Genomic DNA, 72,089 nt, shown 5'->3' with positions numbered 1-72,089 from the left:
ACCAGGCCAAATCATAGAAAACATAGAAAAACAACATAGAATGCCCACCCCAACTCACGCCCTGACCACCCCAACTCACGCCCTGACCACCCCAACTCACGCCCTGACCACCCCAACTCACGCCCTGACCACCCCAACTCACGCCCTGACCACCCCAACTCACGCCCCAACCAACCAAAATAGAGACATAAAAAAGGAACTAAGGTCAGTGCGTGACAGAGTGTTTGGATATTTTGGTTACTGGTTGCTTTCTGGTATTCTTCTGTGCTGTTTTGGGCCCATCTGTATGACTGTCTGATGTTGTACAGCTTACTGGGCTGTGAATGTTTGATGTTGTACAGCTTACTGGGCTGTGAATGTGTGATGTTGTACAGCTTACTGGGCTGTGAATGTGTGATGTTGTACAGCTTACTGGGCTGTGAATGTCTGATGTTGTACAGCTTACTGGGCTGTGAATGTCTGATGTTGTACAGCTGACTGGGCTGTGAATGTCTGGTGTTGTACAGCTTACTGGGCTGTGAATGTCTGATGTTGTACAGCTTACTGGGCTGTGAATGTCTGATGTTGTACAGCTGACTGGACTGTGATGTTGTACAGCTTACTGGGCTGTGAATGTCTGATGTTGTACAGCTGACTGGGCTGTGAATGTGTGATGTTGTACAGCTGACTGGACTGTGATGTTGTACAGCTGACTGGGCTGTGAATGTGTGATGTTGTACAGCTGACTGGACTGTGATGTTGTACAGCTTACTGGGCTGTGAATGTGTGATGTTGTACAGCTGACTGGACTGTGATGTTGTACAGCTTACTGGGCTGTGAATGTCTGATGTTGTACAGCTGACTGGGCTGTGAATGTCTGATGTTGTACAGCTGACTGGGCTGTGAATGTCTGATGTTGTACAGCTCACTGGGCTGTGAATGTCTGATGTTGTACAGCTTACTGGGCTGTGAATGTCTGGTTGTTTCCATGTCTGTTCTTTTGAGGAACAACGTAACTTGGCAGTGATCTGACAGAGGTGTTAGTGGCTTGACAGTGATTGAGCTGAGAGAGAAAGGGTCAATGTCTGTAATCATATAGTCAGTCTACTGTGCTGTGGCCAAGAGGTGAGCAGTAGGTGAATCTCCCCAAAGAGTCCCCCCCCCCCATAACCTACCATTGACAAAGTACAGACCCAGGCTTCTACAGAGCTGCAACAGATCCCTTCTGTTGTTGTTGACGGTGCTGTCAGTGTTGTTTCTATGGGGAGATGAAGACAGTTAGAGACACTATGGCCTGTAATAAAGCTGTCCCCTCGTGTGGTCTGTCACTGTTGTTTCTATGGGGGAGACGAAGACAGTTAGAAACAGTATGGCCTGCAATGAAGCTGTCCCCTCGTGTGGTCTGTCACTGTTGTTTCTATGGGGGAGATTAAGACAGTTAGAGACAGTATGGCCTATAATAAAGCTGTCCTCTCGTGTGGTCTGTCACTGTTGTTTCTATGGGGACGACGAAGACAGTTAGAAACAGTATGGCCTGTAATGATGCTGTCCCCTCGTGTGGTCTGTCACTGTTGTTTCTATGGGGGAGACGAAGACAGTTAGAAACAGTATGGCCTGTAATGATGCTGTCCCCTCGTGTGGTCTGTCACTGTTGTTTCTATGGGGACAACGAAGACAGTTAGAAACAGTATGGCCTGTAATGAAGCTGTCCCCTCGTGTGGTCTGTCACTGTTGTTTCTATGGGGGAGACGAAGACAGTTAGAAACAGTATGGCCTGCAATGAAGCTGTCCCCTCGTGTGGTCTGTCACTGTTGTTTCTATGGGGGAGATTAAAACAGTTAGAGACAGTATGGCCTATAATAAAGCTGTCCTCTCGTGTGGTCTGTCACTGTTGTTTCTATGGGGACGACGAAGACAGTTAGAAACAGTATGGCCTGTAATGAAGCTGTCCCCTCGTGTGGTCTGTCACTGTTGTTTCTATGGGGACGACGAAGACAGTTAGAAACAGTATGGCCTGTAATAAAGCTGTCCCCTCGTGTGGTCTGTCACTGTTGTTTCTATGGGGGAGACGAAGACAGTTAGAAACAGTATGGCCTGTAATGAAGCTGTCTCCTCGTGTGGTTTGTCACTGTTGTTTCTATGGGGAGATGAAGACAGTTAGAGACAGTATGGCCTGTAATAAAGCTGTCCTCTCGTGTGGTCTGTCACTGTTGTTTCTATGGGGAGATGAAGACAGTTAGAGACAGAATGGCCTGTAATAAAGCTGTCTCCTCGTGTGGTCTGTCACTGTTGTTTCTATGGGGAGATGAAGACAGAAACAGTTTGGCCTGTTATAAAGCTGTCCCCTCGTGTGGTCTGTCACTGTTGTTTCTATGGGGAGATGAAGACAGAGACACTATGGCCTGTAATGAAGCTGTCCCCTCGTGTGGTCGTTAGATCAGGTAGTGTTCCTGTGAACTCATTTGTGTCCCCACAGACAGTCCCCTTGGCTTGGAAATGGCACGTCTCTTCCTCAGGGGGTAATATGGGGATTCTGTCAGTACAAGTTTGTTTTTTCCAGTTTTAACCAAATGTGATATTTACCCATTTTGAGTGGATCAATTAGATTTTGTAGTTGGGATTTGGTGGAAAGCAGACTGAACCAGGTTTTCCTCTAGGATTGTGTCTGTGCTTAGCTCTAGTCCGTTTCTTTTTATCCTGAAAAACACTCCCAAGTCCTTGCCGATGACAAGCATACCCATAACGTGATGCAGCCGCCACAGTGTTGGAAAATATGATGTGATGTGTTGGATTTTGTCACACCCTGACCATAGTTTGCTTTGTATGTTTCTATGTTCTGGTTGGTCAGGGTGTGATTTGGTGGGCATTCTATGTTGTGTGTCTGGTTTGTCTATTTCTATGTCTGGCCTGATGTGGTCCTCAATCAGAGGCAGGTGTTAGTCATTGTCTCTGATTGGGAACCATATTTAGGTAGCCTGGGTTTCACTGTGTGTTTGTGGGTGATTGTTCCTGTCTCTGTGTTTTGCACCAGATAGGGCTGTTTTTGGTTTTCCACGTTTATTGTTTTTTGTTAGTTTATTCATGTCTAGTGTCTTTATTAAAGAACATGAATAACCACCACGCTGCGTTTTGGTCCGCTTCTCCTTCACCACAGGAAAACCATTACAGATTTGCTCCAAACATAACACTTTATATTCAGGACTCATTTCTTTGCCATATTCTTTTTCTCGCAGTTTTACTTTGGTTTCTTGTTGCAAACAGGATGCATGTTTGGAAATGTTTTATTCTGTACAAGACTTCCTTTTTTTCACTCTGTCAATTAGGTTCGTATTGTGGAGTAACTAACAACAACAACAATGTTGTTGATCCCATCCTCAGTGTTCTCCTATAACAGCCATTAACCTCTGTAACTGTTTTAAAGACACCACTGGCCTCATTGCAAATGAGTTAGGAAGGACACCTGTATCTTTTGTTGTGACTTTGTGTTTTTATTCATCATCCAAAGTGTAATTAATAACTTCACCGTGCTCAAAGGGGATATTCAATGTATGTTCTAATTGTTGTTTTTTTACCCATCTACCAATAGGTGCCCTTCTTTTCGAGGCATTGGAAAAACCTCCCTGGTCTTTGTGGGTGAATCTGTGTTTGAAATCCACTGCTCAACTGAGGGACTTGTAAAGATGTTTTCATTTTTAAAAATTTAACTAGGAAAGTCAGTTAAGAACGAATTCTTATTTTCAATGAGGGTCTAGGAACAGTGGGGTTAGATTTTTTTTAATTAATCACAGAAGAAAAATTCTAAAAACATAATTCCACTTTGACATTATGGGGTATTGTGTGTAGACCAGTGACACAAAATCTCAAGTTGATCAAATTTGAATTCCGGCCTTAACACAACTGAACGCCATGTATTCCTATATATCTGCTACAGCCACTGCTGCCATCTGCTGGATGGATATGTAATTGCAAGTCCTGCTACCTTTCACAAAGACGTTTCAAACCTCTCTGCCTCTCATACCCCGAGTTGACACCAAGTGGCCCAGTATCCACATGTCTCAGGACACCAAGGATGTTCTGTTAGACTGAGACAGATAGAAGTTAACCTTATACAGTATCTAAAAACAATAGATACCACTGTGGCATAACCAGTGAAATCATGTTTCCAATATTCTCATCATCATTTCCATGCCATAGAGACAACGTATTTAGGTTATATTGTACTGGACTAACTAGGCCCCAAATCTATTGTTCTATTGTACTGGACTAACTAGGCCCCACATCTATTGTACTGGACTAACTAGGCACCAAATCTATTGTTCTATTGTACTGGATTAACTAGGCCCCAAATCTATTGTTATATTGTACTGGATTAACTAGGCCCCAAATCTAATGTTATATTGTACTGGACTAACTAGGCACCAAATCTATTGTTCTATTGTACTGGATTAACTAGGCCCCAAATCTATTGTTATATTGTACTGGATTAACTAGGCCCCAAATCTATTGTTATATTGTACTGGACTAACTAGGCACCAAATCTATTGTTCTATTGTACTGGATTAACTTGGCCCCAAATCTATTGTTATATTGTACTGGATTAACTAGGCCCCAAATCTATTGTTATATTGTACTGGATTAACTTGGCCCCAAATCTATTGTTCTATTTTACTGGACTAACTAGGCCCCAAATCTATTGTTATATTGTACTGGATTAACTAGGCCCCAAATCTATTGTTATATTGTACTGGACTAATTAGGCCCCAAATCTATTGTTATATTGTACTGGATTAACTAGGCCCCAAATCTATTGTTCTATTTTACTGGAGTAACTAGGTACCAAATCTATTGTTATATTGTACTGGAGTAACTAGGACTCAAATCTATTGTTCTATTGTACTGGACGAACTAGGCCCCAAATCTATTGTTCTATTGTACCGGACTAACTAGGCCCCAAATCTATTGTACTGGACTAACTAGGCCCCCAATCTATTGTTCAATTGTACTGGACTAACTAGGCCCCACATCTATTGTACTGGACTAACTAGGCCCCACATCTATTGTTCTATTGTACTGGACTAACTAGGCCCCACATCTATTGTACTGGACTAACTAGGCCCAAAATCTATTGTTCTATTGTACTGGACTAACTAGGCCCCACATCTATTGTACTGGACTACCTAGGCCCAAAATCTGTTGTTATACTGTACTGGACTAACTAGGCCCCACATCTATTGTACTGGACTAACTAGGCCCCAAATCTATTGTTCAATTGTACTGGACTAACTAGGCCCCACATCTATTGAACTGGACTAACTAGGCCCCACATCTATTGTCCTATTGTACTGGACTAACTAGGCCCCACATCTATTGTACTGGACTAACTAGGCCCCACATCTATTGTTCTATTGTACTGGACTAACTAGGCCCCACATCTATTGTACTGGACTAACTAGGCCCAAAATCTATTGTTCTATTGTACTGGACTAACTAGGCCCCACATCTATTGTACTGGACTAACTAGGCCCCACATCTATTGTTCTATTGTACTGGACTAACTAGGCCCCACATCTATTGTACTGGACTACCTAGGCCCAAAATCTATTGTTATACTGTACTGGACTACCTAGGCCCCAAATCTATTGTTATACTGTACTGGACTAACTAGGCCCCACATCTATTGTACTGGACTAACTAGGCCCCAAATCTATTGTTCTATTGTAGAGGACTAACTAGGCCCCAAATCTATTGTACTGGACTAACTAGGCCCCCAATCTATGTTCTATTGTAGAGGACTAACTAGGCCCCACATCTATTGTTCTATTGTACTGGACTAACTAGGCCCCACATCTATTGTACTGGACTAACTAGGCCCCAAATCTATTGTTATATTGTACTGGACTAACTAGGCCCCACATCTATTGAACTGGACTAACTAGGCCCCAAAGCTATTGTACTGGAATAACTAGGCCCCAAAGCTATTGTACTGGACTAACAACGGCCAAAGTCTATTGTTATATTGTACTGAGGTAACTCAGCCCCAAATCTAGTGTTCTATTGTACTGGACTAACTAGGCCCCAAATCCAGGAATTCTGAACAACGAACCAATTGTCTGTCATGAGATCCCCGGGTCCAGAGTCATGTGATGAAGATTGAGAGGAGGGAATGCCAAATGACACCCTATTCGCTATATAGTGCACTACTATAGACCAGAGCCCTATTCCCTATATAGTGATACTACAATAGACCAGAGCCCTATTCCCTTCATAGCACACTAAATCAAATCAAATGTATTTATATAGCCCTTCGTACATCAGCTGATATCTCAAAGTGCTGTACAGAAACCCAGCCTAAAACCCCAAACAGCAAGCAATGCAGGTGTAGAAGCACAGTGGCTAGGAAAAACTCCCTAGAAAGGCCAAAACCTAGGAAGAAACCTAGAGAGGAACCAGGCTATGAGGGGTGACCAGTCCTCTTCTGGCTGTGCCGGGTGGAGATTATAACAGAACATGGCCAAGATGTTCAAATGTTCATAAATTACCAGCATGGTCAAATAATAATAATCACAGGCAGAACAGTTTGGCCATAATGACCATCGTTATGCTTGGAGGAAAAAGGGGGGGGGGGCTTGCAAGCTGAAGAACACCATCCCAACCGTGCTGGGATGGTGAAAAAGCATGAGCGAGCAAGGAGGCCTACAAACCTGTCTCAGTTACACCAGCTCTGTCAGGAGGAATGTGCCAAAATTCACCAAACTATTGTGGGAAGCTTGTGGAAGGCTACCCGAAATGTTTGACCCAAGTGAAACCATTTAAAGGCAATGCTACCAAATACTAATTGAGTGTATGTAAACTTCTGACCCACTGGGAATGTGATGAAAGTAATAAAAGCTGAAATAAATCATTCTCTCTACTATTATTCTGACATTTCACATTCTTAAAATAAAGTGGTGATCCTAACTGACCTAAGACAGGGAATTTTTCTGAGGATTAAATGTCAGGAATTGTGAAAAACTGAGTTTAAATATATTTGGCTAAGGTGTATGTAAACTTCCCACTTCACCTGTATCAGCTACAATGGCAATGTTGTGTCAAGTGCACTTGACAGGAGAGTAAACATTAGTGAACAAATTGATTCTGGATTGATTACCAGAGGACAATGACTGGTTTGTCACCAAGGCCAGGAAGTATCCAAACGCCTGAAGGTACCGCGTTCATCTGAGGTCTGATGTCTTTAGATTTTCCCATGATGTCAAGCAAAGAGGCACTGAGTTTGAAGGTTGGCCTTTAAAATACACCCACAGGTACACCTCCAATTGACTCAAATGATGTCAATTAGCCTATCAGAAGCTTCTAAAGCCATGACGTCATTTTCCCCCCAAGAACAACAGTTGGAGACGACTAAGCAAACAGTTTGGACATTCATTTTATAGTAATACATCGATACAACAAGAGCCCGAGTCACAGTCTGTGCCATAACGCCAACTCTAGGTCACTCCAGGTGACTCCTTGTCATGCCAAACATGTTTGGTTTGACAACAGGCAATGGGCGTTGGCAACAGCAGACAGATTCTGGGGAGCAGGCTAGTAAAACAAGGGTATTCTGTGACGCTTTAGGCTGAAGTATCGTGTGGTCCAGGGTTATACTCATGTGTGTTAGTATATTAACCTGGAGGTTTACATTCTAATACATAATCCATCCATTCTACATGAACATCTGAATGCATCCCAAATGGTGCCCTATATAGTGGTACTACTATAGACCAGAGCCCTATTCCCTATATAGTGATACTATAGACCAGAGCCCTATTCCCTATATAGTGGTACTATAGACCAGAGCCCTATTCCCTATATAGTGGTACTACTATAGACCAGGGCCCTATTCCCTATATAGTGTACTACTATAGACCAGAGCCCTATTCCCTATATAGTGGTACTACTATAGATCAGGGCCCTATTCCCTATATAGAGCACTACTATAGACCAGAGTCCTATTCCCTATATAGTGGTACTACTATAGACCAGAGCCCTATTCCCTATATAGTGGTACTACTATAGACCAGAGCCCTATTCCCTATATAGTGTACTACTATAGACCAGAGCCCTATTCCCTATATAGTGGTACTACTATAGACCAGAGCCCTATCCCCTATATAGAGCACTACTATAGACCAGAGCCCTATTCCCTATATAGTGGTACTACTATAGACCAGAGCCCTATTCCCTATATAGTGGTACTACTATAGACCAGAGCACTATTCCCTATATAGTGGTACTACTATAGACCAGAGCCCTATTCCCTATATAGTGGTGCTACTATAGACCAGAGCCATATCCCCTATATATAGAGCACTACTATAGACCAGAGCCCTATTCCCTATATAGTGGTACTACTATAGACCAGAGCCCTATTCCCTATATAGTGCTACTACTATAGACCAGAGCCCTAATCCCTATATAGTGGTACTACTATAGACCAGAGCCCTATTCCCTATATAGTGGTACTACTATAGACCAGGGCCCTATTCCCTATATAGTGGTACCACTATAGACCAGGAAACTAAGCCCATTATGACACATTGTAGAATGGATAACTGTGCAGAAACTTGGCCTGCAATTAGCTGTTTACATAAAATAATACATTGACTCTATGGGTCAAATGGACTCTACCTTTCTTAAAAACTACAAAGAGTCACTCATTGGCCCCATTACTAAGGTCACCAACACATCTATTGGTCTCGGTGTGTTTCCAAGGGTATGGAAGTCGGCCATAATAACGGCCATCTTTAAATCAGGCGACCCTGCTAAAGTGAGTAACTACAGGCCCATTAGTATATTACCTGTGGTGTCAAAGGTTGTTGAAAAGTGTGTAGCAGAACAACTGATTGCCCACCTCAACAACAGCCCCTTCACATTACACTCCATGCAGTTTGGCTTCAGAGCGAAACACTCCACAGAAACGGCCAATTGCTTTCTTCTGGAAAATGTGAAGTCCAAGATGGACAAAGGGGGTGCTGTTGGGGCTGTGTTTCTGGACCTAAGGAAGGCTTTTGATACTGTTAACCATGAGATTCTCATCACAAAATTGTCCAAGTTCAACTTTTCCCCTGATGCCTTGAGATGGATGAAATCATACCTTGAAGGCAGAACTCAGTGTGTCAGAGTGAGCAATGAGCTGTCGCCCACTCGTAGCTATGATGTGGGCGTGCCCCAAGGGTCAAATCAAATCAAATCAAATGTATTTATATAGCCCTTCGTACATCAGCTGATATCTCAAAGTGCTGTACAGAAACCCAGCCTAAAACCCCAAACAGCAAGCAATGCAGGTGTAGAAGCACGGTGGCTAGGAAAAACTCCCTAGAAAAGGCCAATACCTAGGAAGAAACCTAGAGAGGAACCAGGCTATGTGGGGTGGCCAGTCCTCTTCTGGCTGTGCCGGGTGGAGATTATAACAGAACATGGCCAAGATGTTCAATGTTCATAAATGACCAGCATGGTCGAATAATAATAAGGCAGAACAGTTGAAACTAGAGCAGCAGCACAGTCAGGTGGAAGTTGAAACTGGAGCAGCAGCATGGCCAGGTAGACTGGGGACAGCAAGGAGTCATCATGTCAGGTAGTCCTGGGGCATGGTCCTAGGGCTCAGGTCAGTTGAAACTGGAACAGCAGCATGGCCAGGTGGACTGGGGACAGCAAGGAGTCATCATGTCAGGTAGTCCTGGGGCATGGTCCTAGGGCTCAGGTCCTCCGAGAGAGAGAAAGAAAGAGAGAAGGAGAGAATTAGAGAACGCACACTTAGATTCACACAGGACACCGAATAGGACAGGAGAAGTACTCCAGATATAACAAACTGACCCCAGCCCCCCGACACATAAACTACTGCAGCATAAATACTGGAGGCTGAGACAGGAGGGGCCAGGAGACACTGTGGCCCCATCCGAGGACACCCCCGGACAGGGCCAAACAGGAAGGATATAACCCCACCCACTTTGCCAAAGCACAGCCCCCACACCACTAGAGGGATATCTTCAACCACCAACTTACCATCCTGAGACAAGGCTGAGTATAGCCCACAAAGATCTCCGCCACGGCACAACCCAAGGGGGGGGGCGCCAACCCAGACAGGATGACCACAACAGTGAATCAACCCACTCAGGTGACGCACCCCCTCCAGGGACGGCATGAGAGAGCCCCAGCAAGCCAGTGACTCAGCCCCTGTAATAGGGTTAGAGGCAGAGAATCCCAGTGGAAAGAGGGGAACCGGCCAGGCAGAGACAGCAAGGGCGGTTCGTTGCTCCAGAGCCTTTCCGTTCACCTTCCCACTCCTGGGCCAGACTACACTCAATCATATGACCCACTGAAGAGATGAGTCTTCAGTAAAGACTTAAAGGTTGAGACCGAGTTTGCGTCTCTGACATGGGTAGGCAGACCGTTCCATAAAAATGGAGCTCTATAGGAGAAAGCACTGCCTCCAGCTGTTTGCTTAGAAATTCTAGGGACAATTAGGAGGCCTGCGTCTTGTGACCGTAGCGTACGTATAGGTATGTACGGCAGGACCAAATCAGAGAGATAGGTAGGAGCAAGCCCATGTAATGCTTTGTAGGTTAGCAGTAAAACCTTGAAATCAGCCCTTGCTTTGACAGGAAGCCAGTGTAGAGAGGCTAGCACTGGAGTAATATGATCAAATTTTTTGGTTCTAGTCAGGATTCTAGCAGCCGTATTTAGCACTAACTGAAGTTTATTTAGTGCTTTATCCGGGTAGCCGGAAAATAGAGCATTGCAGTAGTCTAACCTAGAAGTGACAAAAGCATGGATTAATTTTTCTGCATCATTTTTGGACAGAAAGTTTCTGATTTTTGCAATGTTACGTAGATGGAAAAAAGCTGTCCTCGAAATGGTCTTGATATGTTCTTCAAAAGAAAGATCAGGGTCCAGAGTAACGCCGAGGTCCTTCACAGTTTTATTTGAGACGACTGTACAACCATTAAGATTAATTGTCAGATTCAACAGAAGATCTCTTTGTTTCTTGGGACCTAGAACAAGCATCTCTGTTTTGTCCGAGTTTAATAGTAGAAAGTTTGCAGCCATCCACTTCCTTATGTCTGAAACACATGCTTCTAGCGAGGGCAATTTTGGGGCTTCACCATGTTTCATTGAAATGTACAGCTGTGTGTCATCCGCATAGCAGTGAAAGTTTACATTATGTTTTCGAATAACATCCCCAAGAGGTAAAATATATAGTGAAAACAATAGTGGTCCTAAAACGGAACCTTGAGGAACACCGAAATTTACAGTTGATTTGTCAGAGGACAAACCATTCACAGAGACAAACTGATATCTTTCCGACAGATAAGATCTAAACCAGGCCAGAACATGTCCGTGTAGACCAATTTGGGTTTCCAATCTCTCCAAAAGAATGTGGTGATCGATGGTATCAAAAGCAGCACTAAGGTCTAGGAGCACGAGGACAGATGCAGAGCCTCGGTCCGATGCCATTAAAATGTCATTTACCACCTTCACAAGTGCCGTCTCAGTGCTATGATGGGGTCTAAAACCAGACTGAAGCATTTCGTATACATTGTTTGTCTTCAGGAAGGCAGTGAGTTGCTGCGCAACAGCCTTCTCTAAAATTTTTGAGAGGAATGGAAGATTCGATATAGGCCGATAGTTTTTTATATTTTCTGGGTCAAGGTTTGGCTTTTTCAAGAGAGGCTTTATTACTGCCACTTTTAGTGAGTTTGGTACACATCCAGTGGATAGAGAGCCGTTTATTATGTTCAACATAGGAGGGCCAAGCACAGGAAGCAGCTCTTTCAGTAGTTTAGTTGGAATAGGGTCCAGTATGCAGCTTGAAGGTTTAGAGGCCATGATTATTTTCATCATTGTGTCAAGAGATATAGTACTAAAACACTTGAGCGTCTCTCTTGATCCTAGGTCCTGGCAGAGTTGTGCAGACTCAGGACAACTGAGGTTTGGAGGAATACGCAGGTTTAAAGAGGAGTCCGTAATTTGCTTTCTAATAATCATAATCTTTTCCTCAAAGAAGTTCATGAATTTATCACTGCTAAAGTGAAAGTCATCCTCTCTTGGGGAATGCTGCTTTTTAGTTAGCTTTGCGACAGTATTAAAAAGGAATTTCGGATTGTTCTTATTTTCCTCAATTAAGTTAGAAAAATAGGATGATCGAGCAGCAGTAAGGGCTCTACGGTACTGCACGGTACCGTCCTTCCAAGCTAGTCGGAAGACTTCCCGTTTGGTGTGGCGCCATTTCCGTTCCAATTTTCTGGAAGCTTGCTTCAGAGCTCGGGTATTTTCTGTGTACCAGGGAGCTAGTTTCTTATGAGACATTTTTTTAGTTTTTAGGGGTGCAACTGCATCTAGGGTATTGCGCAAGATTAGATTGAGATCCTTGGTGGTTAACTGATTTTTGACCTCTGGCGTCCTTGGGTAGGCAGAGGGAGTCTGGAAGGGCATCAAGGAATCTTTGTGTTGTCTGTGAATTTATAGCACGACTTTTGATGTTCCTTGGTTGGGGTCTAAGCAGATTATTACTAGGGTCAATACTGGGGCCCCTCCTGTTCAGCCTGTACATTAATGATCTGCCTTCTGTCTGTACTGGGTCTGAAGTTCAAATGTATGCAGATGATACAGTGATATATGTGCATGCAAAGAGCAAACAACAATCTGCACAAGAACTCACTACTGTAATGGTCCAGGTTACAAAGTGGCTCAGTGACTCGTGTTTGCATCTCAATGTGAAAAAAACTGTTTGCATGTTCTTCACAAAGAGGGCAACAGATGCTACTGAGCCAGATGTCTATGTGTCAGGGGAGAAGCTCCAGGTGGTATCCGATTTTAAGTACCTTGGCATCATACTTGATTCCAACCTCTCTTTTAAAAAGCATGTGAAAAAGGTCCTTCAAATAACCAAATTCAACCTAGCTAATTTCCGATTGATACGAAATTGTTTGACTACAGAGGTAGCAAAACTGTACTTCAAATCTATGATACTCCCCCACTTAACATACTGCTTGACTAGTTGGGCCCAAGCTTGCTGTACAACATTAAAACCTATTCAGTCTGTCTACAAACAGGCTCTCAAAGTGCTTGATAGGAAGCCCAATAGCCATCATCATTGTCACATCCTTAGAAAGCATGAGCTCTTGAGTTGGGAAAATCTTGTGCAATACACCGACGCATGTCTTGTATTCAAGATCCTCAATGGCCTGGCTCCCCCTCCACTCAATATTTTTGTTAAACAGAAAACCCAGACATATGGCAGCAGATCCACAAGGTCTGCCATGAGAGGTGACTGTATAGTTCCCCTAAGGAAAAGCACCTTTAGTAAATCTGCATTCTCTGTGAGAGCTTCCCATGTCTGGAATACACTGCCATCAGACACACATAACTGCACCACATATCACACTTTCACAAAATGCTTGAAGACATGGCTAAAGGTCAATCAGATTTGTGAACATGGTCCCTAGCTGTGTGTTGCCGCTTTCCATGTTGTCTGTTGTCTGTAGCTTGTGAGGTGTGGAAACACTTTGTTGCTTTTATGAATTTTGTCTTGCTGCTTTTTGTTTTATGCTGCTCTGTCTGTATGCTACGTCTTGCTTGTCCTATGTTGCTCTGTCTTGCTTGTTCTATGTTATATATTGTCTATATATATTTTATTTATTTACTTTTCTGCTCTTCTGCACACCAATATCTCTACCTGTACATGACCATCTGATCTTTTATCACTCCAGTGTTAATCTGCAAAATTGTAATTATTTGCCTACCTCCTCATTAGCATCGAACAGCCCCCGTGATATGCAGCTGTTCAGGGAAGCTAGAAATCATTATACACAGGCAGTTAGAAAAGCCAAGGCTAGCTTTTTCAAGCAGAAATTTGCTTCCTGCAACACTAACTCAAAAAAGTTCTGGGACACTGTAAAGTCCATGGAGAATAAGAACACCTCCTCCCAGCTGCCCACTGCACTGAAGATAGGAAACACTGTCACCACTGATAAATCCACCATAATTGAGAATTTCAATAAGCATTTTTCTACGGCTGGCCATGCTTTCCACCTGGCTACTCCTACCCCGGACAACAGCACTGCACCCCCAACAGCAACTCGCCCAAGCCTTCCCCATTTCTCCTTCTCCCAAATCCATTCAGCTGATGTTCTGAAAGAGCTGCAAAATCTGGACCCCTACAAATCAGCCGGGCTAGACAATCTGGACCCTTTCTTCCTAAAATTATCTGCCGAAATTGTTGCCACCCCTATTACTAGCCTGTTCAACCTCTCTTTCGTGTCGTCTGAGATTCCCAAAGATTGGAAAGCAGCTGCGGTCATCCCCCTCTTCAAAGGGGGGGACACTCTTGACCCAAACTGCTACAGACCTATATCTATCCTACCGTGCCTTTCTAAGGTCTTCGAAAGCCAAGTCAACAAACAGATTACCGACCATTTCGAATCTCACCATACCTTCTCTGCTATGCAATCCGGTTTCAGAGCTGGTCATGGGTGCACCTCAGCCACGCTCAAGGTCCTAAACGATATCTTAACCGCCATCGATAAGAAACATTACTGTGCAGCCGTATTCATTGATCTGGCCAAGGCTTTCGACTCTGTCAATCACCATATCCTCATCGGCAGACTCGACAGCCTTGGTTTCTCAAATGATTGCCTCGCCTGGTTCACCAACTACTTCTCTGATAGAGTTCAGTGTGTCAAATCGGAGGGTCTGCTGTCCGGACCTCTGGCAGTCTCTATGGGGGTGCCACAGGGTTCAATTCTTGGACCGACTCTCTTCTCTGTATACATCAATGAGGTCGCTCTTGCTGCTGGTGAGTCCCTGATCCACCTCTACGCAGACGACACCATTCTGTATACTTCCGGCCCTTCTTTGGACACTGTGTTAACAACCCTCCAGGCAAGCTTCAATGCCATACAACTCTCCTTCCGTGGCCTCCAATTGCTCTTAAATACAAGTAAAACTAAATGCATGCTCTTCAACCGATCGCTACCTGCACCTACCCGCCTGTCCAACATCACTACTCTGGACGGCTCTGACTTAGAATACGTGGACAACTACAAATACTTAGGTGTCTGGTTAGACTGTAAACTCTCCTTCCAGACCCATATCAAACATCTCCAATCCAAAGTTAAATCTAGAATTGGCTTCCTATTTCGCAACAAAGCATCCTTCACTCATGCTGCCAAACATACCCTTGTAAAACTGACCATCCTACCAATCCTCGACTTTGGCGATGTCATTTACAAAATAGCCTCCAATACCCTACTCAACAAATTGGATGCAGTCTATCACAGTGCAATCCGTTTTATCACCAAAGCCCCATATACTACCCACCATTGCGACCTGTACGCTCTCGTTGGCTGGCCCTCGCTTCATACTCGTCGCCAAACCCACTGGCTCCATGTCATCTACAAGACCCTGCTAGGTAAAGTCCCCCCTTATCTCAGCTCGCTGGTCACCATAGCATCTCCCACCTGTAGCACACGCTCCAGCAGGTATATCTCTCTAGTCACCCCCAAAACCAATTCTTTCTTTGGCCGCCTCTCCTTCCAGTTCTCTGCTGCCAATGACTGGAACGAACTACAAAAATCTCTGAAACTGGAAACACTTATCTCCCTCACTAGCTTTAAGCACCAACTGTCAGAGCAGCTCACAGATTACTGCACCTGTACATAGCCCACCTATAATTTAGCCCAAACAACTACCTCTTTCCCAACTGTATTTAATTTTAATTTATTTATTTATTTGCTCCTTTGCACCCCATTATTTTTTATTTCTACTTTGCACATTCTTCCATTGCAAAACTACCATTCCAGTATTTTACTTGCTATATTGTATTTAGTTTGCCATCATGGCCTTTTTTGCCTTTACCTCCCTTCTCACCTCACATTGTATATAGACTTGTTTATACTGCATTATTGACTGTATGTTTGTTTTTACTCCATGTGTAACTCTGTGTCGTTTTATCTGTCGAACTGCTTTGCTTTATCTTGGCCAGGTCGCAATTGTAAATGAGAACTTGTTCTCAACTTGCCTACCTGGTTAAATAAAGGTAAAATAAATAAAAATAAATAAAAATGCCTTTTGCACACATTGTATATAGACCCCCCCTTTGTTTTCTACTGTGTTATTGACTTGTTAATTGTTTACTCCATGTGTAACTCTTTGTTGTATGCTCACACTGCTATGCTTTATCTTGGCCAGGTCGCAGTTGCAAATGAGAACTTGTTCTCAACTAGCCTACCTGGTTAAATAAAGGTGAAATAAAATAAATAAAAAAATAAATATTGTAATTGTTTTTAATAACCTGCCCAGGGACTGCGGTTGAAAATTAGCCGGTTGGCTAAAACCGGCACTTTTACTGAAATGTTGATTAATGTGCACTGTCCCTGTAAAAATAAAAATAAACTCAAACTCAACTCAACTCAAAGTATCTGATGTTCGTGGGACACCTGTGTGTGTCCTACTGGTAGAATGTGGGCTATGTCATTATTGTGCGGTGTTAGTAATTGGATATGTAGACGGACGAGTCGGTCAAGGATCGATTCAGACAAGGTGGTAAATTGTATGACAAGCTACAGTTTATTCAGAGTGAAGATATCTAGAACAGCGTAATTACGGCTCTCCCGCTGGTTCGTACGGAAGCGCAGACGAAGAAGAGACCGTTACAATCAGTACACCACTATTATATAGGAAAGAATGTAGGTTGATTCTGGAAGATCGGATCTTTGGATTGGTTCATCTGGGGTGTAGTCTGTAGTCTTCCGCCATTGGCTCAGTTGTCTGTCCGTCATCGTAGAATCCTCTTCGGGCATTCAACGTTCAGAGACAACGGAGATCATGTGTGTGTGCGCTGGTTTTGGCCATTAGTGTAATGCGGGAGCTATCCTGTAGGGGACCCCACAGGCTCAACTCTGAGTGGTAGCCCTTTATCAACAATAGTTTGGTCACCTACATAAGAATTAGCATTTCTCTACAGCGGCTAGATAAAGACAGCAAGTTCATCTTGATCTATGGTTGAATTAGAATTGCAGTCTATCAGCTGCCCAACGTCTGTCTGTCTGTCGTTCCAGTGAGGGGTGACAAAAGTGTGCAAGTGACATTCAAAACAGCCCGAAGACTGGTCAGACCAGTGAAGTCTTGTTTTTGAGATTAGTCCTGTCATGGCGCATTCCGCACGGGACCGCACCTAACGCAAATACTGAGGCGGCACGCAGCACAATAGGTGTACTGTGTGTTGGAACGGGACGGTCTGAAAACACGCCACTTTGATACAGCTACAACCGAAAGTTGATATTTTTTTTTCGTAGTAGGTTAGAAGAATTTACGCAGCAGGTTTGGAGAAGAAACGTATCATGTTCGGAAAATTAGGTTAAGGTTAGGAAAAGAGTTAAGGTTTGCGAAATTCTTTCCTAGCATGCTACGAAATTCACTTCCGGTGAAGTACTGTGTTTTAGGGAGTCCCGTGTTGGAACAACTTTTACATGTCAAAAAGTTCCAGAGTAGGTGGTGATTTATGACTTGCCAATGTTTCTTCACGCATCGCATCGCAACGCTTAAATCGGATAAACTCATGGTACCCATATGAATGGCCTAATACAGACAAAAAATACCACAAAACACTTTTCCTAAAGCCAAAGGTAGTAAACCAATCATTCTCTCAACCAGTAAACTGGCTGTAACATAACAACGTTAAAACACGCCTGGATAGACTTTGGTCGGCCCCATGGTCCCATGGCTGTCGAGGCTACGGGACGTTTTTTTTCTTTCTTATTTTCTTCTTTGTGTACGTGAGACTCGAAACTCTGGTGTTATGTAACCGCTCAATCTCAGTTTCAATCACACAATGTTTCTCACGCGAATATCAGCGGGCGGTTCCATAGTGATAAGAGCTGCGGCACCGGACAAGGACGCAGGTTTTCCCCTCGAGTTGCAGAAGAGGGAACGTCCAGATCCGGGGAAGAACCGATCATAAACTCGCGTCATGGGTAAGTCTCAACGGTGAGATATTAGTGCATTTACAATATCTCTGCTTTCAGGTACTTTGGTTTATATTTCATTATCCTGCTGGCTTGTTCAGGTGAGATTTAAAGTTGTCATGCATTTGTCCAGTGTTTGAGGAAATAGCCAACAAGTGGTGTGATTTTTGTGCTGATGCCTTAGTACTTTGTGTTGCTATACTGAGTAAGATTTATGCAAACGCTATAGTGACAAAACCACTCCGTTTTTTTTTCAGATTATTGTGATCAGCATTATTGAACTTGGACAACTTTATACAATAGTTCCGTTGTAGTTTAACAAACACAATGGATGTATTGTCAGTTGTGGAAACAGTCAAATATACCTTAGAATAGAAAATGAGTCAAGTAAAAGTGAAATGTCACCCACTAAAATACTACTTGAAAAAGTGTTTAAAGTATTTTGTTTTAAATATACTTAAGTATCAAAAGTAAAAAGTATAAATCATTTCAAACATCTTCCTATTTTCTAGTTTTCTTAAATGTACAGATAGCCAGGGGCTCACGTCAAGAGGCTCGCGGCAGGGTAGCCTAGTGGTTAAGAGCGTTGGACTAGTAACCGAAAGGTTGCAAGTTCGAATCCCCGAGCTGACAAGGTAGAAATCTGTCGTTCTGCCCCTGAACAGGCAGTTAACCCACTGTTCCTAGGCCGTCATTGAAAATAAGAATTAGTTCTTAACTGATTTGCCTAGTAAAATAAAGGTAAAATAAAATTTTAAAAACAGTGAGGGGAAAAAGTGTTTGATCCCCTGCTGATTTTGTACGTTTGCCCACTGATAAAGAAATGATCCGTCTATAATTTTAATGGTAGGTTTGTTTGAACAGTGAGAGACAGAATAACAACAAAAATATCCAGAAAAACACAGGTCAAAAATTGTATAAATTGATTTGCATTTTAATGAGGGAAATATGTATTTGACCATCTCTCAATCAGAAGGATTTCTGGGTCCCAGGTGTCTTTTACCTTTATACAGGTAACAAACTCTTAAAGGGAGTGCTCCTAATCTCAGTTTGTTACCTGTAAAAAAGACACCTGTCCACAGAAGCAATCAATCAATCAGATTCCAAACTCTCCACCATGGCCAGAAATAAAGAGAGAATTCACACAGGACACCGGATAAGACAGGAGAAGTACTCCAGATATATAACTGACCCTAGCCCCCCGACCCATAATCTACTGCAGCATAAATACTGGAGGCTGAGACAGGAGGGGTCAGGAGACACTGTGGCCCCATCCGATGACAGGAAGATCACATCAAGGCAGCTGGGACCATAGTCACCAAGAAAACAATTGGTAACACACTACGCCGTGAAGGACTGAAATCCTGCAGCACCCGCAAGGTCCCCCTGCTCAAGAAAGCACATATACATGCCCGTCTGAAGTTTGCCAATGAACATCGGAATGATTCAGAGGACAACTGGGTGATTGGTCAGATGAGACCAAAATGGAGCTCTTTGGCATCAACTCAACTCGCCGTGTTTGGAGGAGGAGGAACGCTCCTATGACCCCAAGAATACCATCCCCACTGTCAAACATGGAGATGGAAACTTTATGCTTTGGGGGTGTTTTTCTGCTAAGGGGACAGGACAACTTCACCGCATCAAAGGGACGATGGACGGGGCCATGTACCGTCAAATCTTGGGTGAGAACCTCCTTCCCTCAGCCAGGGCATTGTGAATGGGTCGTGGATGGGTATTCCAGCATGACAATGACCCAAAACACACGGCCAAGGCAACAAAGGAGTGGCTCAAGAAGAAGCACATTAAGGTCCTGGACTGGCCTAGCCAGGCTCCAGACCATAATCCCATAGAAAATCTGTGGAGGGAGCAGAAGGTGTGATTGCCAACAAGGGTTTTGCCACCAAGTACTAAGTCATGTTTTGCAGAGGGGTCAAATACATATTTCCCTCATTAAAATGCTAATCAATTTATAACATTTTTGACATGCGTTTTTCTGGATATTTTTGTTGTTATCCTGTCTCTCACTGTTCAAATAAACCTACCATTAAAATTATACACGGATCATTTCATTGTCATTGGGCAAAGGTACAAAATCAATGTGTCCTGTTGGGAGGACTGGGGCTGGGAAACACTGTCCTGTAAAGTACACTACCCTATGGACCCTGGTCAACAGTAGTGCACTACCCTATGGACCCTGGTCAACAGTAGTGCACTACCCTATGGACCCTGGTCAACAGTAGTGCACTACCCTATGGACCCTGGTCAACAGTAGTGCACTACCCTATGGACCCTGGTCAACAGTAGTGCACTACCCTATGGACCCTGGTCAACAGTAGTGCACTACCCTATGGACCCTGGTCAACAGTAGTGCACTACCCTATGGACCCTGGTCAACAGTAGTGCACTACCCTATGGACCCTGGTCAACAGTAGTGCACTACCTTATGGACCCTGGTCAACAGTAGTGCACTACCTTATGGACCCTGGTCAACAGTAGTACACTACCTTATGGACCCTGGTCAACAGTAGTGCACTACCCTATGGACCCTGGTCAACAGTAGTGCACTACCCTATGGACCCTGGTCAACAGTAGTGCACTACCATATGGACCCTGGTCAACAGTAGTGCACTACCCTATGGACCCTGGTCAACAGTAGTGCACTACCTTATGGACCCTGGTCAACAGTAGTGCACTACCTTATGGACCCTGGTCAACAGTAGTGCACTACCCTATGGACCCTGGTCAACAGTAGTGCACTACCCTATGGACCCTGGTCAACAGTAGTGCACTACCCTATGGACCCTGGTCAACAGTAGTGCACTACCTTATGGACCCTGGTCAACAGTAGTGCACTACCTTATGGACCCTGGTCAACAGTAGTACACTACCTTATGGACCCTGGTCAACAGTAGTGCACTACCCTATGGACCCTGGTCAACAGTAGTGCACTACCTTATGGACCCTGGTCAACAGTAGTGCACTACCCTATGGACCCTGGTCAACAGTAGTGCACTACCTTATGGACCCTGGTCAACAGTAGTACACTACCTTATGGACCCTGGTCAACAGTAGTGCACTACCCTATGGACCCTGGTCAACAGTAGTGCACTACCCTATGGACCCTGGTCAACAGTAGTGCACTACCATATGGACCCTGGTCAACAGTAGTGCACTACCCTATGGACCCTGGTCAACAGTAGTGCACTACCTTATGGACCCTGGTCAACAGTAGTGCACTACCTTATGGACCCTGGTCAACAGTAGTGCACTACCCTATGGACCCTGGTCAACAGTAGTGCACTACCCTATGGACCCTGGATTCCAAAAGGGTTCTACCTGTAACCAAAAAGGGTTCTCCTACGGCGACAGCCACAGAACCCCTTTGGAACCCTTTTTTCCAAAGATGGAGTAAAAACCAGATGATAACACATTCATAATGAAAGGTAACTTGATGTGTAGTGTTGTTTTAGGGAAACAATTATGACTGATCCATCCACCACCTTATCATACGTGTGTGTGTGTGTGTGTGTGTGTGTGTGTGTGTGTGTGCACCAGCTCAGAAGACAGTGCTGATTGTGTACGCCCATCAGAGTGGGGGGTCCTTTAACTCGGCAGTGAAGGATGTTGCCGTGGAAGCCCTCAGACAGCAGGGCTACAAGGTTGTTGTGTCTGACCTTTACGCCATGAACTTCAGAGCCTCCGCCACAATGGAGGATATCACAGGTACACACACACACACACACACACACAGGCTCACACACACACACACACAGGCTCACACGCACACACACGCTTACACACGCCAACACACGTGCCAAACAAACTCCGCACACACACGCCAACACACGTGCCAAACAAACTACACACGCGCTTGACGTTGCTGCTGTTCTGTCTCTTTGCCAGGTGAGGTGACGAACCCGGAGCACTTCAAGTACGGAGAGGAGACCATGCATGCCTGGAAGGAGGGTCGACTCAGTGATGACATCATAGCTGAGCAGCGGAAAGTGGAGGCGGCGGAGCTCGTCATCTTCCAGGTCAGAGGTCACACACTCTTCCCAATTCCACTCTCTCCCCCTCTCTCTCTCTCCCCCTCCCTCTCTCCCCCTCTCCCTCTCTCCCCCCCTCTCTCTTCCTCTCTCTTTCCCTCTTTCTCTCTCTTTCCCTCTTTCTCTCTCTTCCCTCTTTCTCTCTCTCTTTCCCTCTCTCTTTCTCTCTCTTTCTGTCTCACTCCCCTTCCCCCAACCTCTCTTTCTGTCTCTTCTTCGACTGTGCCCTGCTGCGTTTAAATTCTCCACCTTTCTCCCCAAAGTATTTAAGCCTACACTCCCCATCATAGTTTAACAATCATTGGATTGTTGTAGATGGAGTGTCAACCATCTCTCTCTCCCCATCAGTTCCCTATGTACTGGTTCAGCGTTCCAGCCATCATGAAGGGCTGGATAGACAGAGTCCTGACTCAAGGCTTTGCCTTCTCGCTGCAGAAGATGTACAACAATGGAATATTCAAGGTTTGACCTTTTGACCCTTCTGTTCATGTCTTTAGTTCCAGTAGCCTGTGTTAGTGTCATACCCATTGACAATGAGCGGGAAGAGTTCATGCCATGTATGGGCCCGAATCAGGAGGTTTTGATGTAAATGCAATGCTCCCACCTAATCAAGTCCCCACTTGTGACTGAAAACAAGGGTAGAGATGCCAATTGAAAAGCTCTCTGTTACGTAGATAGCTGGCTATATGACATAAAATGCTGTGTAAAATAGCTATAAGTCTATAAAGGTGCATTAACTGTAAAGCTATCAGTCACTACTGGAAACATTTACAACTGAAATTAAGTTACGTTGTCTTTGTTTATGTATTTTACCTCAGACAATCTGGTAGTAAGTTTGCTAGCTAGAACTCCTAGTAGTTTATGCTAACTAGCTAGCTGGCTAGCATTAACTGCTAGTGAATTTGCTAGCTGGCTAGCATTAACTGCTAGTGAATTTGCTAGCTGGCTAGCATCAACTGCTAGTGAATTTGCTAGCTGGCTAGCATCAACTGCTAGTGAATTTGCTAGCTGGCTAGCATTAACTGCTAGTGAATTTGCTAGCTGGCTAGCATTAACTGCTAGTGAATTTGCTAGCTGGCTAGCATTAACTGCTAGTGAATTTGCTAGCTGGCTAGCATTAACTGCTAGTGAATTTGCTAGCTGGCTAGCATTAACTGCTAGTGAATTTGCTAGCTGGCTAGCATTAACTGCTAGTGAATTTGCTAGCTGGCTAGCATTAACTGCTAGTGAATTTGCTAGCTGGCTAGCATTAACTGCTAGTGAATTTGCTAGCTGGCTAGCATTAACTGCTAGTGAATTTGCTAGCTGGCTAGCATTAACTGCTAGTGAATTTGCTAGCTGGCTAGCATTAACTGCTAGTGAATATGCTAGCTGGCTAGCATTAACTGCTAGTGAATATGCTAGCTGGCTAGCATTAACTGCTAGTGAATATGCTAGCTGGCTAGCATTAACTGCTAGTGAATATGCTAGCTGGCTAGCATTAACTGCTAGTGAATATGCTAGCTGGCTAGCATTAACTGCTAGTGAATATGCTAGCTGGCTAGCATTAACTGCTAGTGAATTTGCTAGCAGGCTAGCATTAACTGCTAGTGAATTTGCTAGCAGGCTAGCATTAACTGCTAGTGAATTTGCTAGCAGGCTAGCATTAACTGCTAGTGAATTTGCTAGCAGGCTAGCATTAACTGCTAGTGAATTTGCTAGCAGGCTAGCATTAACTGCTAGTGAATTTGCTAGCAGGCTAGCATTAACTGCTAGTGAATTTGCTAGCAGGCTAGCATTAACTGCTAGTGAATTTGCTAGCCGGCTAGCATTAACTGCTAGTGAATTTGCTAGCCGGCTAGCATTAACTGCTAGTGAATTTGCTAGCCGGCTAGCATTAACTGCTAGTGAATTTGCTAGCCGGCTAGCATTAACTGTTAGTGAATTTGCTAGCCGGCTAGCATTAACTGCTAGTGAATTTGCTAGCCGGCTAGCATTAACTGCTAGTGAATTTGCTAGCCGGCTAGCATTAACTGCTAGTGAATTTGCTAGCCGGCTAGCATTAACTGCTAGTGAATTTGCTAGCCGGCTAGCATTAACTGCTAGTGAATTTGCTAGCTGGCAAGTTAACATAAACTAGCGCTAACTGGGCTAGTCATTGTCTAAATGTCTAAATGACAGGTAGAACCACATTCATAACCATAAAGGGGTAACTAGCCCCCAACACGCTCAACCAACATCTTATTACTTTACTACTTTACAAAAACATTATCTACATTTTTCTCTCTAAACAAATGGATTATTTAAGGCTTTCTTATATATATATAACAAATAAAGATCTAACTTCATTGGAATATATCTACAACTTTTTCAACATAAAAAATGCTATTCTCTAACATCGTCTAGTCTAGCTGACCTAATGCTATTCTCTAACATCGTCTAGTCTAGCTGACCTAATGCTATTCTCTAACATCGTCTAGTCTAGCTGACCTAATGCTATTCTCTAACATCGTCTAGTCTAGCTGACCTAATGCTATTCTCTAACATCGTCTAGTCTAGCTGACCTAATGCTATTCTCTAACATCGTCTAGTCTAGCTGACCTAATGCTATTCTCTAACATCCTCTAGTCTAGCTGACCTAATGCTATTCTCTAACATCGTCTAGTCTAGCTGACCTAATGCTATTCTCTAACATCCTCTAGTCTAGCTGACCTAGTGCTATTCTCTAACATCCTCTAGTCTAGCTGACCTAATGCTATTTTCCTGATTTTTCACCACTTTTTTTTTCTCTGGCCTCCATTGATTTAATCACCCTGATTTTGTCCATCCTACAAGGGTAAAAAACATCCTACAAGGGTAAAAAAACATCCTACAAGGGTAAAAACATCCTACAAGGGTAAAAAAAAAAACATCCTACAAGGGTAAAAACATCCTACAAGGGTAAAAACATCCTACAAGGGTAAAAAAAACAATATCCTACAAGGGTAAAAACATCCTACAAGGGTAAAAACATCCTACAAGGGTAAAAACAACCTACAAGGGTAAAAACATCCTACATTTTGAACAGATTATGACAGAGACATGAGGTTTGGACCATTGGTTTTTGTTTGAGCAGTACCTACACAATTAATATAGTGTTTTACCCATTGGTCAAAAGATGAGTTTTTGTTTGGACACCCTACATAATATCTACCTTATGAAATGACACACTGCTCTCATTCAGTTCAGGCTATATTGCTTCTAGGTTAAGGGTAAATGGTGTTTTGGTGGAATGAATAGGACCTCTGTGTTTTGTTGGGAGTTACACTTCATACTCTTTATCATTTTACAGGACAAGAAAGCCATGTTGTCGTTCAGCACTGGGTCTATGCAGACTATGTACCGCCCTGACGGCATCAACGGAGACATTAACGTCACACTGTGGCCCCTACAGGTAACACAGGAAGACAGCCAGGGGGGAAGAGTTAAGATGTGACACCCAAAACAAAATATTTCGCTGTATTTGCTTCTCGTAGCTTTAGACATTAACGTCACACTGTGGCCCCTACAGGTAACACAGGAAGACAGCCAGGGGGGAAGAGTTAAGATGTGACACCCAAAACAAAATATTTCACTGTATTTGCTTTAGAAGACAATCGAGTGTCTTTGGGGATACTTGTGTGTCTCTAAATGAGTTTCCTCATACATTATTATGCTTCAAGGTTACCTCCAAGTACCAAGTATTTCCAATGTGTTTCGTTTAGTTTTGGGTTTGCATTTTTTTGGGGGGGGTCTATTTCATTGGTTACATTGTAGCATATTGTGCAAACTAAACCAAACTAAACCACCGCAGTTCAAGTATTTGCTACATGTATTTGACCCAGACTCTTCTCCTCTCTCCTCCACCATCCTTTCAGAACGGCGTGCTTCACTACTGTGGGTTCCAGGTGCTAGCCCCCCAGGTGTTCTGGTGTCCGGGACACAGCCCCCCCGCGAATCGGACAGCCATGCTGGATGGCTGGAGGGCCAGGCTGAAGACCCTGCTGGTCGAGCGACCCCTGACCTTTGCCCCCAGCGAGATGTTTGACCTGACCTTCCCTGGGGGCTTCGTGCTGCGGCCGGAGGTCAGGGAGGAGCAGAGCACCCGCCCCCACGGCATCACCACCGGACACCACCTGGGGAAACCCCTCCCCCCTGACAACCAGCTGAAGGCTGATGACCCCTCCCCCCTGACAACCAGCTGAAGGCTGATGACCCCTCCCCCCTGACAACCAGCTGAAGGCTGATGACCCCTCCCCCCCTGACAACCAGCTGAAGGATGATGACCCCTCCCCCTGACAACCAGCTGAAGACTGATGACCCCTCCCCCCTGACAAAAACGGCTTATTTGTAACCAGTTTATAATAGCAATAAATCACCTCGGGGGTTTGTGGTAAATGGCCAATATTCCACGGCTAAAGGCTGTATCCAGGAACTCTGCGTTGCGTCGTGCTTAAGAACAGCCCTTAGCCGTCGTAAATTGGCCATAAACTACACCCCCCCCCTCGTGCCTTATTGCTTAAGAAATACATAGGATGGTCAGTTATTATGGTCAAGTCAAATTGACAGAGTTGTTGTGAAGATGGGGAGAGGTATGTCTGTTATAAAAAGATGTTCTGCGTTTTTGAAACATCAATAAACTGCACTAGTTGTTCAGACTCTGTTCTGGTCTCATGTTGATTACTGTCCGGTAATACGGTCAGCTGCAGCAAAGGAGGATCTAGCAAAGCTACCCTCTTAAAGGTGCTATCTAGAACCTAAAAACCATTTAGAACCAAAGGAGAACCCTTTGAAGAACGCTTGTTGGTTCCAGGTAGAACCCTTTTGGTTCCAATAAAAACCTTTTCATAAAATGGTTCTACCTGGAACCAAAAAGGGTTCTCCTATGTGGACAGTTGAAGAACGGTTTTGGAGCCCTATTTTCTAAGAAGGTACAGCTGTCTCAAAACAAAGCAGCACGCCCCGCCCTTTAACTACACGTACAGAACTAACATCAACAACATGCATCCCAGTCTTTCCTGGTTGAGGCTTGACAAGAGATGAACTTCTCTTCTATTTGTTTTAATGATAAATACTACTGGAATGAACATTCCAGATTGTTTACATAATCAAATAACACCCAGCAGAGACACCCCCATACATACTCCACAAAGACATGCCACCAGGGGTCTCTTCACAGTCCCCCAAGTCCAGAACTAATTCAAGGCAATACACGGTTTTATACAGAGCCGTGATTGCATGGAACTCCCTTCCCTTTATAAAACAGATTAAAAACTATTCATGGGAGGATGACACACAAACATTTGTTTTTAGTTGTATTGTTGGTAACCCCTCCTCCCTGACAACCAGCTGAAGGCTGATAACCCCTCCTCCCTGATAACCCCTCCTCCCTGACAACCAGCTGAAGTCTGATAACCCCTCCTCCCTGATAACCCCTCCTCCCTGACAACCAGCTGAAGGCTGATAACCCCTCCTCCCTGATAACCAGCTGAAGGCTGATAACCCCTCCTCCCTGACAACCAGCTGAAGGCTGGTAACCCCTCCTCCCTGACAACCAGGTAAAGGCTGATAACCCCTCCTCTGTGATAACCAGCTGAAGTCTGGTAACTCCTCCTCCCTGATAACCCCTCCCTGATAACCCCTCCCTCTGATAACCAGCTGAAGGCTGATAACCCCTCCTCCCTGATAACACCTCCTCCCTGACAACCAGGTAAAGGCTGATAACCCCTGCTCCCTGATAACCAGCTGAAGGCTGATAACCCCTCCTCCCTGATAACCCCTCCTCCCTGATAACCAGCTGAAGGCTGATAACCCCTCCACCCTGATAACCAGCTGAAGGCTGATAACCCCTCCTCCCTGACAACCAGCTGAAGGCTGATAGCCCCTCCTCCCTGATAACCAGCTGAAGTCTGGTAACTCCTCCTCCCTGATAACCCCTCCTCCCTGACAACCAGGTAAAGGCTGAGAACCCCTCCTCCCTGATAACCAGCTGAAGGCTGATAACCCCTCCACCCTGATAACCAGCTGAAGGCTGATAACCCCTCCTCCCTGATAACCAGCTGAAGGCTGATAACCCCTCCTCCCTGATAACCAGCTGAAGGCTGATAACCCCTCTCTGATAACCCCTCCTCCCTGATAACCAGCTGAAGGCTGATAACCCCTCCTCCCTGATAACCAGCTGAAGGCTGATAACCCCTCCTCCCTGATAACCCCTCCCTCTGATAGCCAGCTGAAGGATGATAACCCCTCCTCCCTGATAACCAGCTGAAGTCTATGACCCCTCCTCTCTGATAACCAGCTGCAGGCTGATAACCCCTCCTCCCTGATAACCAGCTGAAGTCTGATAACCCCTCCTCCCTGATAACCAGCTGAAGGCTGATAACCCCTCCTCCCTGATAACCAGCTGAAAGCTGAGGATAGTAAAGGGGAAACTGTTTGACATCAACAAAACCAGGGTTGTAAAATTCTAGTAACTTTCCCTCTACTCCCAGGTTTTCCAGAACTCCTGATTGGTTGATAATGGGTGTTGCCATTTGACATCAACACAACGTACATATCACAGGAGACTAATGCTCATAATAATGACCGGAACGGAGCAAATGGAACGGCATCAAACACCTGGAAACCATGGAGACCATGGAAACCATGCGTTAGATGGTATTTGGTACCATTCCATAGATTCCGCCCCAGTCATTACCACGAGCCCATCCTCCCCAGTTAAGGTGCCACCAACCTCCTGTGGGTGCATACACAGTTTTGATAACCTCATAGAACCAACCTGATCTCAGGGCCTCCTTGAGATGAAACAGAATGGTGAGCTATCGCATGATCAGGCTAGTTCACGAGAATACAGTTTGGATTATGTCAAAGTGCAAAATTCTGGAAACTTTCCCCCCAAAAATGCAGAAGTTTTCCAGAAATCCCAGCTGGAAGATTCTGGGAATCAGGATGGTATAAGTAGGAAATCCAACCTGGATTTCTGGAAAACCTGATGACAGTGAGTGTTACAGAGGCTGGCAAGTCAACTACACACACTACACTGTAAAGTTACTGTATAATAATAATAATAGATTACTGTCGTGTGTTGTATTATCCTCATTCTGTATCACCACGTACTAAAGCACTGCTGATATCTGAATACCTGTATATGTTATACAACCAATACTATTGGTACATACTTATAATAAAACAATTAGTGATATATAATAGAGCTGGGTTATGACCTTCACATGGAAATAACACTCCAATCAGAGCACGGATTAAACTGCTTCAAACCGTCCAGCTACAGATTCTCTGTTAAATAAAGGAGGGGGGGTGAGAGTGACTGAATAAAGGAAGGGGGTGGTGAGAGTGACTGAATAAAGGAGGGGGGGTGAGAGTGACTGAATAAAGGAGGGGGTGGTGAGAGTGACTGAATAAAGGAAGGGGGTGGTGAGAGTGACTGAATAAAGGAGGGGGGGTGAGAGTGACTGAATAAAGGAAGGGGGTGGTGAGAGTGACTGAATAAAGGAAGGGGGTGGTGAGAGTGACTGAATAAAGGAGGGGGGTGAGAGTGACTGAATAAAGGAGGGGGTGGTGAGAGTGACTGAATAAAGGAGGGGGGGTGAGAGTGACTGAATAAAGGAGGGGGTGGTGAGAGTGACTGAATAAAGGAGGGGGTGGTGAGAGTGACTGAATAAAGGAGGGGGGGGTGAGAGTGACTGAATAAAGGAGGGGGTGGTGAGAGTGACTGAATAAAGGAGGGGGTGGTGAGAGTGACTGAATAAAGGAGGGGGGTGAGAGTGACTGAATAAAGGAGGGGGTGGTGAGAGTGGCTGAATAAAGGAGGGGGGGTGAGAGTGACTGAATAAAGGAGGGGGGGTGAGAGTGACTGAATAGAGGAGGGGGGAGAGTGACTGAGTAGAGGAGGGGGGAGAGTGACTGGATAAAGGAGGGGGGGGGTGAGAGTGACTGAATAAAGGAGGGGGGGTGAGAGTGACTGAATAAAGGAGGGGGGTGAGAGTGACTGAATAAAGGAGGGGGGGTGAGAGTGACTGAATAAAGGAGGGGTGAGAGTGACTGAATAAAGGAGGGGGGGAGAGTGACTGAATAAAGGAGGGGGGGTGAGAGTGACTGAATAACGGAGGGGGGTGAGAGAGACTGAATAAAGGAGGGGGGGTGAGAGTGACTGAATAAAGGAGGGGGGGTGAGGGTGACTGAATAAAGGAGGGGGGGTGAGGGTGACTGAATAAAGGAGGGGGGGTGAAAGTGACTGAATAAAGGAGGGGGGGTGACTGAATAAAGGAGGGGGGGGTGAGAGTGACTGAATAAAGGAGGGGGGGGTGAGAGTGACTGAATAAAGGAGGGGGGGTGAGAGTGACTGAATAAAGGAGGGGGGGTGAGAGTGACTGAATAAAGGACCAGCTGATGGTACAGTCCCATAGTGCTGTTACTGAAGCCTACTTTAAAGGCCCAGAATAATGACGAGTGTGTCCACTGGGATCCTATTTCAATCCGTCTTATGTATGATTCCGTATGTAACTCTAGTGGGATGCCGCCCAAACAACATATCTATGATATTCCTATGTGAATCAATGCCTTACTTTATCCCATGAAAAGGGGTGAGAAAATAGAGAGGATTTATGGAGATATAATGGGGTTTCTAGGACAAATCACTTGCTCATCAGCTCAGGCATCTGTCATAAACTATTACATTTTTTATTTCACCTTTATTTAACCAGGTTGGCTAGTTGAGAACAAGTTCTTATTTGCAAAGCAAAGCAGTTTGACGCATACAACAACACAGTTACACATGGAATAAACAAACATACAATCAATAATACAGTAGAAAAATCAATATACAGTGTGTGCAAATGAGGTAGGATAAGAGAGGTAAGGCAATAACTAGGCCATGGTGGTGAAGTAATTACAATATAGCAATTAAACACTGGAATGATAGGTGTGCAGAAGATAAATGTGCAAGTAGAGATACTGGGGTGCAAAGGAACAAGATAAATAAATAAATACAGAATGGGGATGAGGTAGATTGGATGGGCTATTTACAGATGAGCTATGTACAGGTGCAGTGATCTGTTATCTGCTCTGACAGCTGGTGCTTAAAGCTAGTGAGGGAGGTAAGAGTCTCCAGCTTCTAGACCAGAATGTAATGTTTTAAAAAAATATATATAATGCTATCCGGGATCTTTGGGACGTCCATAACCTAAATCCTAACCCTTACCCTAAAACTTAACCAGAGCCCTTACCCTAACATTAACCATTTTAAATGTAAAAAGGGGTAAAGTCCAGTTGGAATGATCCAGAACAGCAAGTACCTTTAAAAAAAAAGAAGAACGAAAGTAGACTGAGATCCTAGATATGTTCCAGAGATACAAGCTCTGCACAGACCTGCTCTAGGTTATAGCACACTGTTAGCTACGTCTTTATCGTGTGGATTGGTGATTGGACGTTAAACACGCAAACGTTAAACACCGAGGCGTTGTAAAGATCTGATAATCTGCGCAGCATGTGTGTCTCTGAACCGCACCCACTCGAATCAGCCTCCGTCCCCTGCGATGCGATGGTACAGTCCCATAGTGACGGCATCGCCTGGGCAGCGCTGAGGCCGACTGAGACTTGTTTTGCTACATTGTTGACGTTCTTGCTCAACATTTTTACATTGTTTTGAGTTTTAGGAATACAGCAATAGCAATATTTCATTTTTTTTGTCACTGTCTGATTCCTCACCAACCCTCTACGATTTTACTGCGCATCGAGCAAACTCTCCCGGAATCAGCCACCATGAAATGGATGTTCAAAGAGGATCATTCCCTGGGTAAAGAGGTTTACTTGTTTCATAACAGGCAAATAACAAAATTGTCAAAATAGGAACAAATATGTATCTCCTCTGCGTTATTCTTCTTTTTTTAAATGGTATTTGCTGATTATGATTGGCCACCTTTCTGCACTAACATTGGCTGACTGTAGTGGCCTAGCCGCTCAGATGTTGTTGAGTCCTTTGGCTAAAAAATAACACTACGAAGTTACTCGAAATTGTATGTCGATGTCAGTTAATGTCTTGTTAAAAAGACATTAGTCAAAATTAGCTAATGGATTGGTTGTTTTATTGGTTAAATGTGCTATGCGTTTTCATTTTGAATCACCTCGATTCCCGGACTTGTCGTTCCTATCGTTCCTATTGACATGACAACTGATATGATAGTGATATTGAAAGTAAATATATCCTGTCAAATAGAACTAGGCCTATTCTGTTCTAACAAACAGTTGGCAAAATGTTGTCTCAATCCTTCTTTCCTCCTGGCGCATGTCATATCCCCTGAACATTAGGTTATTATTGTGATAACATTACAACGATATATGGCTGAAATATTCTTACATAACATGGCAAAAATTATTTATATATTTTAACAAAAGTCTATTCCAGAGTTTTCTTTTCCCTTTTGTTACATAATTTGGATATAGGCCACACCTGTATGGCTTATGTGTTAGATTGACACATAGAGAAGTAGCCTAGGGGAAATATTGACATATTTAGCCCAGTGAATTGGCAGCTTTTGCTAGTGATTACCCAGAGTGCATCTGGTGTCCAACAGCTGCTGCTGATGCCTGTGGATCTCAGGTCAGGCAACGTCATGTGACCTCTTGTCAAATGTTGATCCTCCTGTCACAGCCACCCAAGAGAGTGAGTTCCAAATGGAACCCTATTCCCTATATAGTGCACTACTTTTGACCAGAGCCTTGGTTAAAAGTAGTGCACTACACAGGGAATAGGGGGGGGGGGGGGGGGGGGGGGGGGGGGGCATTTTGGGACACAACCCTGCTCTTTGGTGAACTGAGTAGGTCAGGGGGGCAACCCACTGGCCTATTCTACTAATCTAAGTGGCTCTTAAGGTTCTTGATTAGCTGAATCGGCTGGTTTAGAGTAAAGGCTGGAGCAAAACGCCTACCCCTCCCGGGAGCTAGGAGGGTTTGAAACATGTTGTATTACTGGTACCGATGACAGTGTAACACCCTTCACAACATCTCTCAATCCATCTCTTCTTCTCAACAGAACATCGGTGTATAGAGTCGGCCAAAATACGCAGCAAGTACCCAGATAGGGTTCCGGTGAGTGAGACGTGTTTTCACTGGGTGTTGGGTGTATTGTTGTACCCTTTTATTTTGACAGGGAGTCATGCTGAGACCAATGTCTCTTTTACAGACGAAAATAAACACATCAATATGAAATGCAAAACAGATATACGAAAACACTATAATAGAAAGGAAGCACATTGTTCAGTAAAAAGGCTCCTCAATCAGTCTGAATTGCCCTAGAGGCATATTATTTCAGGTAAGGTACAGAAAATGATTTACCTAACTCTGTAGGGACCGAAGGAATGTCCATTTAGCTCTGAGCCCTGCTATGCTAACTCCTACGTCTAATGGTTATTAATGATATTAGGTACAGAGGGATTTCTTGTTAAAATAACTTTATAAAATGTTTCACGCATCGTTATAACATATTTATTACAATGTAACAGTGATTTTTTTTTATCAAATCAAATTTATTTATATAGCCCTTCGTACATCAGCTGATATCTCAAAGTGCTGTACAGAAACCCAGCCTAAAACCCCAAACAGCAAGCAATGCAGGTGTAGAAGCACGGTGGCTAGGAAAAACTCCCTAGAAAGGCCAATACCTAGGAAGAAACCTAGAGAGGAACCAGGCTATGTGGGGTGGCCAGTCCTCTTCTGGCTGTGCCTGTCTCATCAGGCTGTAATGATTCACCGATGCACATCGGTCCCCAATTTCAAATGTTTAAGATGCAAGTTGTAAAGGTCCCGTGTGTAGCTGGTCTAGATAGTCAGGCGCAGGACAGCAGATATGAGTCACCAACGTACTTTACTCAAAAAAGACAAATATACAAAGTAACATCGCGAGCCCACAAAGACGGACCGCATTACAATAAACAACCACTCACACACAAAACAGAGGGTTAAATAATAAACACGTGATTGGTTGAATGAAGCCAGGTGTGATAAGACAAAGATAAAACAAATGGAAAATGAAAAGTGGGATCGGCGGTGGCCAGAAGGCCGGCGACGTCGAACGCCGCCCGAACAAGGAGAGGGACCGACTTTTGAGGAAGTCGTGACACAAGTGGACTCCAAACCGATCCAAATGTAGCATAGCATCGGTCAGAAAACATTAGGATTCGCCGGTTCACATTAATTAAAAATTTTTTTTGCATCATATTATATTATTTCTATCTTCTGAAAATGCAGCTCATCATTCATGTCAAGAGCCTTCAGAAAGTATTCATACCCCTTGACTTATTCCACAGTTTCTTGTTACAGCCTGAATTCAAAATGGAAAGAATATTTTTTTAAATCTCACCCATCTACACACCGTAATGACAAAGTGCAAACGTGTTTTTGAATTTAATTTAATTTAATTTAAAGGAAATAAAGACATACAGTGTATTCGAAAAGTATTCAGACCCCTGGACTGTTTACACGGTTTGTTACGTTACAGCCTTATTCTGAAATGGATTAAATATTTGTTTTCCACATAAGTACAGTATTCACACCCCTGATTCAATACATGTTAGAATCACGTTTGGCAGTGATTACAGCTGTGTATCTTTCTAAGTAAGTCTCTGAGATCTTTGCACACCTGGATTGTACAATATTTGCCCATTTATTCTTTCAAAATTCTTCAAGCTCTGTCAAATTGGTTGTTGATCATCGCTAGACAACCATTTTTAAGCCATACATTTTCAGGATGATTTAGTCAAAACTGTAACTCAACTACTCACGTTCACTCTCCTCCTGGTAAGCAACCCCCCCCCCCCCCCAGTGTCTAGTGGAAAGCAACCCCCCCAGTGTAGATTTGGCCTTGTGTTTTAGGTTATTATCCTGCTGAATGGTGAATTCATCTCCCAGTGTCTAGTGGAAAGCATGCCCCCCCCCCAGTGTCTAGTAGGATTTTGCCTGTGCTTAGCTCCATCTGTTTCCTTTTTATCCTGAATAACTCCCTAGTCCTTAAAGATGACAAGCAAACATGATGCAGCCACCACTATGCTTGTAAATATGGAGAGTGGCACTCAGTAGTGTGTTGTATTGGATTCGCTCCAAACATACTTTTTGTCCTGATTACAAATTGTTAAGTGGCTTTGGCACAGGTTTTACAGTATTAGTTTAGCGCCTCGTTGCAAACAGGATATTTTTTATTCTGTACAGACTTCCTTCTTTTCATTCTGTCAGTTAGGTTAGTATTGTGGAGTAATTACAATGTTGTTGATCCCATCCTCAAGTTTTCTCCTATAACAGCCATTAAACTCTGTAGCTGTTTTAAAGTCTCTGTTGGCCTCGTGTTGAAATCCCTGGGAAATGTATTTCTGCGTTAGGAAGGACGTCTGTATCTTTGTAGTGACTGGGGTGTATTTATACACCATCTAAACTGTTATTAATAACTTCGCTGCTCAAAGGGATATTCAATAGTCAGATTTTTTAATATATTTTTTTACACCCATCTACCAATAGGTGCCCTTCTTTGTTAGGTATTGGAAAACATCCCTGGTCTTTGTAGTTTAATCTGTGTTTCAAATCCACTGCTCTACTGAGGGACCTTACAGATAATTGTATGTGTGGGGTACAGAGATGAGGTAGTCATTCAAAAATCATGTTAAACACTATTATTGCACACAGTGAGTCCATGCAACTTATTATATGACTTGTTAAACCCATTGTTTCTCCTGAACCTTATTTAGGCTAGCCAGTAAAGGGGTTGAATACTTATCGACTCAAGCCATTTCAGCTTTAATTAAAAAAAAAAAACTAATGTTTCGACAACATACGTTCTTGGAGTCCCTGTATCTAGATACATATGGTTCCTCTATGGTGTTGGAGTCCCTGTATCTAGATACATATGGTTCCTCTATGGTGTTGGAGTCCCTGTATCTAGATACATATGGTTCCTCTATGGTGTTGGAGTCCCTGTATCTAGATCCATATGGTTCCTCTATGGTGTTGGAGTCCCTGTATCTAGATCCATATGGTTCCTCTATGGTGTTGGAGTCCCTGTATCTAGATCCATATGGTTCCTCTATGGTCTTGGAGTCCCTGTATCTAGATACATATGGTTCCTCTATGGTCTTGGAGTCCCTGTATCTAGATATATATGGTTCCTCTATGGTGTTGGAGTCCCTGTATCTAGATACATATGGTTCCTCTATGGTCTTGGAGTCCCTGTATCTAGATACATATGGTTCATCTATGGTGTTGGAGTCCCTGTATCTAGATCCATATGGTTCCTCTATGGTCTTGGAGTCCCTGTATCTAGATACATATGGTTCCTCTATGGTGTTGGAGTCCCTGTATCTAGATGTGTATCGAATCGTCTTGAAAGGGAAAGATGCACATCCCAACGCTGTCATATCTTTCAATTCAGTAAATCTTTATTTTTCCAGGAGGGCAATTTATGTGAACACTTACAAACATCCAATATGACATGACTCTGTGTTGTCTGTTTTGTAGGTGATCGTGGAGAAGGTGTCTGGGTCTCAGATTGTGGACATCGACAAGAGGAAGTATTTGGTCCCCTCTGACATCACGGTGGCCCAGTTCATGTGGATCATCAGGAAACGCATCCAGCTGCCCTCGGAGAAGGCCATCTTCCTCTTCGTCGATAAGACCGTGCCTCAGTCCAGGTCGGAACTCTAAGCACTCTGACCATACAGCACAAATATACTAGAGGCTAGGTTTTACCAGGTTAGCCTGGGACATGAGTTATAGATATAGACACGCTGGTGGGGTTAACCAGGTTAACTAGGGACATGAGTTATAAATATAGACACGCTGGTGGGTTAACCAGGTTAACTAGGGACATGAGTTATAAATATAGACACACTGGTGGGTTAACCAGGTTAACTAGGGACATGAGTTATAAATATAGACACACTGGTGGGTTAACCAGGTTAACCAGGGACATGAGTTATACATATAGACACACTGGTGGGTTAACCAGGTTAACTAGGGACATGAGTTATAAATATAGACACACTGGTGGGTTAACTAGGGACATGAGTTATAAATATAGACACACTGGTGGGTTAACCAGGTTAACTAGGGACATGAGTTATATATATAGACACACTGGTGGGTTAACCAGGTTAACTAGGGACATGAGTTATAAATATAGACACGCTGGTGGGTTAACCAGGGACATGAGTTATAAATATAGACACACTGGTGGGTTAACCAGGTTAACCAGGGACATGAGGTATAACTATACTCACGCTGGTGGGTTAACCAGGGACATGAGGTATAGATATAGACACACTGGTGGGGTTAACCAGGTTAACCAGGGACATGAGTTATAAATATAGACACGCTGGTGGGTTAACCAGGTTAACTAGGGACATGAGTTATAAATATAGACACGCTGGTGGGTTAACCAGGTTAACTAGGGACATGAGGTATAGATATAGACAAGCTGGTGGGTTAACCAGGTTAACCAGGGACATGAGGTATAGATATAGACAAGCTGGTGGGTTAACCAGGGACATGAGGTATAGATATAGACAAGCTGGTGGGTTAACCAGGTTAACCAGGGACATGAGGTATAAATATAGTCACACTGGTGGGTTAACCAGGGACATGAGGTATAGATATAGATACACTGGTGGGTTAACCAGGTTAACTAGGGACATGAGTTATAGATATAGACACGCTGGTGGGTTAACCAGGTTAACTAGGGACATGAGTTATAGATATAGACACGCTGGTGGGTTAACCAGGGACATGAGGTATAAATATAGACAAGCTGGTGGGTTAACCAGGGAAATGAGTTATAAATATAGACACACTGGTGGGTTAACCAGGTTAACTAGGGACATGAGTTATAAATATAGACACGCTGGTGGGTTAACCAGGTTAACTAGGGACATGAGTTATAGATATAGACACACTGGTGGGTTAACTAGGGACATGAGGTATAGATATAGACACGCTGGTGGGTTAACCAGGTTAACCAGGGACATGAGTTATAGATATAGACACGCTGGTGGGTTAACCAGGGACATGAGTTATAGATATAGACACGCTGGTGGGTTAACCAGGTTAACCAGGGACATGAGTTATAGATATAGACACGCTGGTGGGTTAACCAGGGACATGAGTTATAGATATAGACACACTGGTAGGTTAACTAGGGACATGAGTTATAGATATAGACACACTGGTGGGTTAACCAGGTTAACTACGGACATGAGTTATAAATATAGACAAGCTGGTGGGTTAACCAGGTTAACCAGGGACATGAGTTATAAATATAGACACACTGGTGGGTTAACCAGGTTAACCAGGGACATGAGTTATAAATATAGACAAGCTGGTGGGTTAACCAGGTTAACTAGGGACATTAATTATAAATATAGACACGCTGGTGGGTTAACCAGGTTAACCAGGGACATGAGTTATAGATATAGACACGCTGGTGGGTTAACCAGGTTAACCAGGGACATGAGTTATAGATATAGACACGCTGGTGGGTTAACCAGGGACATGAGTAATAGATATAGACACACTGGTGGGTTAACCAGGTTAACCAGGGACATGAATTATAAATATAGACACGCTGGTGGGTTAAACAGGTTAACCAGGGACATGAGTTATAGATATAGACACGCTGGTGGGTTAACCAGGGACATGAGTAATAGATATAGACACACTGGTGGGTTAACCAGGGACATGAGTTATAGATATAGACACACTGGTGGGTTAACCAGGGACATGAGTTATACATATAGACACACTGGTAGGTTAACTAGGGACATGAGTTATAGATATAGACACACTGGTGGGTTAATCAGGTTAACCAGGGACATGAGTTATAAATATAGACACACTGGTGGGTTAACCAGGTTAACCAGGGACATGAGTTATAAATATAGACAAGCTGGTGGGTTAACCAGGTTAACTAGGGACATGAGTTATAGATATAGACACGCTGGTGGGTTAACTAGGGACATGAGGTATAGATATAGACACGCTGGTGGGTTAACCAGGTTAACCAGGGACATGAGTTATAGATATAGACACGCTGGTGGGTTAACCAGGTTAACCAGGGACATGAATTATAGATATAGACACGCTGGTGGGTTAACCAGGTTAACCAGGGACATGAATTATAAATATAGACACGCTGGTGGGTTAACCAGGTTAACCAGGGACATGAGTTATAGATATAGACACGCTGGTGGGTTAACCAGGTTAACCAGGGACATGAGTTATAGATATAGACACGCTGGTGGGTTAACCAGGGACATGAGTTATAGATATAGACACACTGGTGGGTTAACCAGGTTAACCAGGGACATGAGTTATAGATATAGACACACTGGTGGGTTAACCAGGGACATGAGTTATACATATAGACACACTGGTGGGTTAACTAGGGACATGAGTTATAGATATAGACACACTGGTGGGTTAACCAGGTTAACTAGGGACATGAGTTATAAATATAGACAAGCTGGTGGGTTAACCAGGTTAACCAGGGACATGAGTTATAGATATAGACACGCTGGTGGGTTAACCAGGTTAACCAGGGACATGAGTTATAGATATAGACACGCTGGTGGGTTAACCAGGTACATGAGTTATAGATATACATGTAGACAAGCTCACACACCAGCTGCTCTAAAGGGCCCACTCCTCATGGGTTCATAGTTTGACCTTTGACCTTTGTCTCTTCCTCAATAAGACACAGCATCCAGGTCCTGGTCTGAACCCATGGATACTAGTGGCTGCTGGGTTGGGTCCTGGTCTGAACCCACGGATACTAGTGGCTGCTGGGTTGGGTCCTGGTCTGAACCCACGGATACTAGTGGCTGCTGGGTTAGAACTGGCTTGCTACTCCCACAGGATATCCTTTAGCTTGAGTTATACACAAATCCAGTGCATTCGGAAAGTATTCAGACCCCTTGACTTTTTCCACAGTTTGTGACGTTTACAGCCTTATTCCAAAATTGATAAAAATAGGTTTTTTTCTTCATCAAGCTACACACAATATCCCATAATGACATCACAATACCCCATAATGACATCACAATACCCCATAATGACATCACAATACCCCATAATGACATCACAATACCCCATAATGACATCACAATACCCCATAATGACAAAGCTAAGAGGTTTTGTTAGAAATTTTCGCTAATTTATCAAAAATAATTTTTGCCATAAGTATTCAGACCCTTTACTCAGTACTTGTTGAAGCACCTTTGGCAACGATTACAGCATTGAGTCTTCTTCGGTATGACTCTACAAACTTGGCACAGTTTTTACTGAGGAGTGGCTTCCGTCTGGCCACCGTACCATAAAGGCCTGATTGGTGGAGTGCTGCAGAGATGGTTGTCCTTCTGGAAGGTTCTCCCATCTCCACAGAGGAACTCTAAAGCTCTGTCAGAGTGACCACCTTCCTGACCAAGGCCCTTCTCCCCCAATTGCTCAGTTTGGCCGGGCAGCCAGCTCTAGGTGTCTTGGTGGTTCCAAACTTCTTCCATTTAAGAATGATGGAGGCCTCTGTGTTCTTGGGGACCGTCAATGTTGCAGACATTTTTTGTTACCTTTCCCCAGATCTGTGCCTCGACACAATCCTGTCTCAGAGCTCTACGGACAATTCCTTTGACCTCATGGCTTGGTTTTTGCTCTGACATGCACTGTCAACTGTGGGACCTTTTATATAGACAGGTGTGAGGGCATTTCCAAATCATGTCAAATCAATTGAATTTACCACAGTTGGACTCCAATCAAGTTGTAGAAACATCTCAAGGATGATTAAGCTAAACAGGATGCACCTGAGCTCAGTTTGGAGTTTCATAGTGAAGGATCTGAATACTTATGTAAATACGTTTTCATACATTTCTTAAACCTGTTTTTACTTGGTGGTATTGCGGTATTTACTTAGTGGTATTATGGGGTATTGTGATGTCATTATGGGGTATTGTGATGTCATTATGGGGTATTGTGATGTCATTATGGGGTATTGATGAGTATTTGAATTGTTTTATTTAATCCATGTTAGAATAAGACTGTAACAAAATGTGGAAAAAGTCAAGGGGTCTGAAATCTTTCGGAATGCGTTGTAAATGAAGTCTAACATTCAATCTGGTACGTGTTAGATCCACGTTATAGCATCCTTAAAGGTATATTCAGATTGAGCCATCAATGCGATCTCAGCAAACGTTGGGTAAAATGCCTTTTTAAAAGCCACATTGTGGGCTGTCCAGCTCGCTGCTCTATGAGTTGAATCCCTGCCTAAAGATTTATTAGTGTCCTATCAACACAACAGCAGTAAACAATGAACAGACATTACCAAACAGCCTGCAGCTGATACCAGTCACTCTACTGGTTTTTCAGATCCATGGCTTCATTCTGTTGACGGTGACTCAACACTAAGCAGCGTTTAGACCTACTGCAACATTCCATCCCCTCTGTTCACTTCAGTAGTATGTGGCTGTGTGTCCCGAACGGCACCCTACTCCCCTACATAGTGCACTACATTTGACCAGAGCCCTATGGTGAGCCGTGTATAGGGAATAGGTTGGCATTTGGGCCGCAGTCTGTTTACTTCTCCCATTTCCTCCTCCTCCTCTCTGTGTTTTGTTGTGACCTCCCGTTGCAGCATCACCATGGGACAGCTGTACGAGAAGGAGAAGGACGAGGACGGGTTTTTATACGTGGCGTACAGCGGAGAGAACACCTTCGGTGTCTAGACCCGCCGTCGTCGTCGTCTTCGTCATCATAAGCCTTACTTACGACAGAATACAACACCCACCACCCTAACTCACACCCCACCCCTGGGAGAAGCCCTGGGAAACCCCAGAGAAAAGAAGAGAAATAAATAGATGAAGGGAGTGATCAGTTGAGTGAGAACCATCATGATGTGTGTCACCAGTCTGTCTAATCTATTCCTGCACATGTTTTGTATTGATGCTGTACACATCCATTTATTAATATGTCTATATTATTATTATTATTATTATTATTATGATGATGTTATGTATAGTGATACAAATTGGAATGACTGTTTTGGTTTTGTCGGACGTTTTTGTGCTTTACATTAGTTTAGGTGCTTTTGAGGTTTTTTTTCATTTTTTTCATTCGTGAAATAATCTTTTTTTTGTTTTGTTTTTGAAGTTTCACTTTTAGTTTGGCTTTTATCCTTGAAGATTTATATTTCAAATAATTTAAACTATTTGAACGGTAAGGTAGCTGGATGACCTAACCAATAAAAAAAATGTGAATGATCCTTGTGTTTTTATTGACTTATACCAGGGTTCTTCCTCTTCGGTCCTGGAGAACAACTGTTCTGATCCAGCCCTAAAGTAACAGACTGTTACTACAGCATTATACCAGTTCATAAAGTAACAGACTGTTACTACAGCATTATACCAGTTCATAAAGTAACAGACTGTTACTACAGCATTATACCAGTTCATAAAGTAACAGACTGTTACTACAGCATTATACCAGTTCATAAAGTAACAGACTGTTACTACAGCATTATACCAGTTCATAAAGTAACAGACTGACTGTTACTACAGCATTATACCAGTTCATAAAGTAACAGACTGTTACTACAGCATTATACCAGTTCATAAAGTAACAGACTGTTACTACAGCATTATACCAGTTCATAAAGTAACAGACTGACTGTTACTACAGCATTATACCAGTTCATAAAGTAACAGACTGTTACTACAGCATTATACCAGTTCATAAAGTAACAGACTGTTACTACAGCATTATACCAGTTCATAAAGTAACAGACTGTTACTACAGCATTATACCAGTTCATAAAGTAACAGACTGTTACTACAGCATTATACCAGTTCATAAAGTAACAGACTGACTGTTACTACAGCATTATACCAGTTCATAAAGTAACAGACTGTTACTACAGCATTATACCAGTTCATAAAGTAACAGACTGTTACTACAGCATTATACCAGTTCATAAAGTAACAGACTGACTGTTACTACAGCATTATACCAGTTCATAAAGTAACAGACTGTTACTACAGCATTATACCAGTTCATAAAGTAACAGACTGTTACTACAGCATTATACCAGTTCATAAAGTAACAGACTGTTACTACAGCATTATACCAGTTCATAAAGTAACAGACTGTTACTACAGCATTATACCAGTTCATAAAGTAACAGACTGTTACTACAGCATTATACCAGTTCATAAAGTAACAGACTGTTACTACAGCATTATACCAGTTCATAAAGTAACAGACTGTTACTACAGCATTATACCAGTTCATAAAGTAACAGACTGTTACTACAGCATCATACCAGTTCATAAAGTAACAGACTGTTACTACAGCATTATACCAGTTCATAAAGTAACAGACTGACTGTTACTACAGCATTATACCAGTTCATAAAGTAACAGACTGTTACTACAGCATTATACCAGTTCATAAAGTAACAGACTGTTACTACAGCATTATACCAGTTCATAAAGTAGCAGACTGACTGTTACTACAGCATTATACCAGTTCATAAAGTAACAGACTGACTGTTACTACAGCATTATACCAGTTCATAAAGTAACAGACTGTTACTACAGCATTATACCAGTTCATAAAGTAACAGACTGTTACTACAGCATTATACCAGTTCATAAAGTAACAGACTGACTGTTACTACAGCATTATACCAGTTCATAAAGTAGCAGACTGACTGTTACTACAGCATTATACCAGTTCATAAAGTAACAGACTGACTGTTACTACAGCATTATACCAGTTCATAAAGTAACAGACTGTTACTACAGCATTATACCAGTTCATAAAGTAACAGACTGTTACTACAGCATTATACCAGTTCATAAAGTAGCAGACTGACTGTTACTACAGCATTATACCAGTTCATAAAGTAACAGACTGTTACTACAGCATTATACCAGTTCATAAAGTAACAGACTGTTACTACAGCATTATACCAGTTCATAAAGTAACAGACTGTTACTACAGCATTATACCAGTTCATAAAGTAACAGACTGTTACTACAGCATTATACCAGTTCATAAAGTAGCAGACTGACTGTTACTACAGCATTATACCAGTTCATAAAGTAACAGACTGACTGTTACTACAGCATTATACCAGTTCATAAAGTAACAGACTGTTACTACAGCATTATACCAGTTCATAAAGTAACAGACTGTTACTACAGCATTATACCAGTTCATAAAGTAACAGACTGACTGTTACTACAGCATTATACCAGTTCATAAAGTAGCAGACTGACTGTTACTACAGCATTATACCAGTTCATAAAGTAACAGACTGACTGTTACTACAGCATTATACCAGTTCATAAAGTAACAGACTGTTACTACAGCATTATACCAGTTCATAAAGTAACAGACTGTTACTACAGCATTATACCAGTTCATAAAGTAACAGACTGTTACTACAGCATTATACCAGTTCATAAAGTAGCAGACTGACTGTTACTACAGCATTATACCAGTTCATAAAGTAACAGACTGTTACTACAGCATTATACCAGTTCATAAAGTAACAGACTGTTACTACAGCATTATACCAGTTCATAAAGTAACAGACTGTTACTACAGCATTATACCAGTTCATAAAGTAACAGACTGACTGTTACTACAGCATTATACCAGTTCATAAAGTAACAGACTGTTACTACAGCATTATACCAGTTCATAAAGTAACAGACTGTTACTACAGCATTATACCAGTTCATAAAGTAACAGACTGACTGTTATTACAGCATTATACCAGTTCATAAAGTAACAGACTGTTACTACAGCATTATACCAGTTCATAAAGTAACAGATTGTTACTACAGCATTATACCAGTTCATAAAGTAACAGACTGTTACTACAGCATTATACCAGTTCATAAAGTAACAGACTGTTACTACAGCATTATACCAGTTCATAAAGTAACAGACTGTTACTACAGCATTATACCAGTTCATAAAGTAACAGACTGTTACTACAGCATTATACCAGTTCATAAAGTAACAGACTGTTACTACAGCATTATACCAGTTCATAAAGTAACAGACTGTTACTACAGCATTATACCAGTTCATAAAGTAACAGACTGTTATTACAGCATTATACCAGTTCATAAAGTAACAGACTGTTACTACAGCATTATACCAGTTCATAAAGTAACAGACTGTTACTACAGCATTATACCAGTTCATAAAGTAACAGACTGTTACTACAGCATTATACCAGTTCATAAAGTAACAGACTGACTGTTACTACAGCATTATACCAGTTCATAAAGTAACAGACTGTTACTACAGCATTATACCAGTTCATAAAGTAACAGACTGTTACTACAGCATTATACCAGTTCATAAAGTAACAGACTGACTGTTACTACAGCATTATACCAGTTCATAAAGTAACAGACTGTTACTACAGCATTATACCAGTTCATAAAGTAACAGACTGACTGTTACTACAGCATTATACCAGTTCATAAAGTAACAGACTGTTACTACAGCATTATACCAGTTCATAAAGTAACAGACTGTTACTACAGCATCATACCAGTTCATAAAGTAACAGACTGTTACTACAGCATTATACCAGTTCATAAAGTAACAGACTGTTACTACAGCATTATACCAGTTCATAAAGTAACAGACTGTTATTACAGCATTATACCAGTTCATAAAGTAACAGACTGTTACTACAGCATCATACCAGTTCATAAAGTAACAGACTGTTACTACAGCATTATACCAGTTCATAAAGTAACAGACTGACTGTTACTACAGCATTATACCAGTTCATAAAGTAACAGACTGTTACTACAGCATTATACCAGTTCATAAAGTAACAGACTGTTACTACAGCATTATACCAGTTCATAAAGTAACAGACTGTTACTACAGCATTATACCAGTTCATAAAGTAACAGACTGACTGTTACTACAGCATTATACCAGTTCATAAAGTAACAGACTGTTACTACAGCATTATACCAGTTCATAAAGTAACAGACTGTTACTACAGCATTATACCAGTCATAAAGTAACAGACAGACTGTTACTACAGCATTATACCAGTTCATAAAGTAACAGACTGTTACTACAGCATTATACCAGTTCATAAAGTAACAGACAGACTGTTACTACAGCATTATACCAGTTCATAAAGTAACAGACTGACTGTTATTACAGCATTATACCAGTTCATAAAGTAACAGACTGTTATTACAGCATTATACCAGTTCATAAAGTAACAGACTGTTACTACAGCATTATACCAGTTCATAAAGTAACAGACTGTTACTACAGCATTATACCAGTTCATAAAGTAACAGACAGACTGTTACTACAGCATTATACCAGTTCATAAAGTAACAGACAGACTGTTACTACAGCATTATACCAGTTCATAAAGTAACAGACTGTTACTACAGGCATTATACCAGTTCATAAAGTAACAGACTGTTACTACAGCATTATACCAGTTCATAAAGTAACAGACTGTTACTACAGCATTATACCAGTTCATAAAGTAACAGACTGTTACTACAGCATTATACCAGTTCATAAAGTAACAGACTGTTACTACAGCATTATACCAGTTCATAAAGTAACAGACTGTTACTACAGCATTATACCAGTTCATAAAGTAACAGACTGTTACTACAGCATTATACCAGTTCATAAAGTAACAGACTGTTACTACAGCATTATACCAGTTCATAAAGTAACAGACTGTTACTACAGCATTATACCAGTTCATAAAGTAACAGACTGTTACTACAGCATTATACCAGTTCATAAAGTAACAGACTGTTACTACAGCATTATACCAGTTCATAAAGTAACAGACTGTTACTACAGCATTATACCAGTTCATAAAGTAACAGACTGTTACTACAGCATTATACCAGTTCATAAAGTAACAGACTGTTACTACAGCATTATACCAGTTCATAAAGTAACAGACTGTTACTACAGCATTATACCAGTTCATAAAGTAACAGACTGTTACTACAGCATTATACCAGTTCATAAAGTAACAGACTGTTACTACAGCATTATACCAGTTCATAAAGTAACAGACTGTTACTACAGCATTATACCAGTTCATAAAGTAACAGACTGACTGTTACTACAGCATTATACCAGTTCATAAAGTAACAGACTGACTGTTACTACAGCATTATACCAGTTCATAAAGTAACAGACTGTTACTACAGCATTATACCAGTTCATAAAGTAACAGACTGTTACTACAGCATTATACCAGTTCATAAAGTAACAGACTGTTACTACAGCATTATACCAGTTCATAAAGTAACAGACTGTTACTACAGCATTATACCAGTTCATAAAGTAACAGACTGACTGTTACTACAGCATTATACCAGTTCATAAAGTAACAGACTGTTACTACAGCATTATACCAGTTCATAATAAAAATGAAATGTCTAGCAAGTTAGTTCTGTTTTGTTCCAGTAGATGGCATCAGTCAGTTGTGATGCGATCGATGCGAGGGATTTGAAATAGCGTGTGACAGAGGGAGTCATACACTGAGTGTACAAAACATTAGGAACATTTCACGGTCAACAGTTTTCCGTGCGTCTCAACAATTGTCCACCACCCAAAGGACATCCAGCCAACTTAGGGGTGGCAGGTAGCCTAGTGGTTAGAGCGTTGGACTAGTAACCAAAAGGTTGCTGGATCGAATCCCTGAGCTGACAAGGTAACAATCATTCTGTCCCTGAAAAAGGCAGTGAACCCACTGTTCCCCGGTAGGCTGTCATTGTAAATAAGAATTTGTTCTTCACTGACTTGCCTAGTTGAATAAATGAAAGAAAAACTTGACACAAGCATCTCTGTGGAACACATGAGACTCTTTGTGGAGTCCATGCCTTGACTAACTGAGGCTGTTCTGAGGGAAAAAAGGGAGACTCAATATTATGAAGGTGTTCCTCATTTTTTGTGCACTCAATCTCTGATATTCATTTCAGCATTCGCAATGTTGGGGGTAGAAGATTCACATAGGAGAATTCTTCAGAGTACTTGATTTATTTAAACAGCTGCAGATGGAGAACATGTACACAACCCATTAATATATATATATATATCAGTAGAATAGACCTAGTTACAACCCATTAATATATATATATATATCAGTAGAATAGACCTAGTTACAACCCATTAATATCTATATCAGTATAGTAGAATAGACCTAGTTACAACCCATTAATATATATATCTATATCAGTATAGTAGAATAGACCTAGTTACAACCCATTAATATATATATATATATATCAGTAGAATAGACGTAGTTACAACCCATTAATATATATATATATATATCAGTATAGTAGAATAGACCTAGTTACAACCCATTAATATATATATATATCAGTATAGTAGAATAAACCTAGTTACAACCCATTAATATATATATATATATATATCAGTATAGTAGAATAGACCTAGTTACAACCCATTAATATCTATATCAGTATAGTAGAATAAACCTAGTTACAACCCATTAATATATATATATATCAGTATAGTAGAATAGACCTAGTTACAACCCATTAATATATATATATATATATCAGTATAGTAGAATAGACCTAGTTACAACCCATTAATATATATATCAGTATAGTAGAATAGACCTAGTTACAACCCATTAATATCTATATCAGTATAGTAGAATAGACCTAGTTACAACCCATTAATATCTATATCAGTATAGTAGAATAGACCTAGTTACAACCCATTAATATATATATATATCAGTATAGTAGAATAGACCTAGTTACAACCCATTAATATATATATATATATCAGTATAGTAGAATAGACCTAGTTACAACCCATTAATATCTATATCAGTATAGTAGAATAGACCTAGTTACAACCCATTAATATCTATATCAGTATAGTAGAATAGACCTAGTTACAACCCATTAATATATATATATATATATCAGTATAGTAGAATAGACCTAGTTACAACCCATTAATATATATATATATATCAGTATAGTAGAATAGACCTAGTTACAACCCATTAATATATATATATATATCAGTATAGTAGAATAGACCTAGTTACAACCCATTAATATATATATATATCAGTATAGTAGAATAGACCTAGTTACAAACCCATTAATATATATATATATATCAGTATAGTAGAATAGACCTAGTTACAACCCATTAAAATATATATATATATCAGTATAGTAGAATAGACCTAGTTACAACCCATTAATATATATATATATATCAGTATAGTAGAATAGACCTAGTAACAACCCATTAATATATATATATATATATATCAGTATAGTAGAATAAACCTAGTTACAACCCATTAATATATATATCAGTATAGTAGAATAGACCTAGTTACAACCCATTAATATATATATATATATCAGTATAGTAGAATAGACCTAGTTACAACCCATTAAAATATATATATATATCAGTATAGTAGAATAGACCTAGTTACAACCCATTAATATATATATATATATCAGTATAGTAGAATAGACCTAGTAACAACCCATTAATATATATATATATATATCAGTATAGTAGAATAAACCTAGTTACAACCCATTAATATATATATCAGTATAGTAGAATAGACCTAGTTACAACCCATTAATATATATATATATATATATATATATATATATATCAGTATAGTAGAATAGACCTAGTTACAACCCATTAATATCTATATCAGTAGAATAAACCTAGTTACAACCCATTAATATATATATATATATCAGTATAGTAGAATAGACCTAGTTACAACCCATTAATATATATATATATATATATATCAGTATAGTAGAATAGACCTAGTTACAACCCATTAATATCTATATCAGTATAGTAGAATATACCTAGTTACAACCCATTAATATATATATATATATATATATCAGTATAGTAGAATAGACCTAGTTACAACCCATTATTATATATATATATATCAGTATAGTAGAATAGACCTAGTTACAACCCATTAATATATATATCTATATCAGTATAGTAGAATAGACCTAGTTACAACCCATTAATATATATATATATATATATCAGTATAGTAGAATAGACCTAGTTACAACCCATTAATATATATATCTATATCAGTATAGTAGAATAGACCTAGTTACAACCCATTAATATCTATATATATATCAGTATAGTAGAATAGACCTAGTTACAACCCATTAATATCTATATCAGTATAGTAGAATAGACCTAGTTACAACCCATTAATATATATATATATATCAGTATAGTAGAATAGACCTAGTTACAACCCATTAATATCTATATCAGTATAGTAGAATAGACCTAGTTACAACCCATTAATATATATATATATATATATATCAGTATAGTAGAATAGACCTAGTTACAACCCATTAATATATATATCTATATCTGTATAGTAGAATAGACCTAGTTACAACCCATTAATATCTATATCAGTAGAATAAACCTAGTTACAACCCATTAATATATATATATATATCAGTATAGTAGAATAGACCTAGTTACAACCCATTAATATATATATATATATATCAGTATAGTAGAATAGACCTAGTTACAACCCATTAATATATATATCTATATCAGTATAGTAGAATAGACCTAGTTACAACCCATTAATATATATATATATATATCAGTATAGTAGAATAGACCTAGTTACAACCCATTAATATATATATATATATATCAGTATAGTAGAATAGACCTAGTTACAACCCATTAATATATATATATATATCAGTATAGTAGAATAGACCTAGTTACAACCCATTAATATATATATATATCAGTATAGTAGAATAAACCTAGTTACAACCCATTAATATATATATATATCAGTATAGTAGAATAGACCTAGTTACAACCCATTAATATATATATCTATATCAGTATAGTAGAATAGACCTAGTTACAACCCATTAATATATATATATATATCAGTATAGTAGAATAGACCTAGTTACAACCCATTAAAATATATATATATATCAGTATAGTAGAATAGACCTAGTAACAACCCATTAATATATATATATATATATATCAGTATAGTAGAATAGACCTAGTTACAACCCATTAATATATATATCTATATCAGTATAGTAGAATAGACCTAGTTACAACCCATTAATATATATATATATATCAGTATAGTAGAATAGACCTAGTTACAACCCATTAAAATATATATATATATCAGTATAGTAGAATAGACCTAGTAACAACCCATTAATATATATATATATATATATCAGTATAGTAGAATAAACCTAGTTACAACCCATTAATATATATATCAGTATAGTAGAATAGACCTAGTTACAACCCATTAATATATATATATATATATATATATCAGTATAGTAGAATAGACCTAGTTACAACCCATTAATATCTATATCAGTAGAATAAACCTAGTTACAACCCATTAATATATATATATATATCAGTATAGTAGAATAGACCTAGTTACAACCCATTAATATATATATATATATATATCAGTATAGTAGAATAGACCTAGTTACAACCCATTAATATCTATATCAGTATAGTAGAATATACCTAGTTACAACCCATTAATATATATATATATATATATATATCAGTATAGTAGAATAGACCTAGTTACAACCCATTATTATATATATATATATATCAGTATAGTAGAATAGACCTAGTTACAACCCATTAATATATATATCTATATCAGTATAGTAGAATAGACCTAGTTACAACCCATTATATATATATATATATATATATCAGTATAGTAGAATAGACCTAGTTACAACCCATTAATATATATATCTATATCAGTATAGTAGAATAGACCTAGTTACAACCCATTAATATCTATATATATATCAGTATAGTAGAATAGACCTAGTTACAACCCATTAATATCTATATCAGTATAGTAGAATAGACCTAGTTACAACCCATTAATATATATATATATATCAGTATAGTAGAATAGACCTAGTTACAACCCATTAATATCTATATCAGTATAGTAGAATAGACCTAGTTACAACCCATTAATATATATATATATATATATATATATCAGTATAGTAGAATAGACCTAGTTACAACCCATTAATATATATATCTATATCAGTATAGTAGAATAGACCTAGTTACAACCCATTAATATCTATATCAGTAGAATAAACCTAGTTACAACCCATTAATATATATATATATATCAGTATAGTAGAATAGACCTAGTTACAACCCATTAATACATATATATATATCAGTATAGTAGAATAGACCTAGTTACAACCCATTAATATATATATATATATATCAGTATAGTAGAATAGACGTAGTTACAACCCATTAATATATATATCTATATCAGTATAGTAGAATAGACCTAGTTACAACCCATTATTATATATATCTATATCAGTATAGTAGAATAGACCTAGTTACAACCCATTAATATATATATATATATCAGTATAGTAGAATAGACCTAGTTACAACCCATTAATATATATATATATATCAGTATAGTAGAATAAACCTAGTTACAACCCATTAATATATATATATATATATCAGTATAGTAGAATAAACCTAGTTACAACCCATTAATATATATATATATATCAGTATAGTAGAATAGACCTAGTTACAACCCATTAATATATATATATATATATCAGTATAGTAGAATAAACCTAGTTACAACCCATTAATATATATATATATATATATATCAGTATAGTAGAATATAACTAGTTACAACCCATCAATATATATATATATATATCAGTATAGTAGAATAAACCTAGTTACAACCCATTAATATATATATATATATATATATATATATCAGTATAGTAGAATAGACCTAGTTACAACCCATTAATATATATATCTATATCAGTATAGTAGAATAGACCTAGTTACAACCCATTAATATATAAATCAGTATAGTAGAATAAACCTAGTTACAACCCATTAATATATATATATATATATCAGTATAGTAGAATAGACCTAGTTACAACCCATCAATATCTATATCAGTATAGTAGAATATACCTAGTTACAACCCATTAATACCCATCAATATCTATATCAGTATAGTAGAATAAACCTAGTTACAACCCATTAATATCTATATCAGTATAGTAGAATAGACCTAGTTACAACCAATTAATATATATATATCTATATCAGTATAGTAGAATAGACCTAGTTACAACCCATTAATATATATATATATATATATCAGTATAGTAGAATAGACCTAGTTACAACCCATTAATATATATATATATATCAGTATAGTAGAATAAACCTAGTTACAACCCATTAATATATATATATATATATATATCAGTATAGTAGAATAAACCTAGTTACAACCCATTAATATATATATATATATCAGTATAGTAGAATAGACCTAGTTACAACCCATTAATATATATATATATATCAGTATAGTAGAATAAACCTAGTTACAACCCATTAATATATATATATATATATCAGTATAGTAGAATAAACCTAGTTACAACCCATTAATATATATATATATATCAGTATAGTAGAATAGACCTAGTTACAACCCATTAATATCTCTATCAGTATAGTAGAATAGACCTAGTTACAACCCATCAATATCTATATCAGTATAGTAGAATATACCTAGTTACAACCCATTAATACCCATCAATATCTATATCAGTATAGTAGAATAAACATAGTTACAACCCATCAATATCTATATCAGTAGAATAGACCTAGTTACAACCCATCAATATCTATATCAGTAGAATAGACCTAGTTACAACCCATTAATATCTATATCAGTAGAATAGACCTAGTTACAACCCATTAATATCTATATCAGTATAGTAGAATAGACCTAGTTACAACCAATTAATATATATATCTATATCAGTATAGTAGAATAGACCTAGTTACAACCCATTAATATATACATATATATATCAGTATAGTAGAATAGACCTAGTTACAACCCATTAATATATATATATATATCAGTATAGTAGAATAAACCTAGTTACAACCCATTAATATATATATATATATATATCAGTATAGTAGAATAAACCTAGTTACAACCCATTAATATATATATATATATCAGTATAGTAGAATAGACCTAGTTACAACCCATTAATATATATATATATATATCAGTATAGTAGAATAAACCTAGTTACAACCCATTAATATATATCTATATCAGTATAGTAGAATAAACCTAGTTACAACCCATTAATACCCATCAATATCTATATCAGTATAGTAGAATAAACCTAGTTACAACCCATCAATATCTATATCAGTAGAATAGACCGAGTTACAACCCATCAATATCTATATCAGTAGAATAGACCTAGTTACAACCCATTAATATCTATATCAGTAGAATAGACCTAGTTACAACCCATCAATATCTATATCAGTAGAATAGACCTAGTTACAACCCATCAATATCTATATCAGTAGAATAGACCTAGTTACAACCCATCAATATCTATATCAGTAGAATAGACCTAGTTACAACCCATCAATATCTATATCAGTAGAATAGACCTAGTTACAACCCATCAATATCTATATCAGTAGAATAGACCTAGTTACAACCCATCAATATCTATATCAGTAGAATAGACCTAGTTACAACCCATCAATATCTATATCAGTAGAATAGACCTAGTTACAACCCATTAATATCTATATTAGTAGAATAGACCTAGTTACAACCCATTAATATCTATATCAGTATAGTAGAATAAACCTAGTTACAACCCATCAATATCTATATCAGTATAGTAGAATAGACCTAGTTACAACCCATTAATATATATATATATATCAGTATAGTAGAATAACCTAGTTACAACCCATTAATATATATATATATATATATCAGTATAGTAGAATAAACCTAGTTACAACCCATTAATATATATATATATATCAGTATAGTAGAATAGACCTAGTTACAACCCATTAATATATATATATATATATATCAGTATAGTAGAATAAACCTAGTTACAACCCATTAATATATATATATATATATCAGTATAGTAGAATAGAACTAGTTACAACCCATCAATATATATATATATCAGTATAGTAGAATAAACCTAGTTACAACCCATTAATATATATATATATATATATATATCAGTATAGTAGAATAGACCTAGTTACAACCCATTAATATATATATCTATATCAGTATAGTAGAATAGACCTAGTTACAACCCATTAATATATATATCAGTATAGTAGAATATACCTAGTTACAACCCATTAATACCCATCAATATCTATATCAGTATAGTAGAATAAACCTAGTTACAACCCATTAATATCTATATCAGTATAGTAGAATAGACCTAGTTACAACCAATTAATATATCTATATCTATATCAGTATAGTAGAATAGACCTAGTTACAACCCATTAATATATATATATATATATATATATATCTATCAGTATAGTAGAATAGACCTAGTTACAACCCATTAATATATATATATATATCAGTATAGTAGAATAAACCTAGTTACAACCCATTAATATATATATATATATATATATATCAGTATAGTAGAATAAACCTAGTTACAACCCATTAATATATATATATATATCAGTATAGTAGAATAGACCTAGTTACAACCCATTAATATATATATATATCAGTATAGTAGAATAGACCTAGTTACAACCCATTAATATCTATATCAGTATAGTAGAATAGACCTAGTTACAACCCATTAATATATATATATATATATATCAGTATAGTAGAATAGACCTAGTTACAACCCATTAATATATATATCTATATCTGTATAGTAGAATAGACCTAGTTACAACCCATTAATATCTATATCAGTAGAATAAACCTAGTTACAACCCATTAATATATATATATATATCAGTATAGTAGAATAGACCTAGTTACAACCCATTAATATATATATATATATATCAGTATAGTAGAATAGACCTAGTTACAACCCATTAATATATATATCTATATCAGTATAGTAGAATAGACCTAGTTACAACCCATTAATATATATATATATATATCAGTATAGTAGAATAGACCTAGTTACAACCCATTAATATATATATATATATATCAGTATAGTAGAATAGACCTAGTTACAACCCATTAATATATATATATATATCAGTATAGTAGAATAGACCTAGTTACAACCCATTAATATATATATATATCAGTATAGTAGAATAAACCTAGTTACAACCCATTAATATATATATATATCAGTATAGTAGAATAGACCTAGTTACAACCCATTAATATATATATCTATATCAGTATAGTAGAATAGACCTAGTTACAACCCATTAATATATATATATATATCAGTATAGTAGAATAGACCTAGTTACAACCCATTAAAATATATATATATATCAGTATAGTAGAATAGACCTAGTAACAACCCATTAATATATATATATATATATATCAGTATAGTAGAATAGACCTAGTTACAACCCATTAATATATATATCTATATCAGTATAGTAGAATAGACCTAGTTACAACCCATTAATATATATATATATATCAGTATAGTAGAATAGACCTAGTTACAACCCATTAAAATATATATATATCAGTATAGTAGAATAGACCTAGTAACAACCCATCAATATATATATATATATATATCAGTATAGTAGAATAAACCTAGTTACAACCCATTAATATATATATCAGTATAGTAGAATAGACCTAGTTACAACCCATTAATATATATATATATATATATCAGTATAGTAGAATAGACCTAGTTACAACCCATTAATATATATATCAGTAGAATAAACCTAGTTACAACCCATTAATATATATATATATATCAGTATAGTAGAATAGACCTAGTTACAACCCATTAATATATATATATATATATATCAGTATAGTAGAATAGACCTAGTTACAACCCATTAATATCTATATCAGTATAGTAGAATATACCTAGTTACAACCCATTAATATATATATATATATATATATATCAGTATAGTAGAATAGACCTAGTTACAACCCATTATTATATATATATATATATCAGTATAGTAGAATAGACCTAGTTACAACCCATTAATATATATATCTATATCAGTATAGTAGAATAGACCTAGTTACAACCCATTAATATATATATATATATATATCAGTATAGTAGAATAGACCTAGTTACAACCCATTAATATATATATCTATATCAGTATAGTAGAATAGACCTAGTTACAACCCATTAATATCTATATATATATCAGTATAGTAGAATAGACCTAGTTACAACCCATTAATATCTATATCAGTATAGTAGAATAGACCTAGTTACAACCCATTAATATATATATATATATCAGTATAGTAGAATAGACCTAGTTACAACCCATTAATATCTATATCAGTATAGTAGAATAGACCTAGTTACAACCCATTAATATATATATATATATATATATATATCAGTATAGTAGAATAGACCTAGTTACAACCCATTAATATATATATCTATATCAGTATAGTAGAATAGACCTAGTTACAACCCATTAATATCTATATCAGTAGAATAAACCTAGTTACAACCCATTAATATATATATATATATCAGTATAGTAGAATAGACCTAGTTACAACCCATTAATACATATATATATATCAGTATAGTAGAATAGACCTAGTTACAACCCATTAATATATATATATATATATCAGTATAGTAGAATAGACGTAGTTACAACCCATTAATATATATATCTATATCAGTATAGTAGAATAGACCTAGTTACAACCCATTAATATATATATCTATATCAGTATAGTAGAATAGACCTAGTTACAACCCATTATTATATATATCTATATCAGTATAGTAGAATAGACCTAGTTACAACCCATTAATATATATATATATATCAGTATAGTAGAATAGACCTAGTTACAACCCATTAATATATATATATATATATCAGTATAGTAGAATAAACCTAGTTACAACCCATTAATATATATATATATATATCAGTATAGTAGAATAAACCTAGTTACAACCCATTAATATATATATATATATCAGTATAGTAGAATAGACCTAGTTACAACCCATTAATATATATATATATATATCAGTATAGTAGAATAAACCTAGTTACAACCCATTAATATATATATATATATATATATCAGTATAGTAGAATATAACTAGTTACAACCCATCAATATATATATATATATATCAGTATAGTAGAATAAACCTAGTTACAACCCATTAATATATATATATATATATATATATATCAGTATAGTAGAATAGACCTAGTTACAACCCATTAATATATATATCTATATCAGTATAGTAGAATAGACCTAGTTACAACCCATTAATATATAAATCAGTATAGTAGAATAAACCTAGTTACAACCCATTAATATATATATATATATATATCAGTATAGTAGAATAGACCTAGTTACAACCCATCAATATCTATATCAGTATAGTAGAATATACCTAGTTACAAACCCATTAATACCCATCAATATCTATATCAGTATAGTAGAATAAACCTAGTTACAACCCATTAATATCTATATCAGTATAGTAGAATAGACCTAGTTACAACCAATTAATATATATATATCTATATCAGTATAGTAGAATAGACCTAGTTACAACCCATTAATATATATATATATATATATCAGTATAGTAGAATAGACCTAGTTACAACCCATTAATATATATATATATATCAGTATAGTAGAATAAACCTAGTTACAACCCATTAATATATATATATATATATATATCAGTATAGTAGAATAAACCTAGTTACAACCCATTAATATATATATATATATCAGTATAGTAGAATAGACCTAGTTACAACCCATTAATATATATATATATATCAGTATAGTAGAATAAACCTAGTTACAACCCATTAATATATATATATATATATCAGTATAGTAGAATAAACCTAGTTACAACCCATTAATATATATATATATATATATCAGTATAGTAGAATAGACCTAGTTACAACCCATTAATATCTCTATCAGTATAGTAGAATAGACCTAGTTACAACCCATCAATATCTATATCAGTATAGTAGAATATACCTAGTTACAACCCATTAATACCCATCAATATCTATATCAGTATAGTAGAATAAACATAGTTACAACCCATCAATATCTATATCAGTAGAATAGACCTAGTTACAACCCATCAATATCTATATCAGTAGAATAGACCTAGTTACAACCCATTAATATCTATATCAGTAGAATAGACCTAGTTACAACCCATTAATATCTATATCAGTATAGTAGAATAGACCTAGTTACAACCAATTAATATATATATCTATATCAGTATAGTAGAATAGACCTAGTTACAACCCATTAATATATACATATATATATCAGTATAGTAGAATAGACCTAGTTACAACCCATTAATATATATATATATATCAGTATAGTAGAATAAACCTAGTTACAACCCATTAATATATATATATATATATATCAGTATAGTAGAATAAACCTAGTTACAACCCATTAATATATATATATATCAGTATAGTAGAATAGACCTAGTTACAACCCATTAATATATATATATATATATCAGTATAGTAGAATAAACCTAGTTACAACCCATTAATATATATCTATATCAGTATAGTAGAATAAACCTAGTTACAACCCATTAATACCCATCAATATCTATATCAGTATAGTAGAATAAACCTAGTTACAACCCATCAATATCTATATCAGTAGAATAGACCGAGTTACAACCCATCAATATCTATATCAGTAGAATAGACCTAGTTACAACCCATTAATATCTATATCAGTAGAATAGACCTAGTTACAACCCATCAATATCTATATCAGTAGAATAGACCTAGTTACAACCCATCAATATCTATATCAGTAGAATAGACCTAGTTACAACCCATCAATATCTATATCAGTAGAATAGACCTAGTTACAACCCATCAATATCTATATCAGTAGAATAGACCTAGTTACAACCCATCAATATCTATATCAGTAGAATAGACCTAGTTACAACCCATCAATATCTATATCAGTAGAATAGACCTAGTTACAACCCATCAATATCTATATCAGTAGAATAGACCTAGTTACAACCCATTAATATCTATATTAGTAGAATAGACCTAGTTACAACCCATTAATATCTATATCAGTATAGTAGAATAAACCTAGTTACAACCCATCAATATCTATATCAGTATAGTAGAATAGACCTAGTTACAACCCATTAATATATATATATATATCAGTATAGTAGAATAAACCTAGTTACAACCCATTAATATATATATATATATATCAGTATAGTAGAATAAACCTAGTTACAACCCATTAATATATATATATATATCAGTATAGTAGAATAGACCTAGTTACAACCCATTAATATATATATATATATATATATCAGTATAGTAGAATAAACCTAGTTACAACCCATTAATATATATATATATATATCAGTATAGTAGAATAGAACTAGTTACAACCCATCAATATATATATATATCAGTATAGTAGAATAAACCTAGTTACAACCCATTAATATATATATATATATATATATATATATCAGTATAGTAGAATAGACCTAGTTACAACCCATTAATATATATATCTATATCAGTATAGTAGAATAGACCTAGTTACAACCCATTAATATATATATCAGTATAGTAGAATATACCTAGTTACAACCCATTAATACCCATCAATATCTATATCAGTATAGTAGAATAAACCTAGTTACAACCCATTAATATCTATATCAGTATAGTAGAATAGAACTAGTTACAACCAATTAATATATCTATATCTATATCAGTATAGTAGAATAGACCTAGTTACAACCCATTAATATATATATATATATATATATATATATCTATCAGTATAGTAGAATAGACCTAGTTACAACCCATTAATATATATATATATATCAGTATAGTAGAATAAACCTAGTTACAACCCATTAATATATATATATATATATATATATATCAGTATAGTAGAATAAACCTAGTTACAACCCATTAATATATATATATATATCAGTATAGTAGAATAGACCTAGTTACAACCCATTAATATATATATATATATCAGTATAGTAGAATAAACCTAGTTACAACCCATTAATATATATATATATATATCAGTATAGTAGAATAAACCTAGTTACAACCCATTAATATATATATATATATATCAGTATAGTAGAATAGACCTAGTTACAACCCATTAATATCTATATCAGTATAGTAGAATAGACCTAGTTACAACCCATCAATATCTATATCAGTATAGTAGAATATACCTAGTTACAACCCATTAATACCCATCAATATCTATATCAGTATCGTAGAATAAACCTAGTTACAACCCATCAATATCTATATCAGTAGAATAGACCTAGTTACAACCCATCAATATCTATATCAGTAGAATAGACCTAGTTACAACCCATTAATATCTATATCAGTAGAATAGACCTAGTTACAACCCATTAATATCTATATCAGTATAGTAGAATAGACCTATTTACAACCAATTCATATATATATCTATATCAGTATAGTAGAATAGACCTAGTTACAACCCATTAATATCTATATCAGTAGAATAGACCTAGTTACAACCCATCAATATCTATATCAGTAGAATAGACCTAGTTACAACCCATCAATATCTATATCAGTAGAATAGACCTAGTTACAACCCATCAATATCTATATCAGTAGAATAGACCTAGTTACAACCCATCAATATCTATATCAGTAGAATAGACCTAGTTACAACCCATCAATATCTATATCAGTAGAATAGACCTAGTTACAACCCATCAATATCTATATCAGTAGAATAGACCTAGTTACAACCCATCAATATCTATATCAGTAGAATAGACCTAGTTACAACCCATTAATATCTATATTAGTAGAATAGACCTAGTTACAACCCATTAATATCTATATCAGTATAGTAGAATAAACCTAGTTACAACCCATCAATATCTATATCAGTATAGTAGAATAGACCTAGTTACAACCCATTAATATATATATATATCAGTATTGTAGAATAAACCTAGTTACAACCCATTAATATATATATATATATATCAGTATAGTAGAATAAACCTAGTTACAACCCATTAATATATATATATATATATCAGTATAGTAGAATAGACCTAGTTACAACCCATTAATATATATATATATATATCAGTATAGTAGAATAAACCTAGTTACAACCCATTAATATATATATATATATATCAGTATAGTAGAATAGAACTAGTTACAACCCATCAATATATATATATATATCAGTATAGTAGAATAAACCTAGTTACAACCCATTAATATATATATATATATATATATATCAGTATAGTAGAATAGACCTAGTTACAACCCATTAATATATATATCTATATCAGTATAGTAGAATAGACCTAGTTACAACCCATTAATATATATATCAGTATAGTAGAATATACCTAGTTACAACCCATTAATACCCATCAATATCTATATCAGTATAGTAGAATAAACCTAGTTACAACCCATTAATATCTATATCAGTATAGTAGAATAGACCTAGTTACAACCAATTAATATATCTATATCTATATCAGTATAGTAGAATAGACCTAGTTACAACCCATTAATATATATATATATATATATATATATATATATATCTATCAGTATAGTAGAATAGACCTAGTTACAACCCATTAATATATATATATATATCAGTATAGTAGAATAAACCTAGTTACAACCCATTAATATATATATATATATATATATATATATCAGTATAGTAGAATAAACCTAGTTACAACCCATTAATATATATATATATCAGTATAGTAGAATAGACCTAGTTACAACCCATTAATATATATATATATCAGTATAGTAGAATAAACCTAGTTACAACCCATTAATATATATATATATATATCAGTATAGTAGAATAAACCTAGTTACAACCCATTAATATATATATATATATATCAGTATAGTAGAATAGACCTAGTTACAACCCATTAATATCTATATCAGTATAGTAGAATAGACCTAGTTACAACCCATCAATATCTATATCAGTATAGTAGAATATACCTAGTTACAACCCATTAATACCCATCAATATCTATATCAGTATCGTAGAATAAACCTAGTTACAACCCATCAATATCTATATCAGTAGAATAGACCTAGTTACAACCCATCAATATCTATATCAGTAGAATAGACCTAGTTACAACCCATTAATATCTATATCAGTAGAATAGACCTAGTTACAACCCATTAATATCTATATCAGTATAGTAGAATAGACCTAGTTACAACCAATTCATATATATATCTATATCAGTATAGTAGAATAGACCTAGTTACAACCCATTAATATATACATATATATATCAGTATAGTAGAATAGACCTAGTTACAACCCATTAATATATATATATATATCAGTATAGTAGAATAAACCTAGTTACAACCCATTAATATATATATATATATATATCAGTATAGTAGAATAAACCTAGTTACAACCCATTAATATATATATATATATCAGTATAGTAGAATAGACCTAGTTACAACCCATTAATATATATATATATATATATCAGTATAGTAGAATAAACCTAGTTACAACCCATTAATATATATATATATCAGTATAGTAGAATAAACCTAGTTACAACCCATTAATATATATATATATATATCAGTATAGTAGAATAGACCTAGTTACAACCCATTAATATATATATATATATATATCAGTATAGTAGAATAGACCTAGTTACAACCCATCAATATATATATCTATATCAGTATAGTAGAATAGACCTAGTTACAACCCATTAATATATATATATATATCAGTAGAATAGACCTAGTTACAACCCATTAATATATATATATATATATATCAGTATAGTAGAATAGACCTAGTTACAACCCATCAATATCTATATCAGTATAGTAGAATAGACCTAGTTACAACCCATTAATATATATATATATATCAGTAGAATAGAACTAGTTACAACCCTATATCAGTAGAATAACCCATCAATATCTATATCAGTATAGTAGAATATACCTAGTTACAACCCATTAATACCCATCAATATCTATATCAGTATAGTAGAATAAACCTAGTTACAACCCATCAATATCTATATCAGTATAGTAGAATAGACCTAGTTACAACCCATCAATATCTATATCAGTAGAATAGACCGAGTTACAAACCATCAATATCTATATCAGTAGAATAGACCTAGTTACAACCCATTAATATCTATATCAGTAGAATAGACCTAGTTACAACCCATCAATATCTATATCAGTATAGTAGAATAGACCGAGTTACAAACCATCAATATCTATATCTGTAGAATAGACCTAGTTACAACCCATCAATATCTATATCAGTAGAATAGACCTAGTTACAACCCATTAATATCTATATCAGTAGAATAGACCTAGTTACAACCCATTAATATCTATATCAGTATAGTAGAATAGACCTAGTTACAACCAATTAATATATATATCTATATCAGTATAGTAGAATAGACCTAGTTACAACCCATTAATATATATATATATATATATATATATCAGTATAGTAGAATAGACCTAGTTACAACCCATTAATATATATATATATATCAGTATAGTAGAATAAACCTAGTTACAACCCATTAATATATATATATATATATATCAGTATAGTAGAATAAACCTAGTTACAACCCATTAATATATATATATATATCAGTATAGTAGAATAGACCTAGTTACAACCCATTAATATATATATATATATCAGTATAGTAGAATAAACCTAGTTACAACCCATTAATATATATATATATATATCAGTATAGTAGAATAAACCTAGTTACAACCCATTAATATATATATATATATATATCAGTATAGTAGAATAGACCTAGTTACAACCCATTAATATCTATATCAGTATAGTAGAATAGACCTAGTTACAACCCATCAATATCTATATCAGTATAGTAGAATATACCTAGTTACAACCCATTAATACCCATCAATATCTATATCAGTATAGTAGAATAAACCTAGTTACAACCCATCAATATATATATATATATATATCAGTATAGTAGAATAAACCTAGTTACAACCCATTAATATATATATATATATCAGTATAGTAGAATAGACCTAGTTACAACCCATTAATATATATATATATATATATCAGTATAGTAGAATAAACCTAGTTACAACCCATTAATATATATATATATATCAGTATAGTAGAATAAACCTAGTTACAACCCATTAATATATATATATATATATATCAGTATAGTAGAATAGACCTAGTTACAACCCATTAATATATATATATATATCAGTATAGTAGAATAAACCTAGTTACAACCCATTAATATATATATATATATCAGTATAGTAGAATAGACCTAGTTACAACCCATCAATATATATATATATATATATATCAGTATAGTAGAATAAACCTAGTTACAACCCATTAATATATATATATATATCAGTATAGTAGAATAGACCTAGTTACAACCCATTAATATATATATCTATATCAGTATAGTAGAATAGACCTAGTTACAACCCATTAATATATATATATATATATATATATATATCAGTATAGTAGAATAGACCTAGTTACAACCCATTAATATATATATATATATCAGTATAGTAGAATAGACCTAGTTACAACCCATCAATATCTATATCAGTAGAATAGACCTAGTTACAACCCATTAATATCTATATTAGTAGAATAGACCTAGTTACAACCCATTAATATCTATATCAGTATAGTAGAATAAACCTAGTTACAACCCATCAATATCTATATCAGTATAGTAGAATAGACCTAGTTACAACCCATTAATATCTATATCAGTATAGTAGAATAGACCTAGTTACAACCCATCAATATCTATATCAGTATAGTAGAATAAACCTAGTTACAACCCATTAATACCCATCAATATCTATATCAGTATAGTAGAATAAACCTAGTTACAACCCATCAATATCTATATCAGTAGAATAGACCGAGTTACAACCCATCAATATCTATATCAGTAGAATAGACCTAGTTACAACCCATTAATATCTATATCAGTAGAATAGACCTAGTTACAACCCATCAATATCTATATCAGTAGAATAGACCTAGTTACAACCCATCAATATCTATATCAGTAGAATAGACCTAGTTACAACCCATCAATATCTATATCAGTAGAATAGACCTAGTTACAACCCATTAATATCTATATCAGTATAGTAGAATAGACCTAGTTACAACCAATTAATATATATATCTATATCAGTATAGTAGAATAGACCTAGTTACAACCCATTAATATATATATATATATATATATATATATCAGTATAGTAGAATAGACCTAGTTACAACCCATTAATATATATATATATATCAGTATAGTAGAATAAACCTAGTTACAACCCATTAATATATATATATATATATATATATCAGTATAGTAGAATAAACCTAGTTACAACCCATTAATATATATATATATCAGTATAGTAGAATAGACCTAGTTACAACCCATTAATATATATATATATATCAGTATAGTAGAATAAACCTAGTTACAACCCATTAATATATATATATATATATCAGTATAGTAGAATAAACCTAGTTACAACCCATTAATATATATATATATATATATCAGTATAGTAGAATAGACCTAGTTACAACCCATTAATATCTATATCAGTATAGTAGAATAGACCTAGTTACAACCCATCAATATCTATATCAGTATAGTAGAATATACCTAGTTACAACCCATTAATACCCATCAATATCTATATCAGTATAGTAGAATAAACCTAGTTACAACCCATCAATATATATATATATATATATATATATATATCAGTATAGTAGAATAAACCTAGTTACAACCCATTAATATATATATATATATCAGTATAGTAGAATAGACCTAGTTACAACCCATTAATATATATATATATATATATATCAGTATAGTAGAATAAACCTAGTTACAACCCATTAATATATATATATATATCAGTATAGTAGAATAAACCTAGTTACAACCCATTAATATATATATATATATATATATATCAGTATAGTAGAATAGACCTAGTTACAACCCATTAATATATATATATATATCAGTATAGTAGAATAAACCTAGTTACAACCCATTAATATATATATATATATCAGTATAGTAGAATAGACCTAGTTACAACCCATCAATATATATATATATATATATATCAGTATAGTAGAATAAACCTAGTTACAACCCATTAATATATATATATATCAGTATAGTAGAATAGACCTAGTTACAACCCATTAATATATATATCTATATCAGTATAGTAGAATAGACCTAGTTACAACCCATTAATATATATATATATATATATATATCAGTATAGTAGAATAGACCTAGTTACAACCCATTAATATATATATATATATCAGTATAGTAGAATAGACCTAGTTACAACCCATCAATATCTATATCAGTAGAATAGACCTAGTTACAACCCATTAATATCTATATTAGTAGAATAGACCTAGTTACAACCCATTAATATCTATATCAGTATAGTAGAATAAACCTAGTTACAACCCATCAATATCTATATCAGTATAGTAGAATAGACCTAGTTACAACCCATTAATATCTATATCAGTATAGTAGAATAGACCTAGTTACAACCCATCAATATCTATATCAGTATAGTAGAATAAACCTAGTTACAACCCATTAATACCCATCAATATCTATATCAGTATAGTAGAATAAACCTAGTTACAACCCATCAATATCTATATCAGTAGAATAGACCGAGTTACAACCCATCAATATCTATATCAGTAGAATAGACCTAGTTACAACCCATTAATATCTATATCAGTAGAATAGACCTAGTTACAACCCATCAATATCTATATCAGTAGAATAGACCTAGTTACAACCCATCAATATCTATATCAGTAGAATAGACCTAGTTACAACCCATCAATATCTATATCAGTAGAATAGACCTAGTTACAACCCATTAATATCTATATTAGTAGAATAGACCTAGTTACAACCCATTAATATCTATATCAGTATAGTAGAATAAACCTAGTTACAACCCATCAATATCTATATCAGTATAGTAGAATAGACCTAGTTACAACCCATTAATATCTATATCAGTATAGTAGAATAGACCTAGTTACAACCCATCAATATCTATATCAGTATAGTAGAATAAACCTAGTTACAACCCATTAATACCCATCAATATCTATATCAGTATAGTAGAATAAACCTAGTTACAACCCATCAATATCTATATCAGTAGAATAGACCGAGTTACAACCCATCAATATCTATATCAGTAGAATAGACCTAGTTACAACCCATTAATATCTATATCAGTAGAATAGACCTAGTTACAACCCATCAATATCTATATCAGTAGAATAGACCTAGTTACAACCCATCAATATCTATATCAGTAGAATAGACCTAGTTACAACCCATTAATATCTATATCAGTAGAATAGACCTAGTTACAACCCATTAATACATTAATTGAATAATATGAACCACTCTTTCACAGGATGTTTGAAATCTTCAAAAGGCTTTATAAAATATTAAATAGGTTACATGTCAAATATGTTTACAGTTTTAGAAAAATAAACAATTAGTATATCCTAAACCTAGTACATTACACTGAACCTATTCTATACCAATCTCAGATAGGGTATTAACCTAGTATATTACACTGAACCTATTCTATACCAATCTCAGATAGGGTATTAACCTAATATATTACATTGAGCCTCCTCTATACCAATCTCAGATAGGGTATTGACATGCATGACAAGGTTTACGTCACTAATGGCAACCTATTCCCTTTATAGTGCACCAACAAGGGTTGGGGTGTTAGGAGGTGATGGTAGTTGATGACGTCATTGTGGTCTGCTCTCAATCTTGGTCACATGACTCTGGACCCAGGCTTCAGAAGGGTCAACACAAAATGTCTTCCCTTTCTTTGTGGTGAAACTGCAACAGATACACAACACATTGTCTCTCAGAACATCCAGTCTGTAATATGAACGGCTCCATCTTGTCTTGTACAGTGTAGCCTGGATGTAGCCTGGTTCCAGGTGTGTTTGTGCTATCATACCAACTCCGTGTCACTCCTGGTCGTGTTTGGCATGACAAGGAGTTGACGTGAAGTCACAAACAGATCTGGGACCAGGCTAGCCCAGATGTTTACAGTTTACAGTAGACTATGCTTACTTACATCAGTGCTTTGCGAGGGCAGCTACTGGAGGTTGTTCTGAGAGAAACCACTTGTTGAAGAGGGATCCTCGCGCTGAATTTCATACAGCATTCAGGTGCTATTTCCAACGCGATGACACCTGTAAACAAACCACAGTTAACATAAAGATCTTCAGGTATGTCTCCAACAGCGTATTACACAGCATTGCTACACACACACACACACACACACACACACACACACACACACACACACACACACACACACACACACAAACACACACCTGCAGACGTCGTATGGAGGGAGCAGAGCAGTCCCAGGAGGAGTAGAGCAGTCAGGGTCTTCATGGTTCAGAGATGGTTGAGATGCTGAAGATTGTATTGTCTGAGATGTTCTCTGATGTTCTGGTCTCTGATGTTCTGGTCTCTGATGCTCTGGTCTCTGATGCTCTGGTCTCTGATGCTCTGGTCTCTGATGCTCTGGTCTCTGATGCTCTGTTCTCTGATGCTCTGGTCTCTGATGCTCTGGTCTCTGATGCTCTGGTCTCTGATGCTCTGGTCTCTGATGCTCTGGTCTCTGATGCTCTGGCTATATGTCTGAGGTCTGATCTGACCTGTCTTTTATACAGAGAGCTGGTCCATCAGACCCTTTGACAATTGATGGGGGAATCTCCCCTCTATTCCTTCATTCACTCTGAATATCTTTCTAAGAACCAACATGCTGCCTTTCAGGTTCCTCTTCCTCAATTCTCTGTAACTCTGTTTCCTCCAGGATGTTCAGCAGCGCTGCTATTTTCTGAAATACTCAGAACACATTTACTGGAGAATTGCATGTCAAAGGAAGGATATTAAAGTGGACTATGTACTATATGATACATTACATCAAGTACAAGAATAATTAAGATTAAATTAAGTTCTCTACATCATTAACCAACTAGTTTGTAAGTAATTCTATTTTATTGAAATGGACTATGTGTCTTTCAACATTTAAATGCAGATTTTAGGATGTGTGCATTTTGATTTAAAACCTGTAGCATACTGTTAACCTTTACATCATAGTGAGATTAAATCATAGAATATTTTTCAATCAATTCATCTCAGATTTAGTGTGGTGTGGTTTGTGTCTTCCCTCAGTTTGGAAGGTTGGTGGTTTGATCCCTGATCGAGTCATAACAAAAACATTCTACAATTGCTATATCCATTATTGGACTAATAAATTAATGATATACACGCATTGATTCTTGAAGAATATAACTTATAAATGCTTCTTGAGTTTAGTTGAACTGTCATACCCCCATCAGAACCCAGAATATAAGCTTATTTTACTATAATTTAAAACATAGGAAATGTAAACACCCACTGTATATCCTGAGAACATGGTTAAAACTATCATGTTGACATCATGGATGGTCAGTCCTTCCATCCGTAACTCTGTCTATGAATGTGAGAGTGGTTACATTTATCCAAACCCATCCCTAGCTTTGTCTATGAATGTGAGAGTGGTTACATTTATCCAAACCCATCCCTGGCTCTGTCTATGAATGTGAGAGTGGTTACATTTATCCAAACCCATCCCTGGCTCTGTCTATGAATGTGAGAGTGGTTACATTTATCCAAACCCATCCGTAGCTCTGTCTATGAATGTGAGAGTGGTTACATTTATCCAAACCCATCCGTAGCTCTGTCTATGAATGTGAGAGTGGTTACATTTATCCAAACCCATCCCTAGCTCTGTCTATGAATGTGAGAGTGGTTACATTTATCCAAACCCATCCCTAGCTCTGTCTATGAATGTGAGAGTGGTTACATTTATCCAAACCCATCCGTAGCTCTGTCTATGAATGTGAGAGTGGTTACATTTATCCAAACCCATCCCTAGCTCTGTCTATGAATGTGAGAGTGGTTACATTTATCCAAACCCATCCGTAGCTCTGTCTATGAATGTGAGAGTGGTTACATTTATCCAAACCCATCCCTAGCTCTGTCTATGAATGTGAGAGTGGTTACATTTATCCAAACCCATCCCTAGCTCTGTCTATGAATGTGAGAGTGGTTACATTTATTCAAACCCATCCCTAGCTCTGTCTATGAATGTGAGAGTGGTTACATTTATCCAAACCCATCCGTAGCTCTGTCTATGAATGTGAGAGTGGTTACATTTATCCAAACCCATCCCTGGCTTTTCACAAAACAAGGATAGGAAATGTTTTGTTACTGTTTCACCTGCTGATAGTCTGTTTATTAAGGAGACGGGATAATGTCCTGCAGTCAACTAGCGTTCTGTTCAGGGGTGTACTACATCAACCTGCCTCATGCTACAGCAACAGGTTAACACACTACGGGCAGTCATGGACCGGACTAGATTACTC

General features: G+C 37.5%; 4 protein-coding genes across 27 annotated transcripts; 3 read left to right on the top strand and 1 right to left on the bottom strand.

The window, feature by feature from the left end:
- The first annotated feature begins 17,737 nt into the window (after positions 1-17,737).
- On the top strand, positions 17,738-26,687 carry LOC109885082 (NAD(P)H dehydrogenase [quinone] 1-like). The gene is made up of 6 exons (XM_031820030.1): positions 17,738-17,990; positions 21,537-21,704; positions 21,885-22,015; positions 22,376-22,489; positions 25,338-25,439; positions 25,903-26,687. Exons 1-6 carry the CDS (start codon positions 17,987-17,989, stop codon positions 26,227-26,229), a joined length of 846 nt encoding a protein of 281 aa, XP_031675890.1. The 5' UTR covers positions 17,738-17,986; the 3' UTR covers positions 26,230-26,687.
- Positions 26,688-31,573: 4,886 nt separating this feature from the next.
- On the top strand, positions 31,574-42,318 carry LOC109885083 (gamma-aminobutyric acid receptor-associated protein-like 2). The gene is made up of 4 exons (XM_031820029.1): positions 31,574-31,835; positions 33,072-33,127; positions 36,539-36,711; positions 41,694-42,318. Exons 1-4 carry the CDS (start codon positions 31,802-31,804, stop codon positions 41,782-41,784), a joined length of 354 nt encoding a protein of 117 aa, XP_031675889.1. The 5' UTR covers positions 31,574-31,801; the 3' UTR covers positions 41,785-42,318.
- LOC116371133 (uncharacterized) lies at positions 36,718-40,060 on the top strand. Of its 22 annotated transcripts, none has more exons than XM_031820016.1 (3): positions 36,718-37,172; positions 37,360-37,452; positions 37,699-40,060. In XM_031820016.1, the coding sequence occupies exons 1-3, from the start codon at positions 36,838-36,840 to the stop codon at positions 39,731-39,733; spliced, it is 2,463 nt and encodes an 820-aa protein (XP_031675876.1). In that variant the 5' UTR covers positions 36,718-36,837; the 3' UTR covers positions 39,734-40,060. The 22 variants fall into 22 exon arrangements, with proteins under 22 accessions (XP_031675876.1, XP_031675871.1, XP_031675875.1 ...); XM_031820011.1 differs by having other exon boundaries at positions 37,360-37,479; positions 37,573-40,060; XM_031820015.1 differs by having other exon boundaries at positions 37,360-37,512.
- Positions 42,319-69,054: 26,736 nt separating the features above from the next.
- Positions 69,055-70,315, bottom strand: LOC116371131 (C-C motif chemokine 13-like). 3 transcript variants are annotated; one of them, XR_004208847.1, is made up of 4 exons: positions 70,005-70,193; positions 69,743-69,860; positions 69,224-69,498; positions 69,055-69,171 (listed from the first exon to the last, which is right to left on the bottom strand). XR_004208847.1 is itself a non-coding variant. In XM_031820005.1 (3 exons), the coding sequence occupies exons 1-3, from the start codon at positions 70,066-70,068 to the stop codon at positions 69,405-69,407; spliced, it is 276 nt and encodes a 91-aa protein (XP_031675865.1). In that variant the 5' UTR covers positions 70,069-70,315; the 3' UTR covers positions 69,055-69,404. The 3 variants fall into 3 exon arrangements, 1 of the variants encoding a protein (XP_031675865.1); XR_004208848.1 differs by having other exon boundaries at positions 69,055-69,204; positions 69,257-69,498; XM_031820005.1 differs by having other exon boundaries at positions 69,055-69,498; positions 70,005-70,315.
- Between the last annotated feature and the right edge of the window lie 1,774 nt (positions 70,316-72,089).

Source organism: Oncorhynchus kisutch, unplaced genomic scaffold (assembly GCF_002021735.2).
Source record: "Oncorhynchus kisutch isolate 150728-3 unplaced genomic scaffold, Okis_V2 scaffold2951, whole genome shotgun sequence".
Taxonomy (NCBI): Eukaryota; Metazoa; Chordata; class Actinopteri; order Salmoniformes; family Salmonidae; genus Oncorhynchus; species Oncorhynchus kisutch.
The sequence above is the reverse complement of the archived record's forward strand: the minus strand, read 5'-3'. Positions and strand labels throughout refer to the sequence as shown.

Excerpts from the sequence above, each read along its gene's own strand:
- LOC109885082 (XM_031820030.1), top strand. Across the intron at positions 22,490-25,337 it reads ACAACAATGGAATATTCAAG|GACAAGAAAGCCATGTTGTC; the intron begins GTTTGACCTTTT and ends ATCATTTTACAG. Across the intron at positions 25,440-25,902 it reads TCACACTGTGGCCCCTACAG|AACGGCGTGCTTCACTACTG; the intron begins GTAACACAGGAA and ends CCATCCTTTCAG.
- LOC109885083 (XM_031820029.1), top strand. The coding sequence starts at position 31,802 with ATGAAATGGATGTTCAAAGAGGATCATTCCCTGG. Across the intron at positions 31,836-33,071 it reads CAAAGAGGATCATTCCCTGG|AACATCGGTGTATAGAGTCG; the intron begins GTAAAGAGGTTT and ends TCTTCTCAACAG. Across the intron at positions 36,712-41,693 it reads AAGACCGTGCCTCAGTCCAG|CATCACCATGGGACAGCTGT; the intron begins GTCGGAACTCTA and ends CTCCCGTTGCAG.
- LOC116371133 (XM_031820006.1), top strand. The coding sequence starts at position 36,838 with ATGAGTTATAAATATAGACACGCTGGTGGGTTAACCAGGTTAACTAGG. Across the intron at positions 37,173-37,359 it reads CACACTGGTGGGTTAACCAG|GTTAACCAGGGACATGAGTT; the intron begins GTTAACTAGGGA and ends GGGGTTAACCAG.
- LOC116371131 (XM_031820005.1), bottom strand. The coding sequence starts at position 70,068 with ATGAAGACCCTGACTGCTCTACTCCTCCTGGGACTGCTCTGCTCCCTC. Across the intron at positions 69,861-70,004 it reads CCTCCATACGACGTCTGCAG|GTGTCATCGCGTTGGAAATA; the intron begins GTGTGTGTTTGT and ends GTTTGTTTACAG. Across the intron at positions 69,499-69,742 it reads TGCCCTCGCAAAGCACTGAT|TTTCACCACAAAGAAAGGGA; the intron begins GTAAGTAAGCAT and ends TATCTGTTGCAG.